This window comes from Carcharodon carcharias, chromosome 7, assembly GCF_017639515.1.
Source record: "Carcharodon carcharias isolate sCarCar2 chromosome 7, sCarCar2.pri, whole genome shotgun sequence".
Taxonomy (NCBI): domain Eukaryota; kingdom Metazoa; phylum Chordata; class Chondrichthyes; order Lamniformes; family Lamnidae; genus Carcharodon; species Carcharodon carcharias.
Genome location: NC_054473.1, coordinates 188,255,641 through 188,327,729, shown reverse-complemented (window position 1 = coordinate 188,327,729; position 72,089 = coordinate 188,255,641). Strand labels below are relative to the sequence as shown.

Below are 72,089 nucleotides of genomic sequence, written 5' to 3'. Positions count from 1 at the left end.
AGAAGGCCAGAAATGGCTGGGGGTTAAGTTGAGGTTAACGAAGATGTCACGAACAAAAGGACAAAGGGAGTGTTAACGGTAGTGGGAAAGGCTAAAAAAAAGGTGCTGATAGTGGCAAAGGTAAGAAAGCAGAACGTGATAATAGCAGAACAAGAGTCAGCGCTCTGGAAAGAATAACATGAACAAGTAACAGATGGCCCTTTTGGGAGTGGGGCGGGGGGAGGGGGTGATGATGGGGGAAAAAAGGATCGAAAATGGGATAAAAGGGGATGAAACAATGAATAAATGAATAAAAATAAATAAGAATAAGTGGATAAAAAATAAAAAGGAATTTTTAAAAAACGGGTGAAGGTAGAGGAGAGTTCATGGTCTGAAGTTGTTGAACTCAATATTCAGTCCGGAAGGCTGTAAAGTGCCTAGTCGGAAGATGAGGTGCTGTTCCTCCAGTTTGCGTTGGGCTTCACTGGAACAATGCAGCAGGCCAAGGACAGACATGTGGGCAAGACAGCAGGGTGGAGTGTTAAAATGGCAAGCGACAGGGAGGTTTGGGTCATTCTTGCGGACGGACCGCAGGTGTTCTGCAAAGCGGTCGCCCAGTTTACGTTTGGTCTCTCCAATGTAGAGGAGACCACATTGGGAGCAACGAATGCAGTAGACTAAGTTGGGGGAAATGCAAGTGAAATGCTGCTTCACTTGAAAGGAGTGTTTGGGCCCTTGGACGGTGAGGAGAGAGGAAGTGAAGGGGCAGATGTTGCATCTTCTGCGGTTGCATGGGAAGGTGCTGTGGGAAGGGATGAGGAGTTTGGAGTGATGGAGGAGTGGACCAGGGTGTCCCAGAGGGAATGGTTGCTACGGAATGCCGATGGGTGGGGGTGGGGTGGAAGTGAAGGAAAGATGTGTTTGGTGGTGGCATCATGCTGGAGTTGGCAGAAATGGCACCTTCCCATGCAACCACAAAAGATGTAACACCTGCCCCTTTACTTCCTCTCTCTTCACCGTCCAAGGACCCAAACACTCCTTTCAAATGAAGCAGCATTTCACTTGCATTTCCCCCAATTTAGTCTACTGCATTCGTTGCTCCCAATGTGGTTTCCTCTACATTGGAGAGACCAAACACAGACTGGGCGACCGCTTTGCAGAACACCTGCGGTCTGTCTGCAAGCATGACCCAGACCTCCCTGTCGCTTGCCATTTTAACACTCCACTCTGCTCTCTTGCCCACATGTCTGTCCTTGGCTTGCTGCATTGTTCCAGTGAAGCCCAACGCAAACTGGAGGAACAACACCTCATCTTCCGACTAGGGACTTTACAGCCTTCCGGACTGAATATTGAATTCAACAACTTCAGATCATGAACTCTCTCCTCCATCTCTCTCCCTTTTTTATCCCCTTTTTAAAATAGGTATACTTTTTATCCACTTATTTTCATTTTTAATCATTTATCTGTGTCTTACCCTCCTTTCCGATCCTTTTTTCCCCCGTCATCACCCCCTCCCCCCGCCCCACTCCCAAAAGGGCCATCTGTTACTTGTTCATGTTATTCTTTCCAGAGCGCTGACTCTTGTTCTGCTATTATCACGTTCTGCTTTCTTACCTTTGCCACTATCAGCACCTTTTTTTTTAGCCCTTCCCACTACCGTTAACACTCCCTTTGTCCTTTTGTTCGTGACATCTTCGTTAACCTCAACTTAACCCCCAGCCATTTCTGGCCTTCTACCCAGGTTCATCTGCTCCACCCCTCTCCCTTAAACAGTATAAATTTCATCACATTTCTACTTCTCTCTAGCTCTGAAGAGTCATACGGGACTCAAAACATCAATTCCGTTTCTCTCTCCACAGATGCTGTCAGACCTGCTGAGTTTTTCCAGCATTTTCCATTTTTGTTTCAGATTTCCAGCCTCTGCAGTATTTTGCTTTTACCTTGGGTATGGGAGATGTTTGTTGAGCAGGGCAACAGCTTTATCTAAAATGGCAGGATTTTGCTGTTTAAAGTGGAGTCCCTGCTGTTTCAGACTAGTTTGTGGGGTAATTGCTCGACTCACGTGACAATGGGACCCCTGGGCAAAGGAAACATTCTGTTCTGGAGGGACTGCTCTCAGGATAACACATCTGTCCCCTGTCAGGCTGGAAGTCCTGTCCAATCGCAGCACAAAACCCGCATGAGTTATTTTGCAGGTTTCTTGCTCTCTTTTCTCTCATTCTCTTTGGCTTTATCTCCTTTATCTCCTCTCTTGTCTTTGTGTTTCTCTGAGTTCATCATTCTCTTGATCTGTCAGCCTGTTATTTTCAGTCCTTCTCTCTCTCTCTCTCTCTCTCTCCCTCTGTCACTATTTGTTTCTATTCATTCCTTTTTCTCTTCACATCCTCTTCTCCCTCTTCCCCCACACCCCACCATCCATCTCTAATTATCCCCCCCCCCGCCCCATTCTACCTGTAGATGTCTCTCTGTTTCTCTGTCTGTCTCGATGTTTGTGGGCCTCTGCCCATTAATCTCAGTTGGTTCCTCGTTGTGTTCGTCTCTTCTGTCTTCGGTGTCTTTATATCTCCTCATCTCTCTTTCTGTCTGTTTTTCACTCCCATTTTCCCTATCCCTCTTTCTTAGACCCTAAATCTCAGGCCCTGTTTTAAAGATTTCCTTTATCTATAGACAGCTTCTCCCAGGCCGTTCTTTGGTTATGAGGTTCTGCACCTGCTGGGCCTGTAGTTCCAGGGGGTCCCATTCCACTGGGGGGCAGGAAGGAAGCTACAGACCCCCATTCATCCCACTCAGCCCCTGTCAAGGGCTCGTAATGATTTGTTTCCAAGACACTGCATCAACCATCTTTCTTCCCAAGGACAATCCCACAACGGAACAAGCTGCCGGAGGGAAATACTCACAGCCTCATTACCGAAAATCTTCAAAACCCACCTTTACATTGTTTCCATTTAGAGGTTTTCATTATCAGGATGATTATCTCAGCAGCTCGTGCCTGGTTCATGTATTGTTTATTTTACAGGATGTGGGAGTCACTGGCTGGGCCAGCGTTTATTACCCATCCCTAATTACCCCTCGAGAAGGTGGTGGTGAGCTGCCTTCTTGAACCGCTGCAGTCCATGTGGTGTAGTTACACCCACAGTGCTGTTAGGGAGGGAGTTCCAGTATTTTGTCAGTGTGATGTAGGTACACCCACAGTGCTGTTAGGGAGGGAGTTCCAGGATTTTGTCCCTGTGGTGCAGGTACACCCACAGTGCTGTTAGGGAGGGAGTTCCAGGATTTTGTCCCTGTGATGTAGGTACACCCACAGTGCTGTTAGTGAGGGAGTTCCAGGATTTTGTCCCTGTGGTGTAGGTACACCCACGGCGCTGTTAGTGAGGGAGTTCCAGGATTTTGTCCATGTGGTGTAGGTACACCCACGGCGCTGTTAGGGAGGGAGTTCCAGGATTTTGTCCATGTGGTGTAGGTACACCCACAGTGCTGTTAGGGAGGGAGTTCCAGGATTTTGTCCGTGTGGTGTAGGTACATCCACAGCGCTGTTAGGGAGGGAGTTCCATGATTTTGTCCCTGTGGTGTAGGTACACCCACAGTGCTGTTAAGGAGGGAGTTCCAGGATTTTGTCCATGTGGTGTACGTACACCTACGGTGCTGTTAGGGAGGGAGTTCCAGGATTTTGTCCGTGTGGTATAGGTGCACCCACAGCGCTGTTAGGGAGGGAGTTCCAGGATTTTGTCCGCGTGGTGTAGGTACACCCACAGTGCTGTTAGGGAGGGAGTTCCAGGATTTTGTCCCTGTGGTGTAGGTACACCCACGGCGCTGTTAGGGAGGGTGTTCCAGGATTTTGTCCCTGTGGTGTAGGTACACCCACGGCACTGTTAGGGAGGAAATTCCAGGATTTTGTCCATGTGGTGTAGGTACACCCACGGCGCTGTTAGCGCCACCCATATAAGTGTTGGTGGAATACGGAGATGAGTCTGTGGTACCAACACAGCTAAAGCAGGAGCAGCAGGTGGCTGGCTGGCTGGGGGTTGAGCAGCAGGGAGCGGGTGCTCAGTGCCAGCAGACTGGGGTGTTCCAGCAATTCTCCTGCACACACATGGGGAAAGGGCCTGAAGATCTGGATTTGTCAGTTTTCACCTGGGGCAGAGTTTTCCGTTCTGGAGACGAAGTGGGGTAACAGGAGGGGCAGTTAGCATTACCCCCACTGGGCAACAGGGCGGGTGAACACACACACTCTCCTGATTTCCGGCTTATTAATTATGTATTAACAAGGAGCTCGGCAAATCTTGTGGCGGGGTGGGGAGCAAGTCACCCAACCCGCCGTTACCTCGTGGGGTCAAAAGTCATGGCGCCATATTTAAAGGGCCCCTGGACAGACATTCACTGGGTGCAGGCCAGGAGTCCCGTATTACTCCTCCAGAGTCTGTGCGGCCGCAGCTCGTACAGGAGAAGCTGGCAGATGTGAGAAGCCACATCCCGGGACATACGGGGGTTCCTCTGGCATTGCCTCTCGTTCGTCTCTAGATAAGAGCGCTACCGGCCAGCAATATACCCATGGTCGGGCCAATGCTCACCGCTGCAGTGGACCGTGTTCACCAGCCTCTTGCCCTTCTAGAGGCCCCACTGCCTTGTGCTGCTCATGGCCCCGAGCCAACCTCCTTCTCCTCATCTGGATGTGAGCCATTCCCAAGGAAGGGTTGTCCACAGCCTGCAGCATCGACGCCTCAGTGGATGTGTAAACAAATTGATGTGATACGTTTAGTGAGCATGTCCTTTACAGGTTTCCCTCCATCTCCACTCCAGCCGGCCAGTGCTGAACCCTTCACCTGGCCTCTGTCTAGACATGGCTTCCCCACCCCCAGCCCTTCCAGTGAAAGACATCCTGGGGGCCCAGAGATGGATGTTCCTCCCCTTCATACGTGACTGCATATGGAGACATTGCTCTTTGACCAGGGTGATGTGTAAGAAGCCTCACGCAGACATTTTTTCGCTTGTCTCCACTCCCCTCAAGACTCTTTGGAGGGACCGTTTCCTTGGCAGAATAGAAAGACTGACACATGGTCCCTTGTCAGCCATGACCTTTGACCCAGGAGGATGGAGGTTTGGAGTCGCAAGTTGGCTGCCTTCCACCAGCTGTGCCCCCTGGAGGCACCACCTCCCTTCACCCCCACCTCCCACTGCAGCCGATGACAAATGGCACAGATTGAACGGCAGCTCCACATCTTGCTGGGATCTCGATGTTAAGAGACCCATAAGACTGAAGCATTTGCTATAATCTTCAGCCAGAAGTGCCGAGTGGATGATCCATCTCAGCCTCCTCCAGAGGTCCCCAGCATCACAGATGCCAGTCTTCAGCCAATTCAATTCACTCCACGTGATATGAAGAAACGGCTGAAGACACTGGATAGTGCAAAGGTTATGGGCCCTGACAATATTCTGGCAACAGTACTGAAGACTTGTGCTCCAGAACTTGCCGTGCCCCCAGCCAAGCTGTTCCAGCACAGCTACAACACTGGCATCTACCCGGCTGTGTGGAAAATTGCCCAGGTATGTCCTGTACACAAAAAGCAGGACAAATCCAACCCGGACAATTACCGCCCCATCAGTCTACTCTCCATCATCAGTAAAGTGATGGAAGGGGTCATCAGCAGTGCTATCAAGCAGCACTTGCTTAGCAATAACCTGCTCACTGACGCCCAGTTTGGGTTCTGCCAGGGTCACTCAGCTCCTGCCCTCATTACAGCCTTGGTTCAGACATGGACAAAAGAGCTGACCTCCAGAGGGGAGGTCAGGGTGACTGCCCTTGACATCAAGGCAGCATTTGACCGAGTGTGGCATCAAGGAGCCCTAGCAAAACTGGAGTCAATGGGAATCAGGGGGAAAACTCTCCGCTGGTTGGAGCCATACCTAGCACAAAGGAAGATGGTTGTGGTTGTTGGAGGTCAGTCATCTCAGCTCCAGGACATCACTGCAGGAGTTCCTCAGGGTAGTGTCCTCGGCCCAACCATCTTCAGCTGCTTCATCAATGACCTTCCTTCCATCATAAGGTCAGAAGTGGGGATGTTCGCTGATGATTGCACAATGTTCAGCACCATTTGTGACTCCTCAGATACTGAAGCAGTCCATGTCCAAACGTAGCAAGACCTGGACAATATCCAGGCTTGGACTGACAAGTGGCAAGTAACATTTGCACCACACAAGTGCCAGGCAATGACCATCTCCAACAAGAGAGAATCTAACCATCGCCCCTTGACATTCAATGGCATTACCATCACTGAATACCTCACTATCAACATCCTGGAGTTTACCACTGACCAGAAACTGAACTGGATTAGTCATATAAATACTGTGGCTACAAGAGCAGGTCAGAGGCTAGGAATCCTGTGGCAAGTAACTCACTTCCTGACTCCCCAAAGCCTGTCCACCATCTACAAGGCATAAATCAGGAGTGTGATGGAATACTCCCCACTTGCCTGGATGAGTGCAGCTCCCACAACACTTAAGAAGCTTGACACCATCCAGGACAAAGCAGCCCAGTTGATTGGCACCACATCCACAAACATTCACTCCCTCCACCACTGACGCACAGTAGCAGCAGTGTGTACCATCTACAAGATGCACTGCAGGAACTCACCGAGGCTCCTTAGGGAGCACCTTCCAAACCCACAACCGCTACCATCTAGAAGGACAAGGGCAGCAGATAGATGGGAACACCACCACCTGGAAGTTCCCCTCCAAGTCAATCACCATCCTGACTTGGAAATATATCGCCGTTCCTTCACTGTCACTGGGTCAAAATCCTGGAACTCCCTTCCTAACAGCACTGTGGGTGTACCTACACCACAGGGTCTGTAGCGGTTCAAGAAGGCAGCTCACCACCACCTTCTCAAGGGTAACTAAGGATGGGGGATAAACACTGGCCCAGCCAGTGATACCCACATCCCGTGAGTGAATAAAAAAACACATCCCCAGCATGTCCCCAAGTGCTTTAGAGAAAATAAAGTACTTCTGAAGTGCAATATGATAAATGACCTGTTGTGCTAGAAGCATTAGCCCAGGATACCAGGATAGTGACAGTGAGATCTTCGCCAACCAATAAGGTCAAGCAGAGCTCACTGGTTAGTGATTCCAGATGGAACCATACAACACAGAAGGAAGCCATTCAGCCCATTGTGTCAGCTCTCTTCCAACAGCCCAGCTAACGTTTCCACTTCAAGTCTTTATCAAATTCTCTTTTGAAGGTTCCTCTTGAACCTGTCCCCGCTGCCCTTTCAGACAGCACGTTCCAAATCTCAAAAAGTCACTGTGTTAAAAAATTTTCCTAAAGTCCTTTTGCTAATCACCTTATATCTGTGTCCTCTGTTTACCAACCCTCCTGTCAATGGAAACAATCTCACCCTCTCTATTCCTATCAAAACTCCTCAATTTTGAATACCTATCAAATCTCCCTTGAACCTTCTCTGCTCTAAGGAGAACAATCCCAGCTTCTCCAGTCTCACCACATTAACTGGACTCCCTCATCACTGGTAACATGCTAATAAATCTGCTCTGCACCTCCTCTGAAGATACAATATCCTTCCTATAAAGAATTAGGCACAATCATTCTGGGAGCCTAACCAGTGTTTTATAAAGTTTTAGAAAAATTTCTTCATTTTATTTATAAAATGAAGGAACTGATATGGCTCCTTTTTAAACAGTTTTCTCAACCTTCAAAAATGTATAAACATACAACCCAAGTGTCTCTGATTCCATATCTGCCCTGGGAATGTTTGATGGGGACAGTGTAGAGGGAGCTTTACTCTGTATCTAACTCCGTGCTGTACCTGTCCTGGGAGTGTTTGATGGGGACAGTGTAGAGGGAGCTTTACTCTGTATCTAACCCCGTGCTGTACCTGTCCTGGGAGTGTTTGATGGGGACAGTGTAGAGGGAGATTTACTCTGTATCTAACCCCGTGCTGTACCTGTCCTGGGAGTGTTTGATGGGGACAGTGTAGAGGGAGCTTTACTCTGTATCTAACCCCGTGCTGTACCTGTCCTGGGAGTGTTTGATGGGGACAGTGTAGACGGAGTTTTACTCTGTATCTAACCCCGTGCTGTACCTGTCCTGGGAGTGTTTGATGGGGACAGTGTAGAGGGAGATTTACTCTGTATCTAACCCCGTGCTGTACCTGTCCTGGGAGTGTTTGATGGGGACAGTGTAGAGGGAGATTTACTCTGTATCTAACCCCGTGCTGTACCTGTCCTGGGAGTGTTTGATGGGGACAGTGTAGAGGGAGCTTTACTCTGTGTCTAACCCCGTGCTGTACCTGTCCTGGGAGTGTTTGATGGGGACAGTGCAGAGGGAGCTGTACTCTATATCTAACCCCGTGCTGTACCTGTCCTGGGAGTGTTTGATGGGGACGGTGCAGAGGGAGCTTTACTCTGTATCTAACCCCGTGCTGTACCTGTCCTGGGAGTGTTTGATGGGGACAGTGTAGAGGGAGATTTACTCTGTATCTAACCCCGTGCTGTACCTGCCCTGGGAGTGTTTGATGGGGACAGTGTAGAGGGAGATTTACTCTGTATCTAACCCTGTGCTGTACCTGTCCTGGGAGTGTTTGATAGGACATTAAAATTCCTCAACTCAATGAGCACAATAGTTGAAGGAAGACAAAAAAATGACAAATGGAGTTGTTTGCGGCTGTAATGAGGCTGCAGATTCTTCCTCACTTATTTGTGGGCAATGTATTTGTGGGAGATTTTATTTGGGTGGATGGGAGTGTAGATTTGACAAGCTGTAACTGTACTATAACACATTCAATGTAATGTTGAGTTATTTGAAAGTTAGTGTGTTATTGTGTATATTAGGAGGCTGGCCCTTTTTAACTCATCAGATGTGAATCTTATATTTATTCACTGCGTCAAGTACATTGAATTGAATTAAAGTGTTTTCCAATAACTCCATGAGGTTTCTTTGTTATAAATGTTCTGCTCACAGGTTGAGGATAAAGCAGGATGTGTAACTCTAGAGCGCATTTTGAATCCTTGGGACATTCCAAAGTGCTTCAGAAACAAGAATTTTGAAGTGCATCCATTGTCAAAATGTAGGAAAACTGGCAGTCAATGTGTACATAGCAAGATCCCAGAAACATCAACGTGAAAATCCTGTTTTGATGATAAAAACAAAAAAACTGCGGATGCTGGAAATCCAAAACAAAAACAGAATTACCTGGAAAAACTCAGCAGGTCTGGCAGCATCGGCGGAGAAGAAAAGAGTTGACGTTTCGAGTCCTCATGACCCTTCGACAGAACTTGAGTTCGAGTCCAGGAAAGAGCTGAAATATAAGCTGGTTTAAGGTGTGTGTGTGGGGGGCGGAGAGATAGAGAGACAGAGAGGTGGAGGGGGTTGGTGTGGTTGTAGCGACAAACAAGCAGTGATAGAAGCAGATCATCAAAAGATGTCAACAACAATAGTACAATAGAACACATAGGTGTTAAAGTTAAAGTTGGTGATATTATCTAAACGAATGTGCTAATTAAGAATGGATGGTAGGGCACTCAAGGTATAGCTCTAGTGGGTTTTTTTTTATTTTATATAATGGAAATAGGTGGGAAAAGGAAAATCTTTATAATTTATTGGGAAAAAAAAGAAGGGGGAAACAGAAAGGGGGTGGGGATGGGGGAGGGGACTCACGACCTAAAGTTGTTGAATTCAATATTCAGTCCGGAAGGCTGTAAAGTCCCTAGTCGGAAGATGAGGTGTTGTTCCTCCAGTTTGCGTTGGGCTTCACTGGAACAATGCAGCAAGCCAAGGACAGACATGTGGGCAAGAGAGCAGGGTGGAGTGTTAAAATGGCAAGCGACAGGGAGGTTTGGGTCATTCTTGCGGACAGACCGCAGGTGTTCTGCAAAGCGGTCGCCCAGTTTACGTTTGGTCTCTCCAATGTAGAGGAGACCACATTGGGAGCAACGAATGCAGTAGACTAAGTTGGGGGAAATGCAAGTGAAATGCTGCTTCACTTGAAAGGAGTGTTTGGGTCCTTGGACGGTGAGGAGAGAGGAAGTGAAGGGGCAGGTGTTGCATCTTTTGCGTGGGCAAGGGGTTGTGCCATAGGAGGGGGTTGAGGAGTAGGGGGTGATGGAGGAGTGGACCAGGGTGTCCCGGAGGGAGCGATCCCTACGGAATGCCGATAAGGGGGGTGAAGGGAAGATGTGTTTGGTAGTGGCATCATGCTGGAGTTGGCGGAAATGGCGGAGGATGATCCTTTGAATGCGGAGGCTGGTGGGGTGATAAGTGAGGACAAGGGGGACCCTATCTTGTTTCTGGGAGGGAGGAGAAGGAGTGAGGGCGGATGCGCGGGAGATGGGCCGGACACGGTTGAGGGCCCTGTCAACGACTGTGGGTGGAAAACCTCGGTTAAGGAAGAAGGAGGACATGTCAGAGGAACTGTTTTTGAATGTAGCATCATCGGAACAGATGCGACGGAGGCGAAGGAACTGAGAGAATGGGATGGAGTCCTTACAGGAAGTGGGGTGTGAGGAGCTGTAGTCGAGATAGCTGTGGGTGTCGGTGGGTTTGTAATGGATATTGGTGGACAGTCTATCACCAGAGATTGAGACAGAGAGGTCAAGGAAGGGAAGGGAAGTGTCAGAGATGGACCACGTGAAAATGATGGAGGGGTGGAGATTGGAAGCAAAATTAATAAATTTTTCCAAGTCCTGACGAGAGCATGAAGCAGCACCAAAGTAATCATCGATGTACCGGAGAAAGAGTTGTGGAAGGGGGCCGGAGTAGGACTGCAACAAGGAATGTTCCACATACCCCATAAAGAGACAGGCATAGCTGGGGCCCATGCGGGTACCCATAGCCACACCTTTTATTTGGAGGAAGTGAGAGGAGTTGAAGGAGAAATTGTTCAGCGTGAGAACAAGTTCAGCCAGACGGAGGAGAGTAGTGGTGGATGGGGATTGTTCGGGCCTCTGTTCGAGGAAGAAGCTAAGGGCCCTCAGACCATCCTGGTGGGGGATGGAGGTGTAGAGGGATTGGACGTCCATGGTGAAGAGGAAGCGGTAGGGGCCAGGGAACTGGAAATTGTTGATGTGACGTAAGGTGTCAGAGGAATCACGGATGTAGGTGGGAAGGGACTGGACAAGGGGAGAGAGAAGGGAGTCAAGATAACGAGAAATGAGTTCTGTGGGGCAGGAGCAAGCTGAGACGATCGGTCTACCGGGGCAGTTCTGTTTGTGGATTTTGGGTAGGAGATAGAAGTGGGCCGTCCAAGGTTGGGCAACTATCAGGTTGGAAGCTGTGGGAGGGAGATCCCCAGAGGAGATGAGGTCAGTGACAGTCCTGGAAACAGTGGCTTGATGTTCAGTGGTGGGGTCATGGTCCAGGGAGAGGTAGGAGGAAGTGTCTGCGAGTTGACGCTCAGCCTCCGCGTGGTAGAGGTCAGTGCGCCAGACAACAACAGCACCACCCTTGTCAGCAGGTTTGATGACAATGTCAGGGTTGGACCTGAGAGAATGGAGTGCAGTAAGTTCAGAGAGAGACAGGTTAGAATGGGTGAGAGGAGCAGAGAAATTGAGACGACTAATGTCGCGCCGACAGTTCTCAATGAAAAGATCGAGAGAAGGTAAGAATCCAGAGGGAGGGGTCCAGGTGGAGGGAGAATATTGAAGATGGGTAAAAGGATCCGTTGAACTGGGAGAGGACTCCTGCCCAAAGAAGTGAGCCCGGAGACGAAGACGGCGGAAGAAGAGTTCAGTATCATGCCGAGCCCGAAATTCATTGAGGTGAGGGCGTAAGGGTATGAAACTAAGTCCTTTGCTGAGCACTGAACGTTCAGCATCGGAGAGGGGAAGGTCAGGGGGTATAGTGAATACACGGCTGGGGCTGGGATTGGAAGATGGGGTGGGGACGGAGGGACAGGCAGGGGTGGAGGGTCCTAGATGGGTGTTGGTGTCGATGAGTTGTGGGGGCTTGCGTTCCTTAGCACTTGAGAGAAAGAGAAAAAGTTTCTTGTTGAGGCGTCGGATGAGCCGAAGAATAAAATGAAACTGGGGGCACGCGCAGCTTTGAAAAAGGGTACGGCGGTGCTGCTGGAGGGAGAGGTCGAGTGTGTTCATATGGCGGCGCATGGCACTGAGAGTGGATTTCAGAATGTGACGGGAACAGCAGTCCGAGAAACGTTTTATGTCCCGGAGATACCTGTAATCCTGGGTGGGTTCGAAACATGAGGGGTGGAATTTCAGTTGAAATCCATGTGGGGTAAGTCGGAGACGGAGACAGTCACTGAGAAAGGAGATATGGCTGTGAAAGCGGGTTTTAGTAAACACCTTGTCAAACACTAGGAGAGAAATGGAAAGCAATGAAGGTGAACAAGGCAACAGAGAAATCCGGAAATCTTGTCGCAGAGAGGAACAGAACTTCTTCAAGGAGGTAGGCATTTCTTGAAGAGCAGTGGCAGTCAATTAAACATAGAGATAAAAACAAAAAAACTGCGGATGCTGGAAATCCAAAACAAAAACAGAATTACCTGGAAAAACTCAGCAGGTCTGGCAGCATCGGCGGAGAAGAAAAGAGTTGACGTTTCGAGTCCTCATGACCCTTCGACAGAACTTGAGTTCGAGTCCAGGAAAGAGCTGAAATATAAGCTGGTTTAAGGTGTGTGTGTGGGGGGCGGAGAGATAGAGAGACAGAGAGGTGGAGGGGGTTGGTGTGGTTGTAGCGACAAACAAGCAGTGATAGAAGCAGATCATCAAAAGATGTCAACAACAATAGTACAATAGAACACATAGGTGTTAAAGTTAAAATTGGTGATATTATCTAAACGAATGTGCTAATTAAGAATGGATGGTAGGGCTCTCAAGGTATAGCTCTAGTGGGTTTTTTTTTATTTTATATAATGGAAATAGGTGGGAAAAGGAAAATCTTTATAATTTATTGGGAAAAAAAAGAAGGGGGAAACAGAAAGGGGGTGGGGATGGGGGAGGGGACTCACGACCTAAAGTTGTTGAATTCAATATTCAGTCCGGAAGGCTGTAAAGTCCCTAGTCGGAAGATGAGGTGTTGTTCCTCCAGTTTGCGTTGGGCTTCACTGGAACAATGCAGCAAGCCAAGGACAGACATGTGGGCAAGAGAGCAGGGTGGAGTGTTAAAATGGCAAGCGACAGGGAGGTTTGGGTCATTCTTGCGGACAGACCGCAGGTGTTCTGCAAAGCGGTCGCCCAGTTTACGTTTGGTCTCTCCAATGTAGAGGAGACCACATTGGGAGCAACGAATGCAGTAGACTAAGTTGGGGGAAATGCAAGTGAAATGCTGCTTCACTTGAAAGGAGTGTTTGGGTCCTTGGACGGTGAGGAGAGAGGAAGTGAAGGGGCAGGTGTTGCATCTTTTGCGTGGGCAAGGGGTTGTGCCATAGGAGGGGGTTGAGGAGTAGGGGGTGATGGAGGAGTGGACCAGGGTGTCCCGGAGGGAGCGATCCCTACGGAATGCCGATAAGGGGGGTGAAGGGAAGATGTGTTTGGTAGTGGCATCATGCTGGAGTTGGCGGAAATGGCGGAGGATGATCCTTTGAATGCGGAGGCTGGTGGGGTGATAAGTGAGGACAAGGGGGACCCTATCATGTTTCTGGGAGGGAGGAGAAGGAGTGAGGGCGGATGCGCGGGAGATGGGCCGGACACGGTTGAGGGCCCTGTCAACGACCGTGGGTGGAAAACCTCGGTTAAGGAAGAAGGAGGACATGTCAGAGGAACTGTTTTTGAATGTAGCATCATCGGAACAGATGCGACGGAGGCGAAGGAACTGAGAGAATGGGATGGAGTCCTTACAGGAAGTGGGGTGTGAGGAGCTGTAGTCGAGATAGCTGTGGGTGTCGGTGGGTTTGTAATGGATATTGGTGGACAGTCTATCACCAGAGATCGAGACAGAGAGTCCATTACAAACCCACCGACACCCACAGCTATCTCGACTACAGCTCCTCACACCCCACTTCCTGTAAGGACTCCATCCCATTCTCTCAGTTCCTTCGCCTCCGTCGCATCTGTTCCGATGATGCTACATTCAAAAACAGTTCCTCTGACATGTCCTCCTTCTTCCTTAACCGAGGTTTTCCACCCACGGTCGTTGACAGGGCCCTCAACCGTGTCCGGCCCATCTCCCGCGCATCCGCCCTCACTCCTTCTCCTCCCTCCCAGAAACATGATAGGGTCCCCCTTGTCCTCACTTATCACCCCACCAGCCTCCGCATTCAAAGGATCATCCTCCGCCATTTCCGCCAACTCCAGCATGATGCCACTACCAAACACATCTTCCCTTCACCCCCCTTATCGGCATTCCGTAGGGATCGCTCCCTCCGGGACACCCTGGTCCACTCCTCCATCACCCCCTACTCCTCAACCCCCTCCTATGGCACAACCCCTTGCCCACGCAAAATATGCAACACCTGCCCCTTCACTTCCTCTCTCCTCACCGTCCAAGGACCCAAACACTCCTTTCAAGTGAAGCAGCATTTCACTTGCATTTCCCCCAACTTAGTCTACTGCATTCGTTGCTCCCAATGTGGTCTCCTCTACATTGGAGAGACCAAACGTAAACTGGGCGACCGCTTTGCAGAACACCTGCGGTCTGTCCGCAAGGATGACCCAAACCTCCCTGTCGCTTGCCATTTTAACACTCCACCCTGCTCTCTTGCCCACATGTCTGTCCTTGGCTTGCTGCATTGTTCCAGTGAAGCCCAACGCAAACTGGAGGAACAACACCTCATCTTCCGACTAGGGACTTTACAGCCTTCCGGACTGAATATTGAATTCAACAACTTTAGGTCGTGAGTCCCCTCCCCCATCCCCACCCCCTTTCTGTTTCCCCCTTCTTTTTTTTCCCAATAAATTATAAAGATTTTCCTTTTCCCACCTATTTCCATTATATAAAATAAAAAAAAAAACCCACTAGAGCTATACCTTGAGTGCCCTACCATCCATTCTTAATTAGCACATTCGTTTAGATAATATCACCAACTTTAACTTTAACACCTATGTGTTCTATTGTACTATTGTTGTTGACATCTTTTGATGATCTGCTTCTATAACTGCTTGTTTGTCGCTACAACCACACCAACCCCCTCCACCTCTCTGTCTCTCTATCTCTCCGCCCCCCACACACACACCTTAAACCAGCTTATATTTCAGCTCTTTCCTGGACTCGAACTCAAGTTCTGTCGAAGGGTCATGAGGACTCGAAACGTCAACTCTTTTCTTCTCCGCCGATGCTGCCAGACCTGCTGAGTTTTTCCAGGTAATTCTGTTTTTGTCCTGTTTTGATGATGTTGGGTGAGGGATATATCTTGAGCAGGAGTCCTGGAGAAATACCCAGCTTTTTTTCAACTAGTGCCATGGAATATTCTAAGGCCACTTAAGAGGGAAGACAGAATTAGTTTGATATCTCATGCAAAAGCCGGTACTTCCGACAATGCAGCACCCTCAGTACAGCAGCATGAGTCCGATCCTATCCCTGGAGTGAGACTTTGGACTCCTGACTCAGAGATAAGCGTGCACAGGATTTCCAGGATTTCAGTCTGACCCTAGGTGAATCAGTAAAATAAACATTCTGGAAATCACCTTATCCTAGACTCCAGAGCCAGGATTTGCCAGTCGGCGAGCGGAGGTGTGGGGCCTGTTCGCTGACACGTCAAATATCGCGGGATGACTTCGGGCGGGACTCCTGACATCACCGCGCCCCATTTCAATTTTCCGGAAGGCGGGGTCTCAGCAGAATCAGCTGTCCACCCGCCGACCTGTCAATGGCCATTTGAGGCCATTGACAAACTCACTAAAGTCATTAGTGGATCTGCCCGTCCAACCTGAAGGCTGGTGGGGAGGCCGGGGACAGGATAATGCATCAAACCCCATCCACTGGAGGGAAGGGGTTTCATGTAGGTTTTTAAAAATGTAATAAAAGTGTCAATGAAAGTTATGGACATGTCTGGACTCATGTGGCAGTGTCACCTGAGGGGACATGTCAGGGAAATTTTATTTTTCTATATTTAATATTTAACATGTAGCTGATCTCCCTGAGGCAGCACTTAGCCTCAGGGGGATGAGTCGCTCTTTCGTGCGCGTGTGTGAAAGAGCGCTCTCTCGGGTTTAGGGATTACTCCCCCCCCCCCAGCCCGCACAGGGAGCGCTCAGGGCTTCCATACGGACATCATGCTAGGTGGGCCTTTATTGGCCCGCCCATGTAAAACGGCAGCACACCACCCCCCCTCCCCCAGCCTCACCCCCACCGATTGGGGGTGCCGATCAGAGATGTGCCTCCATGTGCCCATTCCTAAACCTCCCCCCCCTCAATGGGGGGAAATTCTGCCCCAGTAATCTCTGGACACCGAATGTTAGGCTAACTTGTCTATAACTCTTTTTTTTTTACTCTATCACTTTCCCAAACCAGTGGAGTGACAAATGCGATTTTCCAATCTGAAGGAAGGGTTTCTGAATCAATAGCACTGGCGAAGTTTATAGTTAGAGCACCTGCCACTCAACTACTTTTCTTAATCCCTGGAATGGGAAGTGTCTGGTCCGGGGGCTGTGTCAGTCTCCAGTACCATCACCCTCTTCATCGCTGTTACTTTGCTTCTGTTAATTTTTGTGAGGCCCTGCCTTTGATTCAAGAATGATTTCCCTGGGATTGGCTCTCATGCTGACTTGTCCTCTCCTGTAAATACTGACGCTAAGTAATTATTCAACAAGTCTGTCATTTCCCTTCCACTGACAACATCATCTCTCTCAGTTTTCAAGTAGTTTGCACTGCTCTGGACCACATTTTTCCTAATATCATTATTTTTAGAAAGGTGTTGATTTTGATCTCCCTTCCTTCCTAAGTGTAGCCTTTGCTATCCGTGCTGTCGCTCGTTGCTACGAAACTCTGCAGCTCTGGGGAAACAGCGAGATTCAGTAAGAAAATTCCTTTATCCCCCTAGACTCCTGCTCCTGGTAAATAGGTATGGGAATCTTAGGTGGACAAAACACACAATGTAATTTTTAACACACTACATTCATCTCCTTAGCAAATGAAAGGCAAAGTGTGTTTCAACGGTCCGACTGTGTAAACAATAAACTTAAAAATAATTTCAACATTCAACTTCACCAGTGACACCGTTACACATTCTAACTTTTCCATTAATTTAACCATGTGTTTCGTCATATACAACGGGATGAAAACAGTCGTTACGTTAGGAAGTGAACAGGAGTATGATGGACATGTTCCCTCCAGAGCAGAATATCATCTAACACAAGGTGAGGTTCCATTAAACCCATGTTCTTCATGTCAGATGTCGATGGGCGGAATCGTCTCAGATTGCACTAAGTGCAGTGGCTGGTGGGTAAAAGGGTAAAATGATCGTGTTACTCACCGGCTGCAATGGCGGCTTTTCACACCGTATCATCCCAAACCCACCTCATTAATCATACATTCCTGGGAAACACACCAAAGGCCCTACTCTGGCTTTTGATGTGCAACAGAAGGCACACTGGGGGCACACTGGGGTCGCACTGGGGTCGCACTGGGGTCTACAACTGGGGGAACAATGGGGTCCACAACTCGCGGCACACTGGGGTCTACAACTGGGGTCAAATTGGGGTCTACAACTGGGGACACGCTGGGGTCTAAAACTGGGGGCACACTGGGGTCTAAAACTGGGGTCACACTGGGGTCCACAACTGGGGGCAAACTGGGGTCTACAACAGGAGGCACACTGGGGTCTACAACAGGGGGCACACTGGGGTCTACAATTGGGGGCACATTGGGGTCTACAACAGGGGGCAAACTGGGGTCTACAACAGGGGGCACACTGCTGTCTACAATTGGGGGCACACTGGAGTCTACAACAGGGGGAACACTGGGGTCTACAATTGGGGACACACTGGGGTCTACAACAGGGGGCACATTGGGGTCTACAATTGGGGGCACACTGGGGTCGCACTGGGGTCTAAAACTGGGGGCACACTGAGGTCTACAATTGGGGGCACACTGGGGTCGCACTGGGGTCTACAACTGGGGGCACACTGGGGTCTACAACTGGGGGCACACTGGGGTCTGCAACTGGGGGCACACTGGGGTCTACAACTGGGAGCACACTGGGGGGTCTACAACTGGGGACATACTGGGGTCTACAATGGGGGGAACACTGGGGTCTACAACTGGGGTCGCACTGGGGTCTAAAACTGGGGGCACACTGGGGTCCACAACTGGGGGCACACTGGGGTCAACAACTGGGGTCACACTGGGGTCTACAACTGGGGACACGCTGGGGTCTACAGCAGGGGGCACGCTGGGGTCTAAAACAGGGGGCACACTGGGGTCTACAACTGGGGGCACACTGGGGTCTATAACAGGGGGCACACTGGGGTCTACAACTGGGGGCGCACTGGGGTCTACAACAGGGGGCAAACTGGGGTCTACAACAGGGGGCACACTGGGGTCTACAATTGGGGGCACACTGGGGTCTACAATAGGGGGCACACTGGGGTCTACAATTGGGGGCACACTGGGGTCTACAACAGGGGGAACACTGGGGTCTACAATTGGGGGCACACTGGCGTCGCACTGGGGTCTACAACTGGGGGCTCATTGGGGTCTCCAACTGGGGTCTGCAACTGGGGTCTGCAACTGGGGGCACACTGGGGTCTGCAACTGGGGGCACACTGGGGTCTACAACTGGGAGCACACTGGGGGGCCTACAACTGGGGGCACACTGGGGTCTACAACTGTGGGCAAACTGGGGTCTACAACAGGGGGAACACTGGGGTCTACAACAGGGGGCAAACTGGGGTCCACAATTGGGGGCACACTGGGGTCTACAACAGGGGGCACACTGGGGTCTACAATTGGGGGCACACTGGTGTCGCACTGGGGTCTACAACTGGGGGCACATTGGGGTCTCCAACTGGGGTCTGCAACTGGGGTCTGCAACTGGGGGCACACTGGGGTCTGCAACTGGGGGCACACTGGGGTCTACAACTGGGAGCACACTGGGGGGTCTACAACTGGGGGCACACTGGGGTCTACAACTGTGGGCAAACTGGGGCCTACAACAGGGGGAACACTGGGGTCTACAACAGGGGGCAAACTGGGGTCCACAATTGGGGGCACACTGGGGTCTACAACAGGGGGCAAACTGAAGTTTACAACAAGGAGCACACTGGGGTCTACAATTGGGGGCACATTGGGGTCTACAACAGAGGGAACACTGGGGTCTACAACAGGGGGGCACAGTGGGGTCTACAACAGGGGGCACACTGGAGTCAACAATTGGGGGCACACTGGGGTCTACAACAGTGGGAACACTGGGGTCTACAATTGGGGGCACACTGGGGTCTACAACTGGGAGCACACTGGGGGGTCTACAACTGGGGACATACTGGGGTCTACAATGGGGGGAACACTGGGGTCTACAACTGGGGTCGCACTGGGGTCTAAAACTGGGGGCACACTGGGGTCCACAACTGGGGGCACACTGGGGTCAACAACTGGGGTCACACTGGGGTCTACAACTGGGGACACGCTGGGGTCTACAACAGGGGGCACGCTGGGGTCTAAAACAGGGGGCACACTGCGGTCTACAACTGGGGGCACACTGGGGTCTATAACAGGGGGCACACTGGGGTCTACAACTGGGGGCGCACTGGGGTCTACAACAGGGGGCAAACTGGGGTCTACAACAGGGGGCACACTGGGGTCTACAATTGGGGGCACACTGGGGTCTACAATAGGGGGAACACTGGGGTCTACAATTGGGGGCACACTGGGGTCTACAACAGGGGGAACACTGGGGTCTACAACTGGGGGCTCATTGGGGTCTCCAACTGGGGTCTGCAACTGGGGGCACACTGGGGTCTGCAACTGGGGGCACACTGGGGTCTACAACTGGGAGCACACTGGGGGGGCCTACAACTGGGGGCACACTGGGGTCTACAACTGTGGGCAAACTGGGGTCTACAACAGGGGGAACACTGGGGTCTACAACAGGGGGCAAACTGGGGTCCACAATTGGGGGCACACTGGGGTCTACAACAGGGGGCACACTGGGGTCTACAATTGGGGGCACACTGGGGTCGCACTGGGGTCTACAACTGGGGGCACATTGGGGTCTCCAACTGGGGTCTGCAACTGGGGTCTGCAACTGGGGGCACACTGGGGTCTGCAACTGGGGGCACACTGGGGTCTACAACTGGGAGCACACTGGGGGGTCTACAACTGGGGGCACACTGGGGTCTACAACAGTGGGCAAACTGGGGTCTACAACAGGGGGAACACTGGGGTCTACAATTGGGGGCACACTGGGGTCTACAACAGGGGGGAAATTGGGGTCCACAACTGGGGGAAGACTGGGGTCCACAACAGGGGGCACACCGGGGTCTACAACCGGGGGAACACTGGGGTTTACAACTGGGGGCACACTAGGGTCTACAACAGGGGGCACACTGGGGTCTATAACTGGGGGAACACTGGGGTCTACAACAGGGGAAACACTGGGGTCTACAACAGGGGAAACATTGGGGTCTACAACAGGGGGCACACTAGGGTCTACAACCGGGGGAACACTGGGGTCTACAATTGGGGGAACACTGGCGTCTACAACAGGGGAAACACTGGGGTCTACAACAGGGGTCACACTGGGGTCTACAACCGGGGGAACACTGGGGTCTACAATTGGGGGCACACTGGCATCTACAACAGGGGGCACACTGGGGTCTACAACCGGGGGAACACTGGGGTCTACAACAGGGGGCACACTGGGGTCTACAACTGGGGGAACACTAGGGTCTACAACAGGGGGCACAGTGGGGTCTACAACTGGGGGAACACTGGCACCTACAACAGGGGGCACACTGGGGTCTACAACTGGTGGCACACTGGGGTCTATAACTGGGGGAACACTGGGGTCTACAACAGGGGGCACACTGGGGTCTACAACAGGGGGCACACTGGGGTCTACAACTGGGGGCACACTGGGGTCTACAATTGGGGACACACTGGGGTCTACAACTGGGGTAACACTAGGGTTGATAATTGGAGGCACACTGCGTCTATGACTGGGGCCACACTGGGGTCTACAATTGGGAGAACACTGAGGTCTACAACTGGGGTCACACTGGAGTCTACAAGTGGTATCTACAACTGGGGGCACAATGGGTTCTACAACTGATGGAACATTGGAGCCTACCACTGGGGTCACGGTGGTGTCTACAACTGGGGGACACTGGGGTCTACAACTGGGAGCACACTGGGCTCTACAACTGGGGCACACTGGGGTCTACAACTGGGGTCTAAAACTGAGGGCACACTGTCATCTTCAGCAAGGGGTGCACTGGCATCTACAACTGGAGGCACACTGGAATCTACAACTGGAGGCACACTGGGGTCTACAATTGGGAGCACACTGGGGTCTACAACTGGGGGCACACTGGTGTCTACAACTGGGGAACACTGGGGTCTACAACTGGGTGAACACTAGGGTCTACAACTGGGCCACACTGGGGTCTACAACTGGAGTCCAAAACTGGGGGCACACTGTCATCTTCAGCCAAGGGTGCACTGGTATCCACAGCTGGGGTCACACTGGGGTCTACAATTGGCATCTACAACTGGGGTCTTACTGAGATCTAAAACAGGGGGGACACTGGGGTCTATAACTGGCGTCACACTGGAGTCTACATCTGGGGGCACACTGGGGTTTACAACTGGGAGCACACTGGAGTCTACAACTGGAGGCTCACTGGGGTCTCCAAGTGGGGGCACACTGGGGTCTAAAACTGGGGGAACACTGGGGTCTACAACAGGGTGCACACTGGGGCCTAGAATTGGGGCAGATGGGGATCTAGAACTGGGGGTGCACTGGCATCTGCAGCTTGGAGGTGCACTGATATCTAGAGCTGGAGTGCACTGGCGTCTACAGCTGGGGCCGCACTAGCATCTAGAACTGGGGGGACACTGGTGTCTACAACAGGGGGCACACTGGGGTCTACAACCGGGGGCACACTGGGGTCTACAACTGGGGGCACAATGGGGTCTACAACAGGGGACTCACTGGGGTCCACAACTGGGGGCACACTGGGGTCTACAACAGGGGGCAAACTCGTGTCTACAACAGGGGGCACACTGGGGTCTACAATTGGGGCACACTGGGGTCTATACCAGGGACACACTGGGATCTACAATTGGGGGCACACTGGGGTCTACAACAGGGGGGAAATTGGGGTCCACAACTGGGGGAAGACTGGGGTCTACAACAGGGGGCACACCGGGGTCTACAACATGGGGAACACTGGGGTTTACAACTGGGGGCACACTAGGGTCTACAACAGGGGGCACACTGGGGTCTATAACTGGGGGAACACTGGGGTCTACAACAGGGGAAACACTGGGGTCTACAACAGGGGGCACACTAGGGTCTACAACTGGGGGAACACTGGGGTCTACAATTGGGGGAACACTGGCGTCTACAACAGGGGAAACACTGGGGTCTACAACAGGGGTCACACTGGGGTCTACAACCGGGGGAACACTGGGGTCTACAATTGGGGGCACACTGGCATCTACAACAGGGGGCACACTGGGGTCTACAACCGGGGGAACACTGGGGTCTACAACAGGGGGCACACTGGGGTCTACAACTGGGGGAACACTAGGGTCTACAACAGGGGTCACAGTGGGGTCTACAACTGGGGGAACACTGGCACCTACAACAGGGGGCACACTGGGGTCTACAACTGGTGGCACACTGGGGTCTATAACTGGGGGAACACTGGGGTCTACAACAGGGGGCACACTGGGGTCTACAACAGGGGGCACACTGGGGTCTACAACTGGGGGCACACTGGGGTCTACAACAGGAGGCACACTGGGGTCCACAATTGGGGACACACTGGGGTCTACAACTGGGGTAACACTAGGGTTGATAATTGGAGGCACACTGGGTCTATGACTGGGGCCACACTGGGGTCTACAATTGGGAGAACACTGAGGTCTACAACTGGGGTCACACTGGAGTCTACAAGTGGTATCTACAACTGGGGGCACAATGGGTTCTACAACTGATGGAACATTGGAGCCTACCACTGGGGTCACGGTGGTGTCTACAACTGGGGGACACTGGGGTCTACAACTGGGAGCACACTGGGCTCTACAACTGGGGCACACTGGGGTCTACAACTGGGGTCTAAAACTGAGGGCACACTGTCATCTTCAGCAAGGGGTGCACTGGAATCTACAACTGGAGGCACACTGGATTCTACAACTGGAGGCACACTGGGGTCTACAATTGGGAGCACACTGGGGTCTACAACTGGGGGCACACTGGCATCTACAACAGGGGGCACACTGGGGTCTACAACCGGGGGAACACTGGGGTCTACAACAGGGGGCACACTGGGGTCTACAACTGGGGGAACACTAGGGTCTACAACAGGGGGCACAGTGGGGTCTACAACTGGGGGAACACTGGCACCTACAACAGGGGGCACACTGGGGTCTACAACTGGTGGCACACTGGGGTCTATAACTGGGGGAACACTGGGGTCTACAACAGGGGGCACACTGGGGTCTACAACAGGGGGCACACTGGGGTCTACAACTGGGGGCACACTGGGGTCTACAACAGGAGGCACACTGGGGTCCACAATTGGGGACACACTGGGGTCTACAACTGGGGTAATACTAGGGTTGATAATTGGAGGCACACTGGGTCTATGACTGGGGCCACACTGGAGTCTACAAGTGGTATCTACAACTGGGGGCACAATGGGTTCTACAACTGATGGAACATTGGAGCCTACCACTGGGGTCACGGTGGTGTCTACAACTGGGGGACACTGGGGTCTACAACTGGGAGCACACTGGGCTCTACAACTGGGGCACACTGGGGTCTACAACTGGGGTCTAAAACTGAGGGCACACTGTCATCTTCAGCAAGGGGTGCACTGGCATCTACAACTGGAGGCACACTGGAATCTACAACTGGAGGCACACTGGGGTCTACAATTGGGAGCACACTGGGGTCTACAACTGGGGGCACACTGGTGTCTACAACTGGGGAACACTGGGGTCTACAACTGGGTGAACACTAGGGTCTACAACTGGGCCACACTGGGGTCTACATCTGGAGTCTAAAACTGGGGGCACACTGTCATCTTCAGCCAAGGGTGCACTGGTATCCACAGCTGGGGTCACACTGGGGTCTACAATTGGCATCTACAACTGGGGTCTTACTGAGATCTAAAACAGGGGGGACACTGGGGTCTATAACTGGTGTCACACTGGAGTCTACATCTGGGGGCACACTGGGGTTTACAACTGGGGGCACACTGGAGTCTACAACTGGAGGCTCACTGGGGTCTACAAGTGGGGGCACACTGGGGTCTACAACTTGGGAACACTGGGGTCTACAACAGGGTGCACACTGGGGCCTAGAATTGGGGCAGATGGGGATCTAGAACTGGGGGTGCACTGGCATCTGCAGCTTGGAGGTGCACTGATATCTAGAGCTGGAGTGCACTGGCGTCTACAGCTGGGGCCGCACTAGCATCTACAACTGGGGTCGCACTGGGGTCTACAACTGGCAACCTTAACTGGTGTCTACAAATGGGGGCTCATTGGCATCTACAACAGGGAGAACACTGGCGTCTACAACTGGGATCGCACTGGGATCTACAACTGGGGGCACACTGGTGTCTACAATTGGGGGCAAACTGGGGTCCACAACTGGGGGCGCACTGGGGTCTACAACAGTGGGAACACTGGAGTCTACAATTGGGGGCACACTGGGGTCCACAACAGGGGGCCCACGAGGGTCTACAATTGGGAGTACACTAGGGTCTATAACAGGGGGCACATTGGGGTCTACAACTGGGGGAAGACTGGGGTCTACAACAGGGGGCACACCGGGGTCTACAACAGGGGGCACACTGGGGTCTATAGCTGGGGGAAGACTGGGGTCTACAACAGGGGAAACACTGGGGTCTACAATTGGGGGCACACTAGGGTCTACAACAGGGGGCACACTGGGGTCTATAGCTGGGGGAAGACTGGGGTCTACAACAGGGGAAACACTGGGGTCTACAATTGGGGGCACACTGGGGTCTACAACTGGGGGAACACTGGGGTCTACAATTGGGTGCACACTGTGGCCTAGAACTGGGGCAGATGGGGATCTAGAACTGGGGGTGCACTTGCATCTGCAGCTTGGAGGTGCACTGATATCTAGAGCTGGAGTGCACTGGCGTCTACAGCTGGGGCCGCACTAGCATCTACAACTGGAGTTGCACTGGGGTCTACAACTGGCAACCACAACTGGTGTCTACAAATGGGGGCTCATTGGCATCTACAACAGGGAGAACACTGGCGTCTACAACTGGGATCGCACTGGGATCTACAACTGGGGGCACACTGGTGTCTACAATTGGGGACACACTGGGGTCTACAAGTGGGGGAAAATGGGTCTACAACTGGAGTCACACTGGGGTCGACATCTGGGGGCACACTGGGGTCCACAACTGGGGGCGCACTGGGGTCTACAACAGGGGGAAGGACTGGGGTCTACAACAGGGGGCACACCGGGGTCTACAACCGGGGGAACACTGGGGTCTACAACTGGGGGCACACTAGGGTCTACAACAAGGGGCACACTGGGGTGTATAACTGGGGGAAGACTGGGGTCTACAACAGGGGAAACACTGGGGTCTACAACAGGGGGCACACTGGGGTCTGCAACCAGGGGAACACTGGGGTCTACAATTGGGGGCACACTGGCGTCTACAACAGGGGGCACACTGGGGTCTACAACCGGGAGAACACTGGGGTCTACAACTGGGGGCACACTAGGGTCTACAACAGGGGGCACACTGGGGTCTATAACTGGGGTGAACACTAGGGTCTACAACAGGGGGCACACTGGGGTCTACAACTGGGGGAACACTGGGGTCTACAACAGGGAGCACACTGGGGTCTACAACTGGGGGAACACTGGGGTCTACAATTGGGGTCTAAAACTGAGGGCACACTGTCATCTTCAGCAAGGGGTGCACTGGCATCTACAACTGGAGGCACACTGGATTCTACAACTGGAGGCACACTGGGGTCTACAATTGGGAGCACACTGGGGTCTACAACTGGGGGCACACTGGCATCTACAACAGGGGGCACACTGGGGTCTACAACCGGGGGAACACTGGGGTCTACAACAGGGGGCACACTGGGGTCTACAACTGGGGGAACACTAGGGTCTACAACAGGGGGCACAGTGGGGTCTACAACTGGGGGAACACTGGCACCTACAACAGGGGGCACACTGGGGTCTACAACTGGTGGCACACTGGGGTCTATAACTGGGGGAACACTGGGGTCTACAACAGGGGGCACACTGGGGTCTACAACAGGGGGCACACTGGGGTCTACAACTGGGGGCACACTGGGGTCTACAACAGGAGGCACACTGGGGTCCACAATTGGGGACACACTGGGGTCTACAACTGGGGTAATACTAGGGTTGATAATTGGAGGCACACTGGGTCTATGACTGGGGCCACACTGGAGTCTACAAGTGGTATCTACAACTGGGGGCACAATGGGTTCTACAACTGATGGAACATTGGAGCCTACCACTGGGGTCACGGTGGTGTCTACAACTGGGGGACACTGGGGTCTACAACTGGGAGCACACTGGGCTCTACAACTGGGGCACACTGGGGTCTACAACTGGGGTCTAAAACTGGGGGCACACTGTCATCTTCAGCAAGGGGTGCACTGGCATCTACAACTGGAGGCACACTGGAATCTACAACTGGAGGCACACTGGGGTCTACAATTGGGAGCACACTGGGGTCTACAACTGGGGGCACACTGGTGTCTACAACTGGGGAACACTGGGGTCTACAACTGGGTGAACACTAGGGTCTACAACTGGGCCACACTGGGGTCTACATCTGGAGTCTAAAACTGGGGGCACACTGTCATCTTCAGCCAAGGGTGCACTGGTATCCACAGCTGGGGTCACACTGGGGTCTACAATTGGCATCTACAACTGGGGTCTTACTGAGATCTAAAACAGGGGGGACACTGGGGTCTATAACTGGTGTCACACTGGAGTCTACATCTGGGGGCACACTGGGGTTTACAACTGGGGGCACACTGGAGTCTACAACTGGAGGCTCACTGGGGTCTACAAGTGGGGGCACACTGGGGTCTACAACTTGGGAACACTGGGGTCTACAACAGGGTGCACACTGGGGCCTAGAATTGGGGCAGATGGGGATCTAGAACTGGGGGTGCACTGGCATCTGCAGCTTGGAGGTGCACTGATATCTAGAGCTGGAGTGCACTGGCGTCTACAGCTGGGGCCGCACTAGCATCTACAACTGGGGTCGCACTGGGGTCTACAACTGGCAACCACAACTGGTGTCTACAAATGGGGGCTCATTGGCATCTACAACAGGGAGAACACTGGCGTCTACAACTGGGATCGCACTGGGATCTACAACTGGGGGCACACTGGTGTCTACAATTGGGGGCAAACTGGGGTCCACAACTGGGGGCGCACTGGGGTCTACAACAGTGGGAACACTGGAGTCTACAATTGGGGGCACACTGGGGTCCACAACAGGGGGCCCACGAGGGTCTACAATTGGGAGTACACTAGGGTCTATAACAGGGGGCACATTGGGGTCTACAACTGGGGGAAGACTGGGGTCTACAACAGGGGGCACACCGGGGTCTACAACAGGGGGCACACTGGGGTCTATAGCTGGGGGAAGACTGGGGTCTACAACAGGGGAAACACTGGGGTCTACAATTGGGGGCACACTAGGGTCTACAACAGGGGGCACACTGGGGTCTATAGCTGGGGGAAGACTGGGGTCTACAACAGGGGAAACACTGGGGTCTACAATTGGGGGCACACTGGGGTCTACAACTGGGGGAACACTGGGGTCTACAATTGGGTGCACACTGTGGCCTAGAACTGGGGCAGATGGGGATCTAGAACTGGGGGTGCACTTGCATCTGCAGCTTGGAGGTGCACTGATATCTAGAGCTGGAGTGCACTGGCGTCTACAGCTGGGGCCGCACTAGCATCTACAACTGGAGTCGCACTGGGGTCTACAACTGGCAACCACAACTGGTGTCTACAAATGGGGGCTCATTGGCATCTACAACAGGGAGAACACTGGCGTCTACAACTGGGATCGCACTGGGATCTACAACTGGGGGCACACTGGTGTCTACAATTGGGGACACACTGGGGTCTACAAGTGGGGGAAAATGGGTCTACAACTAGAGTCACACTGGGGTCGACATCTGGGGGCACACTGGGGTCCACAACTGGGGGCGCACTGGGGTCTACAACAGTGGGAACACTGGAGTCTACAATTGGGGGCACACTGGGGTCCACAACAGGGGGCCCACTGGGGTCTACAATTGGGAGTACACTAGGGTCTACAACAGGGGGCACATTGGGGTCTACAACAGGGGGAAGGACTGGGGTCTACAACAGGGGGCACACCGGGGTCTACAACCGGGGGAACACTGGGGTATACAACTGGGGGCACACTAGGGTCTACAACAAGGGGCACACTGGGGTGTATAACTGGGGGAAGACTGGGGTCTACAACAGGGGAAACACTGGGGTCTACAACAGGGGGCACACTGGGGTCTGCAACCAGGGGAACACTGGGGTCTACAATTGGGGGCACACTGGCGTCTACAACAGGGGGCACACTGGGGTCTACAACCGGGAGAACACTGGGGTCTACAACTGGGGGCACACTAGGGTCTACAACAGGGGGCACACTGGGGTCTATAACTGGGGTGAACACTAGGGTCTACAACAGGGGGCACACTGGGGTCTACAACTGGGGGAACACTGGGGTCTACAACAGGGGGCACACTGGGGTCTACAACTGGTGGCACACTGGGGTCTACAACCGGGGGCACACTGGGGTCTACAGCTGGGAGCACACTGGGGTCTACAACTGGGGGAACACTGGGGTCTACAATTGGGGTCTAAAACTGAGGGCACACTGTCATCTTCAGCAAGGGGTGCACTGGCATCTACAACTGGAGGCACACTGGATTCTACAACTGGAGGCACACTGGGGTCTACAATTGGGAGCACACTGGGGTCTACAACTGGGGGCACACTGGCATCTACAACAGGGGGCACACTGGGGTCTACAACCGGGGGAACACTGGGGTCTACAACAGGGGGCACACTGGGGTCTACAACTGGGGGAACACTAGGGTCTACAACAGGGGGCACAGTGGGGTCTACAACTGGGGGAACACTGGCACCTACAACAGGGGGCACACTGGGGTCTACAACTGGTGGCACACTGGGGTCTATAACTGGGGGAACACTGGGGTCTACAACAGGGGGCACACTGGGGTCTACAACAGGGGGCACACTGGGGTCTACAACTGGGGGCACACTGGGGTCTACAACAGGAGGCACACTGGGGTCCACAATTGGGGACACACTGGGGTCTACAACTGGGGTAATACTAGGGTTGATAATTGGAGGCACACTGGGTCTATGACTGGGGCCACACTGGAGTCTACAAGTGGTATCTACAACTGGGGGCACAATGGGTTCTACAACTGATGGAACATTGGAGCCTACCACTGGGGTCACGGTGGTGTCTACAACTGGGGGACACTGGGGTCTACAACTGGGAGCACACTGGGCTCTACAACTGGGGCACACTGGGGTCTACAACTGGGGTCTAAAACTGAGGGCACACTGTCATCTTCAGCAAGGGGTGCACTGGCATCTACAACTGGAGGCACACTGGAATCTACAACTGGAGGCACACTGGGGTCTACAATTGGGAGCACACTGGGGTCTACAACTGGGGGCACACTGGTGTCTACAACTGGGGAACACTGGGGTCTACAACTGGGTGAACACTAGGGTCTACAACTGGGCCACACTGGGGTCTACATCTGGAGTCTAAAACTGGGGGCACACTGTCATCTTCAGCCAAGGGTGCACTGGTATCCACAGCTGGGGTCACACTGGGGTCTACAATTGGCATCTACAACTGGGGTCTTACTGAGATCTAAAACAGGGGGGACACTGGGGTCTATAACTGGTGTCACACTGGAGTCTACATCTGGTGGCACACTGGGGTTTACAACTGGGGGCACACTGGAGTCTACAACTGATGGAACATTGGAGCCTACCACTGGGGTCACGGTGGTGTCTACAACTGGGGGACACTGGGGTCTACAACTGGGAGCACACTGGGCTCTACAACTGGGGCACACTGGGGTCTACAACTGGGGTCTAAAACTGGGGGCACACTGTCATCTTCAGCAAGGGGTGCACTGGCATCTACAACTGGAGGCACACTGGAATCTACAACTGGAGGCACACTGGGGTCTACAATTGGGAGCACACTGGGGTCTACAACTGGGGGCACACTGGTGTCTACAACTGGGGAACACTGGGGTCTACAACTGGGTGAACACTAGGGTCTACAACTGGGCCACACTGGGGTCTACAACTGGAGTCTAAAACTGGGGGCACACTGTCATCTTCAGCCAAGGGTGCACTGGTATCCACAGCTGGGGTCACACTGGGGTCTACAATTGGCATCTACAACTGGGGTCGTACTGAGATCTAAAACAGGGGGGACACTGGGGTCTATAACTGGTGTCACACTGGAGTCTACATCTGGGGGCACACTGGGGTTTACAACTGGGGCACACTGGAGTCTACAACTGGAGGCTCACTGGGGTCTACAAGTGGGGGCACACTGGGGTCTACAACTTGGGAACACTGGGGTCTACAACAGGGTGCACACTGGGGCCTAGAACTGGGGCAGATGGGGATCTAGAACTGGGGGTGCACTGGCATCTGCAGCTTGGAGGTGCACTGATATCTAGAGCTGGAGTGCACTGGCGTCTACAGCTGGGGCCGCACTAGCATCTACAACTGGGGTCGCACTGGGGTCTACAACTGGCAACCACAACTGGTGTCTACAACTGGGGGCTCATTGGCATCTACAACAGGGGGAACACTGGCGTCTACAACTGGGATCGCACTGGGATCTACAACTGGGGGCACACTGGTGTCTACAATTGGGGACACACTGGGGTCTACAAGTGGGGGAAAATGGGTCTACAACTGGAGTCACACTGGGGTCGACATCTGGGGGCACACTGGGGTCCACAACTGGGGGCGCACTGGGGTCTACAACAGTGGGAACACTGGAGTCTACAATTGGGGGCACACTGGGGTCCACAACAGGGGGCCCACTGGGGTCTACAATTGGGAGTACACTAGGGTCTACAACAGGGGGCACATTGGGTCTACAACAGGGGGAAGGACTGGGGTCTACAACAGGGGGCACACCGGGGTCTACAACCGGGGGAACACTGGGGTCTACAACTGGGGGCACACTAGGGTCTACAACAAGGGGCACACTGGGGTGTATAACTGGGGGAAGACTGGGGTCTACAACAGGGGAAACACTGGGGTCTACAACAGGGGGCACACTGGGGTCTACAACCAGGGGAACACTGGGGTCTACAATTGGGGGCACACTGGCGTCTACAACAGGGGGCACACTGGGGTCTACAACCGGGAGAACACTGGGGTCTACAACTGGGGGCACACTAGGGTCTACAACAGGGGGCACACTGGGGTCTATAACTGGGGTGAACACTAGGGTCTACAACAGGGGGCACACTGGGGTCTACAACTGGGGGAACACTGGGGTCTACAACAGGGGGCACACTGGGGTCTACAACTGGTGGCACACTGGGGTCTACAACCGGGGGCACACTGGGGTCTACAGCTGGGAGCACACTGGGGTCTACAACTGGGGGAACACTGGGGTCTACAATTGGGGTCTAAAACTGAGGGCAGACTGTCATCTTCAGCAAGGGGTGCACTGGCATCTACAACTGGAGGCACACTGGATTCTACAACTGGAGGCACACTGGGGTCTACAATTGGGAGCACACTGGGGTCTACAACTGGGGGCACACTGGCATCTACAACAGGGGGCACACTGGGGTCTACAACCGGGGGAACACTGGGGTCTACAACAGGGGGCACACTGGGGTCTACAACTGGGGGAACACTAGGGTCTACAACAGGGGGCACAGTGGGGTCTACAACTGGGGGAACACTGGCACCTACAACAGGGGGCACACTGGGGTCTACAACTGGTGGCACACTGGGGTCTATAACTGGGGGAACACTGGGGTCTACAACAGGGGGCACACTGGGGTCTACAACAGGGGGCACACTGGGGTCTACAACTGGGGGCACACTGGGGTCTACAACAGGAGGCACACTGGGGTCCACAATTGGGGACACACTGGGGTCTACAACTGGGGTAATACTAGGGTTGATAATTGGAGGCACACTGGGTCTATGACTGGGGCCACACTGGAGTCTACAAGTGGTATCTACAACTGGGGGCACAATGGGTTCTACAACTGATGGAACATTGGAGCCTACCACTGGGGTCACGGTGGTGTCTACAACTGGGGGACACTGGGGTCTACAACTGGGAGCACACTGGGCTCTACAACTGGGGCACACTGGGGTCTACAACTGGGGTCTAAAACTGAGGGCACACTGTCATCTTCAGCAAGGGGTGCACTGGCATCTACAACTGGAGGCACACTGGAATCTACAACTGGAGGCACACTGGGGTCTACAATTGGGAGCACACTGGGGTCTACAACTGGGGGCACACTGGTGTCTACAACTGGGGAACACTGGGGTCTACAACTGGGTGAACACTAGGGTCTACAACTGGGCCACACTGGGGTCTACATCTGGAGTCTAAAACTGGGGGCACACTGTCATCTTCAGCCAAGGGTGCACTGGTATCCACAGCTGGGGTCACACTGGGGTCTACAATTGGCATCTACAACTGGGGTCTTACTGAGATCTAAAACAGGGGGGACACTGGGGTCTATAACTGGTGTCACACTGGAGTCTACATCTGGTGGCACACTGGGGTTTACAACTGGGGGCACACTGGAGTCTACAACTGATGGAACATTGGAGCCTACCACTGGGGTCACGGTGGTGTCTACAACTGGGGGACACTGGGGTCTACAACTGGGAGCACACTGGGCTCTACAACTGGGGCACACTGGGGTCTACAACTGGGGTCTAAAACTGGGGGCACACTGTCATCTTCAGCAAGGGGTGCACTGGCATCTACAACTGGAGGCACACTGGAATCTACAACTGGAGGCACACTGGGGTCTACAATTGGGAGCACACTGGGGTCTACAACTGGGGGCACACTGGTGTCTACAACTGGGGAACACTGGGGTCTACAACTGGGTGAACACTAGGGTCTACAACTGGGCCACACTGGGGTCTACAACTGGAGTCTAAAACTGGGGGCACACTGTCATCTTCAGCCAAGGGTGCACTGGTATCCACAGCTGGGGTCACACTGGGGTCTACAATTGGCATCTACAACTGGGGTCGTACTGAGATCTAAAACAGGGGGGACACTGGGGTCTATAACTGGTGTCACACTGGAGTCTACATCTGGGGGCACACTGGGGTTTACAACTGGGGCACACTGGAGTCTACAACTGGAGGCTCACTGGGGTCTACAAGTGGGGGCACACTGGGGTCTACAACTTGGGAACACTGGGGTCTACAACAGGGTGCACACTGGGGCCTAGAACTGGGGCAGATGGGGATCTAGAACTGGGGGTGCACTGGCATCTGCAGCTTGGAGGTGCACTGATATCTAGAGCTGGAGTGCACTGGCGTCTACAGCTGGGGCCGCACTAGCATCTACAACTGGGGTCGCACTGGGGTCTACAACTGGCAACCACAACTGGTGTCTACAACTGGGGGCTCATTGGCATCTACAACAGGGGGAACACTGGCGTCTACAACTGGGATCGCACTGGGATCTACAACTGGGGGCACACTGGTGTCTACAATTGGGGACACACTGGGGTCTACAAGTGGGGGAAAATGGGTCTACAACTGGAGTCACACTGGGGTCGACATCTGGGGGCACACTGGGGTCCACAACTGGGGGCGCACTGGGGTCTACAACAGTGGGAACACTGGAGTCTACAATTGGGGGCACACTGGGGTCCACAACAGGGGGCCCACTGGGGTCTACAATTGGGAGTACACTAGGGTCTACAACAGGGGGCACATTGGGGTCTACAACAGGGGGAAGGACTGGGGTCTACAACAGGGGGCACACCGGGGTCTACAACCGGGGGAACACTGGGGTCTACAACTGGGGGCACACTAGGGTCTACAACAAGGGGCACACTGGGGTGTATAACTGGGGGAAGACTGGGGTCTACAACAGGGGAAACACTGGGGTCTACAACAGGGGGCACACTGGGGTCTACAACCTGGGGAACACTGGGGTCTACAATTGGGGGCACACTGGCGTCTACAACAGGGGGCACACTGGGGTCTACAACCGGGAGAACACTGGGGTCTACAACTGGGGGCACACTAGGGTCTACAACAGGGGGCACACTGGGGTCTATAACTGGGGTGAACACTAGGGTCTACAACAGGGGGCACACTGGGGTCTACAACTGGGGGAACACTGGGGTCTACAACAGGGGGCACACTGGGGTCTACAACTGGTGGCACACTGGGGTCTACAACCGGGGGCACACTGGGGTCTACAGCTGGGAGCACACTGGGGTCTACAACTGGGGGAACACTGGGGTCTACAATTGGGGTCTAAAACTGAGGGCAGACTGTCATCTTCAGCAAGGGGTGCACTGGCATCTACAACTGGAGGCACACTGGATTCTACAACTGGAGGCACACTGGGGTCTACAATTGGGAGCACACTGGGGTCTACAACTGGGGGCACACTGGCATCTACAACAGGGGGCACACTGGGGTCTACAACCGGGGGAACACTGGGGTCTACAACAGGGGGCACACTGGGGTCTACAACTGGGGGAACACTAGGGTCTACAACAGGGGGCACAGTGGGGTCTACAACTGGGGGAACACTGGCACCTACAACAGGGGGCACACTGGGGTCTACAACTGGTGGCACACTGGGGTCTATAACTGGGGGAACACTGGGGTCTACAACAGGGGGCACACTGGGGTCTACAACAGGGGGCACACTGGGGTCTACAACTGGGGGCACACTGGGGTCTACAACAGGAGGCACACTGGGGTCCACAATTGGGGACACACTGGGGTCTACAACTGGGGTAATACTAGGGTTGATAATTGGAGGCACACTGGGTCTATGACTGGGGCCACACTGGAGTCTACAAGTGGTATCTACAACTGGGGGCACAATGGGTTCTACAACTGATGGAACATTGGAGCCTACCACTGGGGTCACGGTGGTGTCTACAACTGGGGGACACTGGGGTCTACAACTGGGAGCACACTGGGCTCTACAACTGGGGCACACTGGGGTCTACAACTGGGGTCTAAAACTGAGGGCACACTGTCATCTTCAGCAAGGGGTGCACTGGCATCTACAACTGGAGGCACACTGGAATCTACAACTGGAGGCACACTGGGGTCTACAATTGGGAGCACACTGGGGTCTACAACTGGGGGCACACTGGTGTCTACAACTGGGGAACACTGGGGTCTACAACTGGGTGAACACTAGGGTCTACAACTGGGCCACACTGGGGTCTACATCTGGAGTCTAAAACTGGGGGCACACTGTCATCTTCAGCCAAGGGTGCACTGGTATCCACAGCTGGGGTCACACTGGGGTCTACAATTGGCATCTACAACTGGGGTCTTACTGAGATCTAAAACAGGGGGGACACTGGGGTCTATAACTGGTGTCACACTGGAGTCTACATCTGGGGGCACACTGGGGTTTACAACTGGGGGCACACTGGAGTCTACAACTGGAGGCTCACTGGGGTCTACAAGTGGGGGCACACTGGGGTCTACAACTTGGGAACACTGGGGTCTACAACAGGGTGCACACTGGGGCCTAGAATTGGGGCAGATGGGGATCTAGAACTGGGGGTGCACTGGCATCTGCAGCTTGGAGGTGCACTGATATCTAGAGCTGGAGTGCACTGGCGTCTACAGCTGGGGCCGCACTAGCATCTACAACTGGGGTCGCACTGGGGTCTACAACTGGCAACCACAACTGGTGTCTACAAATGGGGGCTCATTGGCATCTACAACAGGGAGAACACTGGCGTCTACAACTGGGATCGCACTGGGATCTACAACTGGGGGCACACTGGTGTCTACAATTGGGGGCAAACTGGGGTCCACAACTGGGGGCGCACTGGGGTCTACAACAGTGGGAACACTGGAGTCTACAATTGGGGGCACACTGGGGTCCACAACAGGGGGCCCACGAGGGTCTACAATTGGGAGTACACTAGGGTCTATAACAGGGGGCACATTGGGGTCTACAACTGGGGGAAGACTGGGGTCTACAACAGGGGGCACACCGGGGTCTACAACAGGGGGCACACTGGGGTCTATAGCTGGGGGAAGACTGGGGTCTACAACAGGGGAAACACTGGGGTCTACAATTGGGGGCACACTAGGGTCTACAACAGGGGGCACACTGGGGTCTATAGCTGGGGGAAGACTGGGGTCTACAACAGGGGAAACACTGGGGTCTACAATTGGGGGCACACTGGGGTCTACAACTGGGGGAACACTGGGGTCTACAATTGGGTGCACACTGTGGCCTAGAACTGGGGCAGATGGGGATCTAGAACTGGGGGTGCACTTGCATCTGCAGCTTGGAGGTGCACTGATATCTAGAGCTGGAGTGCACTGGCGTCTACAGCTGGGGCCGCACTAGCATCTACAACTGGAGTCGCACTGGGGTCTACAACTGGCAACCACAACTGGTGTCTACAAATGGGGGCTCATTGGCATCTACAACAGGGAGAACACTGGCGTCTACAACTGGGATCGCACTGGGATCTACAACTGGGGGCACACTGGTGTCTACAATTGGGGACACACTGGGGTCTACAAGTGGGGGAAAATGGGTCTACAACTAGAGTCACACTGGGGTCGACATCTGGGGGCACACTGGGGTCCACAACTGGGGGCGCACTGGGGTCTACAACAGTGGGAACACTGGAGTCTACAATTGGGGGCACACTGGGGTCCACAACAGGGGGCCCACTGGGGTCTACAATTGGGAGTACACTAGGGTCTACAACAGGGGGCACATTGGGGTCTACAACAGGGGGAAGGACTGGGGTCTACAACAGGGGGCACACCGGGGTCTACAACCGGGGGAACACTGGGGTCTACAACTGGGGGCACACTAGGGTCTACAACAAGGGGCACACTGGGGTGTATAACTGGGGGAAGACTGGGGTCTACAACAGGGGAAACACTGGGGTCTACAACAGGGGGCACACTGGGGTCTGCAACCAGGGGAACACTGGGGTCTACAATTGGGGGCACACTGGCGTCTACAACAGGGGGCACACTGGGGTCTACAACCGGGAGAACACTGGGGTCTACAACTGGGGGCACACTAGGGTCTACAACAGGGGGCACACTGGGGTCTATAACTGGGGTGAACACTAGGGTCTACAACAGGGGGCACACTGGGGTCTACAACTGGGGGAACACTGGGGTCTACAACAGGGGGCACACTGGGGTCTACAACTGGTGGCACACTGGGGTCTACAACCGGGGGCACACTGGGGTCTACAGCTGGGAGCACACTGGGGTCTACAACTGGGGAACACTGGGGTCTACAATTGGGGTCTAAAACTGAGGGCAGACTGTCATCTTCAGCAAGGGGTGCACTGGCATCTACAACTGGAGGCACACTGGATTCTACAACTGGAGGCACACTGGGGTCTACAATTGGGAGCACACTGGGGTCTACAACTGGGGGCACACTGGCATCTACAACAGGGGGCACACTGGGGTCTACAACCGGGGGAACACTGGGGTCTACAACAGGGGGCACACTGGGGTCTACAACTGGGGGAACACTAGGGTCTACAACAGGGGGCACAGTGGGGTCTACAACTGGGGGAACACTGGCACCTACAACAGGGGGCACACTGGGGTCTACAACTGGTGGCACACTGGGGTCTATAACTGGGGGAACACTGGGGTCTACAACAGGGGGCACACTGGGGTCTACAACAGGGGGCACACTGGGGTCTACAACTGGGGGCACACTGGGGTCTACAACAGGAGGCACACTGGGGTCCACAATTGGGGACACACTGGGGTCTACAACTGGGGTAATACTAGGGTTGATAATTGGAGGCACACTGGGTCTATGACTGGGGCCACACTGGAGTCTACAAGTGGTATCTACAACTGGGGGCACAATGGGTTCTACAACTGATGGAACATTGGAGCCTACCACTGGGGTCACGGTGGTGTCTACAACTGGGGGACACTGGGGTCTACAACTGGGAGCACACTGGGCTCTACAACTGGGGCACACTGGGGTCTACAACTGGGGTCTAAAACTGAGGGCACACTGTCATCTTCAGCAAGGGGTGCACTGGCATCTACAACTGGAGGCACACTGGAATCTACAACTGGAGGCACACTGGGGTCTACAATTGGGAGCACACTGGGGTCTACAACTGGGGGCACACTGGTGTCTACAACTGGGGAACACTGGGGTCTACAACTGGGTGAACACTAGGGTCTACAACTGGGCCACACTGGGGTCTACATCTGGAGTCTAAAACTGGGGGCACACTGTCATCTTCAGCCAAGGGTGCACTGGTATCCACAGCTGGGGTCACACTGGGGTCTACAATTGGCATCTACAACTGGGGTCTTACTGAGATCTAAAACAGGGGGGACACTGGGGTCTATAACTGGTGTCACACTGGAGTCTACATCTGGTGGCACACTGGGGTTTACAACTGGGGGCACACTGGAGTCTACAACTGATGGAACATTGGAGCCTACCACTGGGGTCACGGTGGTGTCTACAACTGGGGGACACTGGGGTCTACAACTGGGAGCACACTGGGCTCTACAACTGGGGCACACTGGGGTCTACAACTGGGGTCTAAAACTGGGGGCACACTGTCATCTTCAGCAAGGGGTGCACTGGCATCTACAACTGGAGGCACACTGGAATCTACAACTGGAGGCACACTGGGGTCTACAATTGGGAGCACACTGGGGTCTACAACTGGGGGCACACTGGTGTCTACAACTGGGGAACACTGGGGTCTACAACTGGGTGAACACTAGGGTCTACAACTGGGCCACACTGGGGTCTACAACTGGAGTCTAAAACTGGGGGCACACTGTCATCTTCAGCCAAGGGTGCACTGGTATCCACAGCTGGGGTCACACTGGGGTCTACAATTGGCATCTACAACTGGGGTCGTACTGAGATCTAAAACAGGGGGGACACTGGGGTCTATAACTGGTGTCACACTGGAGTCTACATCTGGGGGCACACTGGGGTTTACAACTGGGGCACACTGGAGTCTACAACTGGAGGCTCACTGGGGTCTACAAGTGGGGGCACACTGGGGTCTACAACTTGGGAACACTGGGGTCTACAACAGGGTGCACACTGGGGCCTAGAACTGGGGCAGATGGGGATCTAGAACTGGGGGTGCACTGGCATCTGCAGCTTGGAGGTGCACTGATATCTAGAGCTGGAGTGCACTGGCGTCTACAGCTGGGGCCGCACTAGCATCTACAACTGGGGTCGCACTGGGGTCTACAACTGGCAACCACAACTGGTGTCTACAACTGGGGGCTCATTGGCATCTACAACAGGGGGAACACTGGCGTCTACAACTGGGATCGCACTGGGATCTACAACTGGGGGCACACTGGTGTCTACAATTGGGGACACACTGGGGTCTACAAGTGGGGGAAAATGGGTCTACAACTGGAGTCACACTGGGGTCCACAACTGGGGGCACACTGGGGTCCACAACTGGGGGCGCACTGGGGTCTACAACAGTGGGAACACTGGAGTCTACAATTGGGGGCACACTGGGGTCCACAACAGGGGGCCCACGAGGGTCTACAATTGGGAGTACACTAGGGTCTACAACAGGGGGCACATTGGGGTCTACAACTGGGGGAAGACTGGGGTCTACAACAGGGGGCACACTGGGGTCTATAGCTGGGGGAAGACTGGGGTCTACAACAGGGGAAACACTGGGGTCTACAACAGGGGGCGCACTGGGGTCTGCAACCAGGGGGACACTGGGGTCTACAATTGGGGGCACACTGGGGTCTACAACTGGGGGAACACTGGGGTCTACAATTGGGGGCACACTGGGGCCTAGAACTGGGGCAGATGGGGATCTAGAACTGGGGGTGCACTTGCATCTGCAGCTTGGAGGTGCACTGATATCTAGAGCTGGAGTGCACTGGCGTCTACAGCTGGGGCCGCACTAGCATCTACAACTGGGGTCGCACTGGGGTCTACAACTGGCAACCATAACTGGTGTCTACAAATGGGGGCTCATTGGCATCTACAACAGGGAGAACACTGGCGTCTACAACTGGGATCGCACTGGGATCTACAACTGGGGGCACACTGGTGTCTACAATTGGGGACACACTGGGGTCTACAAGTGGGGGCACAATGGGGTCTCCAACGGAGGGAAAATGGGTCTACAACTGGAGTCACACTGGGGTCAACAACTGGGGGCACACTGGGGTTCACAACTGGGGGCGCACTGGGGTCTACAACAGGGGGCACACTGGGGTCTACCATTTGGGGCACACTGGGGTCTGCAATGGGGGTTCACTGGGGTCAACAACTGGGGGCACACTGGGGTCTACAATTGGGGGCACACTGGGGCCTAGAATTGGGGCAGATGGGGATCTAGAACTGGGGGTGCACTTGCATCTGCAGCTTGGAGGTGCACTGATATCTAGAGCTGGAGTGCACTGGCGTCTACAGCTGGGGCCGCACTAGCATCTACAACTGGGGTCGCACTGGGGTCTACAACTGGCAACCATAACTGGTGTCTACAAATGGGGGCTCATTGGCATCTACAACAGGGAGAACACTGGCGTCTACAACTGGGATCGCACTGGGATCTACAACTGGGGGCACACTGGTGTCTACAATTGGGGACACACTGGGGTCTACAAGTGGGGGCACAATGGGGTCTCCAACGGAGGGAAAATGGGTCTACAACTGGAGTCACACTGGGGTCAACAACTGGGGGCACACTGGGGTCCACAACTGGGGGCGCACTGGGGTCTACAACAGGGGGCACACTGGGGTCTACCATTTGGGGCACACTGGGGTCTGCAATGGGGGGCACACTGGGGTCAACAACTGGGGTCTACAATTGGGGGCACACTGGGGTCGCACAGGGGTCTACAACGGGGACACACTGGGGTCTACAACTGGGGTCACACTGGGCTCTGCAACTGGGGGCACACTGGGGTCTATAACTGGGAGCACACTGGGGTGTCTACAACAGGGGGCACACTGGGGTCTACAACTGGGGGCACACTGGGGTCTACAACTGGGGGAACATTGGGGTCTACAACTGGGGGCACACTGAGGTCTACAACAGGGGGCACACTTGGGTCCACAATTGGGAGCACACTGGGGTCTACAACAGGGGGCAAACTGGCGTCTACAACAGGGAGCACACTGGGGTCTACAATTGGGGGCACACTGGGGTCTACACCAGGGACACCCTGGGGTCTACAACAGGGGGGAAATTGGGGTCTACAACAGGGGCACACTGGGGTCTACAATTGGGGGCACACTGGGGTCTACAATTGGGGGTACACTAGGGTCTACAACAGGGGGCACACTGGGGTCCACAATTGGGGGCACACTGGGGTCTACAGCAGGGGGCAAACTGGGGTCTACAACAGGGGGCACACTGGGGTCCACAATTGGGGGCACACTGGGGTCTACAACAGGGGGCAAACTGGGGTCTACAAGAGGGGGCACACTGGGGTCTACAATTGGGGGCACACTGGGGTCTACACCAGGGACACACTGGGGTCTACAATTGGGGGCACACTGGGGTCTACAACAGGGGGGAAATTGGGGTCTACAACAGGGGCACACTAGGGTCCACAACAGGGGGCCCACTGGGGTCTACAATTGGGAGTACACTAGGGTCTACAACAGGGGGCACATTGGGGTCTACAACAGGGGGAAGACCGGGGTCTACAACAGGGGGCACACCGGGGTCTACAACCGGGGGAACACTGGGGTCTACAACTGGGGGCACACTAGCGTCTACAACAGGGGGCACACTGGGGTCTATAACTGGGGGAAGACTGGGGTCTACAACAGGGGAAACACTGGGGTCTACAACAGGGGGCACACTGGGGTCTGCAACCAGGGGAACACTGGGGTCTACAATTGGGGGCACACTGGCGTCTACAACAGGGGGCACACTGGAGTCTACAACCGGGGGAACACTGGGGTCTACAACTGGGGGCACACTAGGGTCTACAACGGGGGCACACTGGGGTCTATAACTGGGGTGAACACTAGGGTCTACAACAGGGGGCACACTGGGGTCTACAACTGGGGGAACACTGGGGTCTACAACAGGGGGCACACTGGGGTCTACAACTGGTGGCACACTGGGGTCTACAACCGGGGGCACACTGGGGTCTACAGCTGGGAGCACACTGGGGTCTACAACTGGGGGAACACTGGGGTCTACAATTGGGTGCACACTGTGGCCTAGAACTGGGGCAGATGGGGATCTAGAACTGGGGGTGCACTTGCATCTGCAGCTTGGAGGTGCACTGATATCTAGAGCTGGAGTGCACTGGCGTCTACAGCTGGGGCCGCACTAGCATCTACAACTGGGGTCGCACTGGGGTCTACAACTGGCAACCACAACTGGTGTCTACAACTGGGGGCTCATTGGCATCTACAACAGGGGGAACACTGGTGTCTACAATTGGGGACACACTGGGGTCTACAAGTGGGGGCACACTGGGGTCTCCAACGGAGGGAAAATGGGTCTACAACTGGAGTCACACTGGGGTCAACAACTGGGGGCACACTGGGGTCCACAACTGGGGGCGCACTGGGGCCTACAACAGGGGGAACACTGGGGTCTACAATTGGGAGCACACTGGGGTCTACCATTTGGGGCACACTGGGGTCTGCAATTGGGGGGCACACTGGGGTCTACAACAGGGGACACACTGGGGTCTACAACTGGGGTCACACTGGGATCTACAACTGGGGGCACACTGGTGTCTACAATTGGGGACACACTGGGGTCTACAAGTGGGGGCACACTGGGGTCTCCAACGGAGGGAAAATGGGTCTACAACTGGAGTCACACTGGGGTCAACAACTGGGGGCACACTGGGGTCCACAACTGGGGGCGCACTGGGGCCTACAACAGGGGGAACACTGGGGTCTACAATTGGGAGCACACTGGGGTCTACCATTTGGGGCACACTGGGGTCTGCAATTGGGGGGCACACTGGGGTCTACAACAGGGGACACACTGGGGTCTACAACTGGGGTCACACTGGGCTCTGCAACTGGGGTCTGCAACTGGGGGCACACTGGGGTCTATAACTGGGCGCACACTGTGGTGTCTACAACTGGGGGCACACTGGGGTCTACAACAGGGGGAGCACTAGGGTCTACAACAGGGGGCACACTGGGGTCCACAACTGGGGGCACACTGGGGTCTACAACTGGGGGAACACTGGGGTCTACAACTGGGGGCACACTGAGGTCTACAACAGGGGGCACACTGGGGTCCACAATTGGGGGCACACTGGGGTCTACACCAGGGGCACACTGGGGTCCACAACAGGGGGCAAACTGGGGTCTACAACAGGGGGCACACTTGGGTCCACAATTGGGAGCACACTGGGGTCTACAACAGGGGGCAAACTGGGGTCTACAACAGGGGGCACACTGGGGTCTACAATTGGGGGCACACTGGGGTCTACACCAGGGACACCCTGGGGTCTACAACAGGGGGGAAATTGGGGTCTACAACAGGGGGAACACTGGGTTGTGCCACTGGAGGCACACTGGGGTCTACAACAGGGGGAACACTGGGGTCTACAGCTGGGAGCACACTGGGGTTTACAACTGGGGGAACACTGGGGCCTACAACTGGGGACACACTGTGGTCTACAACTGGGGACACACTGGGGTCTACAACTGGGGTCACACTGGTGTCTACAACTGGGGGAACACTGGGGTCTACAACTGGGAGCACGCAGGGTTCTACAACTGTGGCCACACTGGGGTCTACAACAGGGGGAACACTGGGGTCTACAACAGGGGGCACACTGGGGTCCACAATTGGGGGCACACTGGGTTCTACAACAGGGGCACACTGGGGTCTACAACAGGGGGGAAATTGGCGTCTACAACAGGGGCACACTGGGGTCTACAATTGGGGGAACACTGGTGTCTACAACAGGGGGCACACTGGTGTCTACAACAGGGGGCACACTGGGATCCACAATTGGGAGCACACTGGGGTCTACAAGAGGGGGCAAAATGGGGTCTACAATTGGGGGCACACTGGGGTCTACACCAGGGACACACTGGGGTCTACAACAGGGGGGAAATTGGGGTCTACAACAGGGCACACTGGGGTCTACAATTGGGGGCACACTGGGGTCCACTACAGGGGGCACACTAGGCTCTATAATTGGGGGTACACTAGGGTCTACAACAGGAGGCACACTGGGGTCTACAACTGGGGGAACACTGGGGTCTACAACCGGGGGCACACTGGGGTCTACAACTGGGGTCACACTGGGGTCCACAACTAGGGGCACACTGGGGTCTACAACTGGAGGCACACTGGGTTCCGCAACTGGGGGCATACTGGGGTCCACAACAGGGAGCACACTAGGGTCTACAACAGGGGGCCCACTGGGGTCTACAACTGGGGGAACACTGGGGTCTACAACTGGGGGCACACTGGGGTCTACAACAGCGGGAACACTGGGGTCTACAACTGGGGGAACACTGGGTTGTGCCACTGGAAGCACACTGGGGTCTACAACAGGGGGAACACTGGGGTCTACAGCTGGGAGCACACTGGTGTCTACAACTGGGGACACACTGGGGTCTACAACTGGGGTCACACTGGTGTCTACAACTGGGGGAACACTGGGGTCTACAACTGGGAGCACGCAGGGTTCTACAACTGTGGCCACACTGGGGTCTACAACAGGGGGAACACTGGGGTCTACAACAGGGGGCACACTGGGGTCCACAATTGGGGGCACACTGGGGTCTACAACAGGGGGCAAACTGGGGTCTACAATTGAGGGCACACTGTGGTCTACAACAGGGGGAACACTGGGGACTACAACAGGGGGCACACTGGGGTCTACAACAGGGGGCACACTGGGGTCTACAACCAGGGGCACACTGGGGTCTACAACTGGGAGAACACTGGTACTTACAGCTGGGGCCGCACTGGCATCTACAGCTGGGGGAACTCTGGGGTCTACAACTGGGTCCACACGGGGGTCTACAACTGGGGGCACATGGGGGTCTACAACTGGGGGCACACTGGGGTCTACAACTGGGTCCACACGGGTGTCTACAACTGGGGGCACACTGGGGTCTACAACTTGGGGCAAACTGGGGTCTATAACTGGGAGATCACTGGGGTCTACATCTGGGGTCACACTGGAGTGTACAACTGGGAGATCACTGGGGTCTACAACTGGGGGCACACTGGGGTCTACAACTGGGGGCACACTGGCATCTACAACAGGTGTAACACTGGGGTCTATAATTTGGGGCACACAAGGTCTATGACTGGGGCCACAATGGGGTCTACAATTGGGAGAATACTGAGGTCTACAACTAGAGTCACACTGGAGTCTACAAGTGGCATCTACAACTGGGGTCCACAACTGGGGGACACTGAGGTCTACAACTAGGAGCACACTGGGCTCTACAACTGGGGCACACTGGGGTCTACAACTGGGGTCTAAAACTGGGGGCACACTGTCATCTTCAGCTAGGGGTGCACTGGCATCTACAACTGGCATCTACAACTGGGGCACACTGGCATCTACAACAGGGGTCACACTGGGGTCTACAATTGGGAGCACACTGGGGTCTACAACTGGGGGCACACTGGTGTCTACAACTGGGGAACACTGGGGTGTACAATTGGGTGAACACTAGGGTCTACAACTGGGCCACACTGGGGTCTACAACTGGAGTCTGAAACTCGTGGCACACTGTCATCTTCAGCCAAGGGTGCACTGGCATCCACAGCTGGGGTCGCACTGGAGTCTACAACTGGTGTCTACAACTGGGGTTTTACTGAGATCTAAAATAGGGGGGGACACTTGGGTCTATAACTGGGGTCACACTGGAGTCTACATCTGGGGGCACACTGGGGTTTACAACTGGGGGCACACTGGAGTCTACAACTGGGGGCTCACTGGGGTCTACAAGTGGGGCACACTGGGGTCTACATCTGGGGGAACACTGGGGTCTACAACTGGGGCAAACTGGCATCTACAACAGGGGTCACACTGGGGTCTACTATTGTGGGCACACTGGGATCTACAACTGGTGGCAAACTTGGGTCTTCAACTGAGGGAGCACTGGGGTCTACAACTGGGGGAACACTGGGGTCTACAACTGGGGGCACACTGGCATTTACAACAGGGGTCACACTAGGGCCTACAACTGGGGGAATACTGGGGCCTACAACTAGGAGCCCACTGGGTTCTACAACTGGTGCACACTGGGGTCTACAACTGGGGTCCAAAACTGGGGGCACACTGTCATCTTCAGCTAGGGGTGCACTGGCATCTACAACAGGGGTCACACTGGGTCTACAATTGGGGGAACACTGGGGTCTACAATTGGGGTCACACTGGAGTCTACAACTGGGGGAACACTGGGGTCTACAATTGGGGCACACTGCAGACTACAACTGTGGGGGCACTGGCATCTACAACTGGGGGTGCATTGGCATCTACAGCTGTGTGTGCACTGGCATTTACAACTGGTGCACACTGGGGTCTACAACTGGGGTCCAAAACTGGGGGCACACTGTCATCTTCAGCTAGGGGTGCACTGGCATCTACAACAGGAATCACACTGGGGTCTGCAACTGGGGACACACTGGGATCTACAACTGGGGTCACACTGGAGTCTACAACTTTGGGGGCACTGGCATCTGCAGCTTCGTGTGCACTGGCATCCACAACTGGGGGTGCAATGGCATCTACAGCTATGTGCGCACTGGCATTTACAACTGGGGCCACACTGGGGTCTACAACTGGACGCACTTGGTTCGACAACTGGGGGCGCACTGGGGTCTACAACTGGGGGCACACTGCGACCTCCAACTGGGGGAACACTGGGGTCTACAACTTGGAGCGCACTGGGCTCTACAACTGGGGTCTAAAACTGGGGACACACTGTCATCTTCAGCTAGGGATGCACTGGCATCTACATCTGGGGGAGCACTGGCATCTACAGCTGGGGTCGCACTGAGGTCTACAACTGGCACCTACAACTGGGGGACTACTGGGGTCTACATCTGGGTTCACACTGGTGTCTACAACTGGGGACACACTGGGGTCTACAACTGGAGGACACACTGGAGTCTACAACTGGGGGCACACTGGGGTCTAGAACTGGGGGAACACTGGGGTCTAGAACTGGGGACACATTGTGGTCTACAACTGGGGGCTCACTGGGGTCTACAACTGGGTGCACACTGGGGCCTAGAACTGGGGCACACGGGGATCTACAACTGGGGGCACATTGGGGTCTACAACTGGTAGAACACTGGAGGCTACAACTGGGGTCACACTGGTGTCTACAACTGGGGGACACTGGGATCTACAGCTGGGAGCACACTAGGGCCTACAACTGGGGGAACACTGGGGCCTACAACTGGGAACACACTGGGCTCTACAAGTGGAGCATACTGGGGTCTACAACTGGGGTCTAAAACTGGGGGCACACTGTCATCTTCAGCTAGGGGTGCACCGGCATCTAGAACTGGGGGCACACTGGCATCTACAACAAGGGTCATACTGGGTCTACAATTGGGGGCACACTGGGGTCTACAACTGGGGTCACACTGGAGTCTACAACTGGGGTCACACTGGAGTCTACAACTGGGGTCACACTGGAGTCTCCAACTGGGGGATCACTGGAGTCTCCAACTGGGGGAACACTGGAGTCTCCAACTGGGGGATCACTGGGGTCTACAACTGGGGGCACACTGGCATCTACAACAGGGGTCACACTGGGATCTACAACTGGGGGCACACTGGGATCTACAACTGGGGGCACAGTGGGGTCTACAACTGGGGGAACACTGGGGTCTACAACTGGGGGAGCACTGGGGTCTACAACTGGGGGAACACTGGGGTCTACAACTGGGGGCACACTGGCATCTACGACAGGGGTCACACTAGGGCCTACAACTGGGGGAATACTGGGGCCTACAACTAGGAGCACACTGGGCTCTACAACTGGTGCACACTGGGGTCTACAACTGGGGTCCAAAACTGGGGGCACACTGTCATCTTCAGCTAGGGGTGCACTGGCATCTACAACAGGGGTCACACTGGGTCTACAATTGGGGGGACACTGGGGTCTACAATTGGGGTCACACTGGAGTCTACAACTGGGGTCTACAACTGGGGTCACACTGGCATCTACAACAGGGGTCACACTGGGGTCTACAATTGGGGGCACACTGGGGTCTACAACTGGGAGCACACTGGGCCCTACAAGTGGTGCACACTGGGGTCTACAACTGGGGTCTAAAACTGGGGCACACTATCATCTTCAGCTAGAGGTGCACTGGCATCTACAACAGGGGTCACATTGGGGTCTACAACTGGCGTCTACAACTGGGGTCTTATTTGCATCTACAACTGAGGGACACTGGGTGCTCAGTGGGGTCTACAATTGGGTCACGTTGGGTTCTATAACTGGGAGCACACTGGGGTCTACAAGTGGTGGGACACTAGTGTCTACAACTAGGGGACACTGGTGTTTACAACTGGGGGATCACTGAGGTCTACGACTGGGAGCATACTGGGGTCTACAACTGGGGTCCAAAACTGGGGGCACACTGTCATCTTCAGCAAGGGGTGCACCGGCATCTACAATAGGGGTCACACTGGGGTCTACAATTGGGGTCACGCTGGGGTCTACAACTGGCATCTACAACTGGGGTATTATTGGCATCTACAACTGGGGGACACTGGGGTTTACAACTAGGGGCTCACTGGGATCTGCAACTGGGGTCACACTGGGGTCTACAACTCGGGGCACACTGAGTTCTACAACAGGGGTCACACTGGGGTCGACAACTGGGGGCTCACTGGGTTGGACAACTGGGGGCACACTGGGTTCCACAACTGGGGGAACACCGGGTTCTACAATTGGGGGCACACTGGGGTCCACAACTGGAGATGGACTGGGATCCACAACTGGGGGCACACTGGGGTCTACAACTGTGGACGCCCTGGGGTCTACAACTGGGGGCACACTGGGGTCTACAACTGGGGGCACACTGGGGTGTACAACTGGGGGCACACTGGGGTGTACAACTTAGGGTACACTGGGGTCTGCAACTGGGGGCACACTGGGGTCTACAACTGGGCGCACTTGGTTCGACAACTGGGGGCACACTGGGGTCTACAACTGGGGGCGTATTTGGTTCTACAACTAGGGACTCACTGGGTCTAGAACAGGGGGAGCACTTGGGTCTACAACTGTGGGCACACTGGGGTTAACAACTGGGGGCAAACTGGGACATCCAAATGGGGGAACACTGGGGTCTACAACTGGGAGCGCATTGGGCTCTACAACTGGGGTCAAAAACTGGGGACACACTGTCATCTCAGCTAGGGATGCACTGGCATCTACATCTGGGGGAGCACTGAAGTCTACAACTGGCGTCTACAACTGGGGTCTTACTGGCATCTACAACAGGGGGAACACTGGGGTCTACAACTGGGGACACACTAGGGCCTAGAACTGGGGCACACGGGGATCTAGAACTGGGGGTGCACTGGCATCTGCAACTAGGGGTGCACTGGCATGTACAACTAGGAGGTGCACTGGCATCTACAGCTGGGGTCGCACTGGGGTCTACAACTGGGGGCACACTGGGGTCTACAACTGGGGGAATACTGACATCTGCAGCTAGGGGTACACCGGCATCTACAACTGGTGGCACACTGGCATCTACAGCTGGGACCGCACTGGCGTCTACAGCTGGGGTCGCACTGGGGTCTACAACTGGCCACTTACTGGCATCTACACTGGAGGCACACTGTGGTCTACAACTGTGAGCACACTGGGTCTAAAACGGGCTCACTGGCGTCTACGACAGGGATGACACTGGGTTGTACAACTGGGGGGCACAGTGGGGTCTACAGCTGGGGTACATAACTGGGGACGCACTGGAGTCTACAATGCGGGGCATTGGGATCTACAACAGGGGTCACACTCAGGTCCACAACTGGGGGAACACTGGGGTCTACAACAGGGGTCACACTGGAGTCTACAACTGGGGTCATGATGGAGTTTACATGCAACTTGCAGTTTACTGATCCCAGAATACAATTTGGGAATGATGTCAGTGTGCACAGGAATCGTGTGAGTGACAGCCGCATATGAAGAGCTGTTGCTGTGGAGACTGTGAATCGTGTCACATTCTTCAGATAAGACATTGGCCAGAATTTTACTCTCCCTCCCTGGTCGGTGTTTAGGCAGGGGTGGGGGAGGTAGGGGAGGTGGGGGAGGTGGGGGAGGGGGTGGGGGAGGTGGGGAGGTGGGAGTGTTGGGGGAGGTGGGGGAGGTGGGGGAGGGGGTGGGGGAGGTGGGGGAGGTGGGGGTGTTGGGGGAGGTGGGGGAGGTGGGGGAGGTGGGGGAGGGGGGTGGGGGTTGTGGGGGTGTTGGGGGAGGTGGGGGAGGTGGGGGAGGTGGGGGAGGTGGGGGAGGTGGGGGAGGTGGGGGAGGGGGTGGGGGAGGTGGGGGAGGTGGGGGAGGTGGGGGAGGTGGGGGAGGGGGTGGGGGAGGTGGGGGAGGTGGGGGAGGTGGGGGAGGTGGGGGAGGTGGGGGAGGGGGTGGGGGAGGTGGGGGAGGTGGGGGAGGGGGTGGGGGAGGTGGGGGAGGTGGGGGAGGTGGGGGAGGTGGGGGAGGTGGGGGAGGGGGTGGGGGAGGTGGGGGAGGTGGGGGAGGTGGGGGAGGGGGTGGGGGAGGTGGGGGAGGTGGGGGAGGTGGGGGAGGGGGTGGGGGAGGTGGGGGAGGTGGGGGAGGTGGGGGAGGTGGGGGAGGGGGTGGGGGAGGTGGGGGAGGTGGGGGAGGGGGTGGGGGAGGTGGGGGAGGTGGGGGTGTTGGGGGTGGTGGGTGCGGTGGGGGAGGTGGGGGCGGTGGGGGAGGTGGGGGAGGGGGTGGGGGAGGTGGGGGAGGTGGGGGAGGGGTGGGGGAGGTGGGGAGGTGGGGGTGTTTGGGGGAGGTGGGGGAGGTGGGGGAGGGGGTGGGGGAGGTGGGGGTGTTGGGGGAGGTGGGGGAGGTGGGGGAGGGGGTGGGGGAGGTGGGGGTGTTGGGGGAGGTGGGGGAGGGGGTGGGGGAGGTGGGGAGGTGGGGGAGATGAGGGAGCTGGGGGAGTTGGGGGAGGTGGGGGAGTTGGGGGAGGTGGGGGAGGTGGGGGAGGGGGTGGGGGAGGTGGGGGTGTTGGGGTGGTGGGGGAGGTGGGGGAGGTGGGGAGGGGGTGGGGGAGGTGGGGGAGGTGGGGGAGGGGGTGGGGGAGGTGGGGGATGTGGGGGAGGGGGTGGGGGAGGTGGGGGTGTTGGGGGTGGTGGGGGAGGTGGGGGAGGTGGGGGAGGGGGTGGGGGAGTTGGGGGAGGTGGGGGAGGTGGGGGAGGGGGTGGGGGAGGTGGGGGTGTTGGGGGTGGTGGGGGAGGTGGGGGAGGTGGGGGAGGGGGTGGGGGAGGTGGGGGAGGTGGGGGAGGGGGGTGGGGGAGGTGGGGGATGTGGGGGAGGGGGTGGGGGAGGTGGGGGAGATGAGGGAGGTGGGGGAGGTGGGGGTGTTGGGGAAGGTGGGGGAGGGGGTGGGGGAGGTGGGGGAGGTGGGAGAGTTGGGGGAGGGGGTGGGGGTGGTGGGGGAGGTGGGGGAGGTGGGGGAGGTGGGGTTGTTGGGGGAGGTGGGGGAGGGGGTGGGGGAGGTGGGGGATGTGGGGGAGGGGGTGGGGGAGGTGGGGGAGGTGGGGTTGTTGGGGGAGGTGGGGGAGGGGGTGGGGGAGGTGGGGGAGGTGGGGGAGGGGGTGGGGGAGGTGGGGGTGTTGGGGGAGGTGGGGGATGTGGGGGAGGGAGTGGGGGAGGTGGGGGTGTTGGGGGAGGTGGGGGAGGGGGTGGGGGAGGTGGGGGAGGTGGGGGAGGTGGGGGAGGGGGTGGGGGATGTGGGGGAGGTGGGGGAGGTGGGGGAGGTGGGGGAGGTGGGGGAGGGGGTGGGGGAGGTGGGGGAGGTGGGGGAGGGGGTGGGGGAGGTGGGGGAGGTGGGGGAGGTGGGGGAGGGGGTGGGGGAGGTGGGGGAGGTGGGGGAGGGGGTGGGGAAGGTGGGGGTTGTTGGGGGAGGTGGGGGAGGTGGGGGAGGGGGTGGGGGAGGTGGGGGAGGTGGGGGAGGGGGTGGGGGAGGTGGGGGAGGTGGGGGAGGTGGGGGAGGTGGGGGAGGGGGTGGGGGAGGTGGGGGAGGTGGGGGAGGTGGGGGTTGTGGGGGAGGTGGGGGAGGGGGTGGGGGAGGTGGGGGTGGTGGGGGAGGTGGTGGGGGTGGTGGGGGAGTTGGGGGAGGTGGGGGAGGTGGGGGTGTTGGGGGAGGGGGTGGGGAGGGGGTGGGGGAGGGGGTGGGGGAGGTGGGGGAGGTGGGGGTGTTGGGGGAGGTGGGGGAGGGGGTGGGGGAGGTGGGGGAGGTGGGGGAGGTGGGGGAGGTGGGGGAGGTGGAGGAGGTGGGGGAGGGGGTGGGGGAGGTGGGGGAGGTGGGGGAGGTGGGGGAGGGGGTGGGGGAGGGGGTGGGGGTGTTGGGGGAGGTGGGGCAGGTGGGGAGGTGGGGGAGGTGGGGGAGGTGGGGGAGGGGGTGGGGGAGGTGGGGGAGGTGGGGGAGGGGGTGGGGGAGGGGGTGGGGGAGGGGGTGGGGGAGGTGGGGGAGGTGGGGAGGTGGGGGAGGTGGGGGAGGGGGTGGGGGAGGTGGGGGAGTTGGGGGAGGTGGGGGAGGTGGGGGAGGGGGTGGGGGAGGTGGGGGAGGTGGGGGAGGGGGTGGGGGTGGTGGGGGTGGGGGAGGTGGGGGAGGGGGTGGGGGAGGGGGTGGGGGAGGGGGTGGGGGATGTGGGGGAGGTGGGGAGGTGGGGGAGGTGGGGGAGGGGGTGGGGGAGGTGGGGGTGTTGGGGGATGTGGGGGATGTGGGGGAGGTGGAGGAGGTGGGGGAGGGGGTGGGGGAGGTGGGGGAGGTGGGGGAGGTGGGGGAGGAGGTGGGGGATGTGGGGGAGGTGGGGGAGGGGGTGGGGGAGGTGGGGGAGGTGGGGGAGGTGGGGGTGTTGGGGGAGGTGGGGGAGGTGGGGGAGGGGGTGGGGGAGGTGGGGGAGGTGGGGGAGGGGGTGGGGGTGTTGGGGGAGGTGGGGGAGGTGGGGAGGAGGTGGGGGATGTGGGGGAGGTGGGGGAGGGGGTGGGGGAGGTGGGGGAGGTGGGGGAGGTGGGGGTGTGGGGGAGGTGGGGGAGGTGGGGGAGGGTGGGGGAGGTGGGGGAGGGGGTGGGGGTGGTGGGGGATGTGGGGGAGGTGGGGGAGGGGGTGGGGGTGTTGGGGGAGGTGGGGGAGGTGGGGGAGGGGGTGGGGGAGGTGGGGGAGGTGGGGGTGTTGGGGGAGGTGGGGGAGGTGGGGGAGGGGGTGGGGGAGGTGGGGGATGTGGGGGAGGTGGGGGAGGTGGGGGAGGTGGGGGAGGGGGGTGGGGGAGGTGGGGGAGGTGGGGGAGGGGGTGGGGGGTGGTGGGGGAGGTGGGGGATGTGGGGGAGGTGGAGGAGGTGGGGGAGGGGGTGGGGGAGGTGGGGGATGTGGGGGAGGTGGGGGAGGGGGTGGGGGTGTTGGGGGAGGTGGGGGAGGTGGGGGAGGGGGTGTGGGAGGTGGGGGAGGTGGGGGAGGGGGTGGGGGAGGTGGGGGAGGTGGGGGAGGTGGGGGAGGGGGTGGGGGTGCTGGGGGAGGTGGGGGGAGGGTGTGTTGGGGGAGGTGGGGGAGGGGGTGTGGGAGGTGGGGGAGGTGGGGGAGGGGGTGGGGGAGGTGGGGGAGGTGGGGGAGGGGGTGGGGGTGCTGGGGGAGGTGGGGGGAGGGTGTGTTGGGGGAGGTGGGGGAGGGGGTGGGGGTGTTGGGGGAGGTGGGGGAGGGGGTGGGGGAGGTGGGGGAGGTGGGGGAGGTGGGGGAGGTGGGGGAGGTGGGGGAGGTGGGGGAGGGGGTGGGGGTGTTGGGGGAGGTGGGGGAGGTGGGGGAGGTGGGGGAGGGGGTGGGGGTGTTGGGGGAGGTGGGGGAGGTGGGGGAGGTGGGGGAGGTGGGGGAGGGGGTGGGGGAGGTGGGGGAGGTGGGGGAGGGGGTGGGGGAGGTGGGGGAGGTGGGGGAGGTGGGGGAGGGGGTGGAGGAGGTGGGGGAGGTGGGGGAGGGGGTGGGGGTGTTGGGGGAGGTGGGGGAGGTGGGGGAGGTGGGGGAGGTGGGGAGGTGGGGGAGGGGGTGGGGGTGGTGGGGGAGGTGGGGGAGGGGGTGGGGGAGGTGGGGGATGTGGGGGAGGTGGGGGAGGGGGTGTGGGAGGTGGGGGAGGTGGGGGAGGGGGTGGGGGAGGTGGGGGAGGTGGGGGAGGGGGTGGGGGTGGTGGGGGAGGTGGGGGAGGGGGTGGGGGAGGTGGGGGAGGTGGGGGTGGTGGGGGAGGGGGTGTGGGAGGTGGAGGAGGTGGGGGAGGTGGGGGAGGTGGGGGAGGGTGGGGGAGGTGGGGGAGGTGGGGGAGGTGGGGGAGGTGGGGGATGTGGGGGAGGTGGGGGAGGGGGTGTGGGAGGTGGAGGAGGTGGGGAGGTGGGGGAGGTGGGGGAGGTGGAGGAGGTGGGGGAGGGGGTGGGGGTGGTGGGGGAGGTGGGGGAGGTGGGGGAGGTGGGGGAGGGGGTGGGGGAGGTGGGGGAGGTGGGGGAGGTGGGGGAGGTGGGGGAGGTGGGGGAGGGGGTGGGGGAGGTGGGGGGAGGGGGTGGGAGAGGTGGGGGAGGGGGTGGGGGTGTTGGGGGAGGTGGGGGAGGTGGGGGAGGTGGGGGAGGGGGTGGGGGTGTTGGGGGAGGTGGGGGAGGTGGGGGAGGTGGGGGAGGTGGGGGAGGTGGGGGAGGGGGTGGGGGAGGTGGGGGAGGTGGGGGAGGGGGTGGGGGAGGTGGGGAAGGTGGGGGAGGGGGTGGGGGAGGTGGGGGAGGTGGGGGAGGGGGTGGGGGTGTTGGGGGAGGTGGGGGAGGTGGGGGAGGTGGGGGAGGTGGGGGAGGGTGGGGGAGGTGGGGGAGGTGGGGGAGGGGGTGGGGGAGGTGGGGGAGGTGGGGGAGGGGCTGGGGGAGGTGGGGGAGGTGGGGAAGGGGGTGGGGGAGGTGGGGGAGGTGGGGGAGGTGCGGGAGGTGGGGGAGGTGGGGGAGGTGGGGGAGGTGGGGGAGGTGGGGGAGGTGGGGGAGGGGTGGGGAGGTGGGGATGTGGGGGAGGTGGGGGAGGGGGTGGGGGTGTTGGGGGAGGTGGGGCAGGTGGGGGAGGTGGGGGAGGGGGTGGGGGAGGTGGGGGTGGTGGGGGAGGTGGAGGGGGTGGGGGAGGTGGGGGAGGGGGTGGGGGAGGTGGCGGAGGTGGGGGAGGGGGTGGGGGAGGTGGGGGATGTGGGGGAGGTGGGGGAGGGGGTGGGGGTGTTGGGGGAGGTGGGGGTGGTGGGGGAGGTGGGGGAGGTGGGGGAGGTGGGGGAGGGTGTGGAGGAGGTGGGGGAGGTGGGGGAGGGGGTGGGGGAGGTGGAGGAGGTGGGGGAGGTGGGGGAGGTGGGGGAGGTGGAGGGGGAGGTGGAGGAGGTGGGGGAGGTGGGGGAGGGGGTGGGGGAGGTGGAGGAGGTGGGGGAGGTGGGGGAGGTGGGGGAGGTGGAGGGGGAGGTGGAGGAGGTGGGGGAGGTGGGGGAGGTGGGGGAGGTGGAGGAGGTGGGGGTGTTGGGGGAGGTGGGGGAGGTGGTGGAGTTGGGGGAGGTGGGGGAGGTGGAGGAGGTGGGGGAGGTGGGGGTGTTGGGGGAGGTGGGGGAGGTGGGGGAGGTGGGGGAGGTGGGGGAGGGGGTGGGGGAGGTGGAGGAGGTGGGGGAGGTGGGGGTGTTGGGGGAGGTGGGGGAGGTGGGGGAGGTGGAGGAGGTGCGGGAGGTGGGGGTGTTGGGGGAGGTGGAGGAGGTGGGGGAGGTGGGGGAGGTGGGGGAGGGGGTGGGGGTGTTAGGGGAGGTGGGGGAGGGGGTGGGGGAGGTGGGGGTGTTGGGGGAGGTGGGGGTGTTGGGGGAGGTGGGGGAGGTGGGGGAGGTGGGGGAGGTGGGGGAGGTGGGGGAGGTGGGGGAGGGGGTGGGGGAGGTGGAGGAGGTGGGGGAGGTGGGGGTGTTGGGGGAGGTGGGGGAGGTGGGGGAGGTGGAGGAGGTGGGGAGGTGGGGGAGGTGGGGGAGGTGGTGGAGTTGGGGAGGTGGGGGAGGTGGAGAGGTGGGGGAGGTGGGGGTGTTGGGGGAGGTGGGGGAGGTGGGGGAGGTGGGGGTGTTGGGGGACGTGGGGGAGGTGGAGGAGGTGGGGGAGGGGTGGGGGAGGTGGAGGAGGTGGGGGAGGTGGGGGAGTTGGGGGAGGTGGGAGGTGGGGGAGGTGGAGGAGGTGGGGAGGTGGGGTGTGGGGAGGTGGGGGAGGTGGGGGAGGTGGGGGTGTTGGGGGAGGTGGGGGAGGTGGGGGAGTTGGGGGAGGGGGTTGGGGAGGTGGGGGAGGTGGGGGAGGTGGGGGAGGTGGGGGAGGTGGGGGAGGGGGTGGGGGAGGTGGGGGAGGTGGGCGTGGGAGTGTGAAATCGAGGGGTGAGGGTTCACTCCAGATTCCCGTGCACCTTGACCACACGGCGAGTTTACACTGGGGTCTGGCCCAGGTCTCGGATCGGGAGCTCTCCCCTGCCCCAAGTATCGACCCCTTTAGGGCTGATTCCCGCCCATCCTCAATTTTTCGGCTGGTGAGAGGTTTGATCCTCCTGAGGGAGGCCCGAAAGACTCAAAGTTACATCTTGGGCAGGAAGTTGAGGGGGTGGATGTTGGGTCAACTCCATCAGAAACCCCCCTTCTGAAGTCAGGCACCCCCCCCCCACCCCCCCAAACCCCTTAAAGCTCCAGTGGCCTCTGGACCTCCATCTCCCCCACTTCGAGCCTCTCCCCCAAGACCCTGATCACAGCAGCCCCCCTCACACCACACCCACCCCTCCACCAAAACACCGCCCCCGCCCCCACCAACCCTCGGGCCTTCCCTACCCTCCCCTGTCCTGGGACCCCCTTGAACGTACCTGGGTCTCCGAAATCTCCTTGAACTTCCTCTTCTGTCCACTGGGGCGCTGTCATTGGAGGGACTGGAGAGCTGCCAGCCAATCAGATTGGGCAGGGGCTCTCCGAGGCGGGTCTTCCTCCCGAGTGAGGGGCGAACCTGCAGCCACCTAGTGTCCAGTCGAGTGTGAAGTGGCCGCGGGGCACCCGGAGTTGGCAGCGACCGGGGTACCAGGTGGTAAGAAGCAAGACCCCCATCATTCGAAAAGTTCAGGCCCTGGAGGCAGCATTCGTTCGCTCTGATCTGTTTGAGTAAAATTGGCATCTCAAGAGTTCCAAGAACTTGCAGAGGTTTGTCACTGTTGTGGGGGAATGTTTTACTATTCCCTGTGTGAGGGACTGAGGCCTCACCTTGTATCAGTTTTTTTACAAAATAGATAGAGATATATGCTCATTACTGTCTGCAAACATTGCAAACTGGACAAGGGCCTAAAACAGCTGAAACTATGTCTGTCTGTGACATTGGATCAACAGGAGCCGCCAGACAGAATTGGAGAAACTTGCACATCATTATCCCTGAGCAGCCACTAACAACACCAGCTGCGCAGACCAAATTCAAAGCGAGCTGTACAAAGGCCATCTGCATTTCATAACCCATGCTGACCAACAGGAGTGCATTCATCTGCAAAGGCAAAGGGCCCCTCAACCTTCCTTTCAATTCTTAATAGATGAGACATTCAACAATCTCGGGAACCCAGACGAGGGATACACGTCCCTTGTCAAAGACATTGTGGAAAGACGGGAGTCATGTGACATTGGCCTCTAGTTTGTGGGACTAGTAATATTGTTTCGCTGTGTTGCAAAGTCAGTCCACCAATTTACCATTTAACTAGCAGCATCACTGGCAAAGAGCTCTGGTCTAAGGTTGGACATCTAGTCCCATCTGCACTGCCTCTGCTGGAAGTCTATACCATTGCCTACAAATCTGAATCATCTCTGAAAGCATATCTCATCATATGAAGTCAACACCATTGGAAAAGTGAATTATCCAGCATTGGTTTTCAGTCTGCCAACCTCAGTGAAGGAATACATCATTGGACTTTGATAGTGGGTTCAGGAAACCCCATGAAACAATATTTCTTTTCTCTGTGGTCTCTGCACTGTAAATCTTTCTTTTGTCTATCCCTCTTTTACTGTTTGAATACAAAGGAGGCAACATTGTGACCCTGCATTTTGAAATAAACTAACCCTTTGAGTTAATCCTATCTTGAGTTTGCTGTGGGACAATTAATAGTAAATTGGATCTCACCAAAACCGAGGGGTTGGGAAATACACCACTGCTTATGAAGGAGGAATCAGATCAAAAACACTTTTCTGTTTACGGACGGGTGGTGAGAGGAGAAATGAGTGCTGTTTAAATTAAACTCCCTCCTGTCCATAACACCTGGTTGGCAGAGAATGGGACAGCCCTGAAGTTTGTTGAGCGTTTTCTCTCCCATGACACTGATCGATGCTCCTGTAGATGTGAGTAGCTGAGCAGCCAGTGTGTCTGTCACACGTGATGGTTGCTGTGACTGAAAGAGAGCACAGAAGTATATTCAGGCTCATCCACCTCTACGTTGGCCATGTTCTCTCACCCTCTTGCTGTGCTACACGCACATGACACCCTTCTGTCGATATTGGTCTTTGTCGTTGATTTTGCTGATGAGCGACAAACACAAGCGAAGGGTTTGGGTTTTCCAACAGCTCTACGCACTTTAGCAGCAACAGAAACTCTGCCCCCTGTGGGTAGGCACCACCACAATGCAAACATTCTCTGGACAAGTCACAACTCAGTTTGTGAGGCTGTTGCTGCTGCTGCTGCTGTCGTTTTACAGGTGGTTTCCTGGCACATGAACGAGGAACAGTTTTCACAGAAGCTGAACGTCAAGTTCAGTTGTTACAGTCGGCAGCATCAACCTCAGAAGCTCTGGACTCTGAAGATAATCGTGATCTTAGCAACACCGTCAGCTCGAACAGCTTTCTGCCTTTCTCGAGTGCTCTTCGGAGTGGTAGACTAGCCCTCCGATAAATAACCTCCGATTATTTGTGTTTTCCCTCTTGACATGTTCAATGTCACCAAAGTCATACCTGTTTGTTAGTTGCCTCAAACACATGCAATATTGGTCACTTATCTCTTTTCTTTCTTGCTTAGTGCTTCAGTGACAATTGTTTTAGATATTGTCTTTTCCTTGCGCACGAATAGGTTGGTAGAGCATTTTTTGCGGGTTGTAGTCATTTTCATCTTGCACAGGTGTACGTGTCTCAAAAATACCTTTCAATTCTTCATCTCCTTCTGTAGAAGTAAAACCTTGTTTCCTTTTGTTCATCTGTGATTGCAAAACCTGCCATGACACCTTCAAAACTGTGTAGCCACTTTTATCAACATGGGAATAATCCAGATGATGGCTCTGAATGTACATCAAAACATGGTAGATTAGGCATTGACAAAGCTATTTTGATCTACAGTGCAGTGATAGGGCATGATCAAGGATCCAGACTCACGTTCCTTCGAAGAAAAGCCTCTCTGTAACAATTCAAGATTATTTTTTTCCTTTGAGTGGTTATTTTGGTGAGATCAGTGTGCATGTGTGCACATTCTCTTGCTATTCCTGAGCTACAGTGTCTCAATGTGTGTCCAACAACAGTCTATAGCCTCCCAATAAAATCCCCTGCTTACAATGCTGTCTCCAGAATGTAGAGAAACACCTTCCAAGAGTTATAGACCTGAAAGCAATGTTTCAGATTATCATCTTGGGAAGAAGCAGGAACTGCTGTAAATGCTGTTAAAACATGGATTCCTTTATTCTCCTTCTAGACTCACTCTACTGATGTACGTGTCTGTTAGCCTTAATTGGACAAAAGACACATTGCAATTTTCAACACACTACATTACTAAGATCAACTGGAAAACCAATGACATCAGGACATCATCCCATTGATGTGACCAAAGCTTCTATTGTTAAATTCAAAGAACTCAAGAGCCCCACGAAAAATAGTCCAGTCTTCAGTATGATGTTATAAAGTTTCTTCAATATTAGAGCTTTCAGCATCATAAACATTAGTGACACCAACTGCAGAAACATCACCACATCTACAGAGTAATAGGCACCAGGGAAGTTTATAAAACTCTGAACGTAACTGTGCTGCACCTTTGTACTGCGCAGTGTACTCGATCCAGAAAATGGCTCTGCCCATCGGAGACTCTGGCTCAACCATGTGGGGAACAGAGAGTTCCTGCGTGTTTTGCTGACATTTTGAGTTGTTTATGACCTCACTAAGAGCCCCCAGTAGATCTGATGTCCGTATAGTTGTGACATCAACCACTTTTGCTGCTCCTCTGGTTTCAAGTCTAAGTAAGTTGTCAAATTGGTCAACTACTGGCATAGACGGCCTCATATACTCCATTGGTGCCACCATGGGAAATGAAGGCTCGGGACTTTGGGTGCCCAAGTAGGTCATTTTGAGGGGTCCACTTTGCTGTTAGTGTGTTATTTCCTGTGTTGGGCGAGATAGCTCCCATCATGTATCCAAATGACTTTCTGGGGATTTCAGCAAAGGCTTCAGCAATTTCCATTGTAATGTCCAGTGATAAAGAATTGACCAGGGTCCCCAGTGACATCACTACAATCCCATGCTCCTCTGACATTTGGACAAACTCTTGGAACTGTGCAGAGAGTGGTTTGGACACAGGAACCCTCAAGTGTGCACAAAATTCGTGTTGGAAATTCAAATGTAAAGTCTCCTCTCATCAGCCACACATCTGCCCTGAAGAGAACTGAATACCAAGCTGGACTTCATCCAATCAGTCCAAGTTTCGGAATGGGCAGTGCCCATAGTCCAAGTGGTGAAGCCTGACCAGACTATACACATTAGTGAGGCCTGTAAATTAACAGTGAACAAAGCAGTCAAACTAGATAAACATCCTATCCCGAGGATAGATGACTTATATGCAAATTTAGTTATAGGCAAATCCTATACAAAACTGGGCATGAGACACGGATACCAACAGATAGAGCTAGATAGGACGTCTAGAAGGTATATAACCATCAACACGCACAAGGATCTGTCTCAATATACTCGCCTACACTTTGGAGTATCGTCTGCATGTGTAATTGTCCAAAGGACAATGAAGAGTGTTTTGCAAGGACTTCCCTGAGTGGTAGTTTACCTGGGGGATTTTCTGATCACAGGGTTAACTGAAACAGAGCACTTGGCCAACCTGGAAGAGGCACTAAGATGATTCTTGGAGGCTGGTGTACGATTAAAGACAGAGAAATGTACATTCCAATTGCCAGAAGTTACTTACCTGGATCACAGGGTGGATGCCATGAGGTTGCACCCAATACAGGGGAAAGTCAGGTCAATCAAAGAGGCGCCCTCTCCGTCCAGTGTAACCTAACTCAAGTCTTTTCTGGGCATGATCAATTATTATAGCCGTTTCTTGCCAAACATGTCAAGTGTTGGCACCATTATACTTGCTGCTAAAAAGCATTGAGCTCAACTATCGAAAAGCTGTATCATAGTTTTAGTATACATAGACTACCCAAAGTCGTTTCTGATAACGGTAGTCTTCACCAGTACAATTTCAAAGTCTCATGAATTTAAATGGAATTAGACATATCAAAACAGCACATTATCATCCCTCATCGAATGGGTTAATAGAGGGATCCGTGCAAACTTTCAAATCTGGAATGAAGAGATTATCAGAAGGTATTCTAGAAACTTGGCTTTCCAGTTTCCTTCTCAGTTATCATACCACACCTCATTCAACTACGGGTTCAACACCATCTGAATTATTAATGAAACACTGCCTACATACAAGGTTGAGTTTGGTGTTTCCAAACTTAGAGGGGAAGGTAGAGAAGAATCAGTGTAATCAAAAATCTAATTACAATATTCATAGCAAAGCTCAAAAATAATTGCAGGAGTCACAGTTTTTGTGCAGAAGTTTGGAAGTGGGCCGTGTTGGATTCCTGGTACAATTGTCTCCGAAACTGGTCCTTTGTCCTTCCAGTGTAAGTGGAAAACTCAATTGTTCAAAAACATGTGGATCACCTTAAGAATAGGGAGATGTTCCTACAACCAGCTATTCCACCTGTGATTGACTTTGAACCATCAATCCCTGAGGTGACAGATCGACCTAGAATAGACAGGCCTGATGTTTCGGTAGAGTTACCTAACTCTGAACTGCCATTTTATAATGGTGCATCTGGCACTGCAGTTCCTGATCATGTCAATCCAGTGGGAAAACCTCAAGTGGTAGAGCTACACCGCTCTCACTGAATAAGGAAACCACCTCAGAGACTTAATCTTTAATCACCTGAGTTGTATCTATGTATATGTTGGTGGATATTCTAATGTTCTCTGTAAATTGAAACTATAAAAACCTAAAGGGGGATGAAATGTAGTAACTGAATGTATAGGCCCTCCTACTGTCTATCAAGGGTCACATGATTGTCCTTGGCGTCTCCAACCAATGAGCCCTAAGCACGGGTAATCCAGGGGGTGGGGCTTCTTGTCGAGGACCTGGTTCAAGCCTGTAGTATCTGAAAAGCTCTCTGTAATGAAGTTATCTGTTTCTGGTTGAAACCTGTCTAGTACGTCAAGTCGTTACAATCATCCACATACTGAAGCATTTAGGAATGAGAAAATTAACCATTTTATTATTTATAACTACAATACAAATCTACAAACTGTTTATAATCAATAACATGGAGATGAAACCAAATCCTCCTATTGTAAAAACAAAAAAACTGCGGATGCTGGAAATCCAAAACAAAAACAGAATTACCTGGAAAAACTCAGCAGGTCTGGCAGCATCGGCGGAGAAGAAAAGAGTTGACATTTCGAGTCCTCATGACCCTTCGACAGAACTTGAGTTCGAGTCCAGGAAAGAGCTGAAATATAAACTGGTTTAAGGTGTGTGTGTGGGGGGGCGGAGAGATAGAGAGACAGAGAGGTGGAGGGGGGTGGGTGTGGTTGTAGGGACAAACAAGCAATGATAGAAGCAGATCATCAAAAGATGTCAACGACAATAGTACAATAGAACACATAGGTGTTAAAGTTAAAGTTGGTGATATTATCTAAACGAATGTGCTAATTAAGAATGCTAATTTAACACCTATGTGTTCTATTGTACTATTGTCGTTGACATCTTTTGATGATCTGCTTCTATCACTGCTTGTTTGTCCCTACAAACACACCCCCCCCCCTCCACCTCTCTGTCTCTCTATCTCTCCGCCCCCCACACACACACCTTAAACCAGCTTATATTTCAGCTCTTTCCTGGACTCAAACTCAAGTTCTGTCGAAGGGTCATGAGGACTTGAAACGTCAACTCTTTTCTTCTCCGCCGATGCTGCCAGACCTGCTGAGTTTTTCCAGGTAATTCTGTTTTTGTTTTGTCCTCCTATTGTAAACTAGGCAAACTTATCGTCCAACAATTAAGCCAAAGGTGACATTTGTATATGTCACTTTCTTCATGTAATGTTCTCTCCGCTTATTTATATCTCTCTAAATCTGTATTTCTTTTGTCTGATTGATTGTCTATTTTTAAATTTGCTCACAGGATGGGGGCTTCACTGGCTGGTCCAGCATTTATAGCCCATCCCTAGTTGCCCTTGAGAAGGTGGTGGTGAGCTGCCTTCTTGAGCCGCTGCGGTCCCTGTGGTGTAGGTACACCCACAGTGCTGTTAGGGAGGGAGTTCCAGGATTTTGACCTGTGAAGGAAGCGACAGTGAAGGAACGGTGATATATTTCCAAGTCAAGATAGTGAGTGACTTGGAGGGGAACTTCCAGGTGGTGGTGTTCCCATCTATCTGCTGCCCTTGTCCTAGATGGTAGTGGCCATGGGTTTGGAAGGTGCTGTCTAAGGAGCCTTGGTGAATTCCTGCAGTGCATCTTGTAGATGGTACACATTGCTGCTACTGTGTGTTGGTGGTGGAGGGAGTGAATGTTTGTGGATGTGGTGCCAATCAAGTGGGCTGCTTTGTCCTGGATGATGTCAAGCTTCTTGAGTATTGTTGGAATTGCGCTCATCCAGGCAAGTGGGGAGTATTCCATCACACTCCTGACTTGTGCCTTGTAGATGGTGGACAGGCTTTGGGGAGTCAGGAAGTGAGTTACTCGCCACAGGATTCCCAGCCTCTGACCTGCTCTTGTAGCCACAGTATTTATATGGCTAGTCCAGTTCAGTTTCTGGTCAATGGTAACCCCCAGGATGTTGATAGTGGGGGATTCTGTGAGGGTAATGCCATTGAATGTCATGGGGAGATGATTAGATTCTCTCTTGGTGGAGATGGTCATTGCCTGACACTTGTGTGGCACAAATATTACTTGCCACTTGTCAGCCCAAGCCTGGATATTGTCCAGGTCTTGCTGCATTTGGACATGGACTGCTTCACTATCTGAGGAGCCGTGCAATCACTGGGGCAGTGGCAGAATTGGAACTGTTATTGAGGGAAATCAGAGGCTTGATAGAAAGGAGCTGAAATTCCTTATGAGGAAGACACAGTTTTCAAGAATCTTTGTGGCTCATAGTGATCACTGATGAGTTGGTGGGCTGCTGAGAAATTCCTGGGTCCTGCTTTGGTTGCATCTGCTATTTAAGTTGCAATTTGTGGTGTGTTGAACCACAGTTTGCCTGTTAATTCATGTTTACCTCGAGGTAATTTTTGATGTTATAAGATAGAGACTATTGACTGTTTATTGTGTTGACTCTTGTATAGAAAAAATTCTCTGGTTTGTTTAAAACGGTGGAATCTTGTGACTTTATTCTCTTAGTAAGTAACTGGGATTTCAAATTTCATCTACTTTTTAAAAAGTTACTGGTCCCTAACCGGTTAGTAACAAAATCGGGTGTCAGGTCTGATTGTAACAGGGATTCCTGGCCTCACTTCATCCTGAGGCTTGTGTATCCATCACAGAGCTCCAGCCCCCAAGAACATTGGCATTTACATTCACATAGCTACAAACACTACAAACACTTCACTGGTAAGCAGGCCACAAAACACTAGCCCCTCACTATCTTATAAGGACGCCAAGCTAATGATGCACCCACACATGGAAAGCACACATACTGACCCATGGACCACATCCAGCCCAACACCAGAATATTGCAGCAATCCAACAGCTAAGACAGCTGTATCTTGCCAGCTCCAGGATTCACCAACCATGACCCGGGTCTACTGGTGCAGGTGGTCCATGAAAGGAAGGACATCCTCTACCTTGCGTGCTGAGCTATCCTGACCCTCACCAGGAGAGTCTGGCTCCAATTGTGGAGATGGTTAGTGCCTCAGGGGAGCAGCACTGAGCATGTGCAGTAGTGCAAGAACTTTCATAGCATCCAGTTATTCCGTGTGTTTCCCCCCTAACCCCCTGTCACCCTGGATCATTTTAGAAGGAGATTCATAGAGTCATAGAGGTCTACAGCACAGAAAAAGGCCCTTCAGCCCATCAAGTCTGCGCCAGTCAAACAAGTACCTAACTATACTAATCCCATTTTCCAGCACTAGGCCCATAGCCTTGTTTGCCATGGCATCGCAAGTGCACATCCAAATACTTCTTAAATGTTATGAGGGTTTCTGCCTCTACTACCCTTTCAGGCAGTGAGATCCAGATTCCCACCACCCTCTGGGTGAAAAACTTCTTCCTCTCATCTCCTCTAAACCTCCTGCCCCTTACCTTAAATCTATGCCCCCTGGTTATTGATCCCTCCACCAAGGGGAAAAGTTCCTTCCTGTCTATCCTATCTATGCCCCTCATAATTTTATACACCTCAATCATGTCCCCCTCAATCTCCTCTGCTCCAGGGAAAATAACCCCAGTCTATCCAATCTCTCCTCATAACTAAAACTCTCCAGCCCAGGAAACATCCTGGTAAATCTCCTCTGCACTCTCTCTAGTGCAACCACATCCTTCCTATAATGCGGATTCCAGAACTGCACACAATACTCTAGCTGTGGTCTAACCAACTTTTTATACAGTTCCAGCATAACCTCCCTGCTCTTGTATTCTATGCCTCGGCCAATAAAGGCAAGTATCCCATATGCCTTCTTAACCACCTTATCTATCTGTCCTGCTACCTTAAGGGACCGGTGGACATGCACACCAAGGTCCCTCTGATCCTCGGCACACCCCTCGACAATCACCCTCTGCTTCCTGCCACTCAGCCAACTCTGGATCCAATTTGCCAAATTGCCTTGGATCCCATGGGCTCTTACCTTCATTATCAGTCTCCCATGCGGGATCTTATCAAAAGCCTTGCAGAAGTCCAAGTAGACTACATCAAATGCATTGTCCTCATCTACACATCTGGTCACCTCTTCGAAAAATTCAATCAAATTGGTCAGACATGACCTCCCCTTAACAAAACCATGCTGACTGTCCTTGATTAATCCCTGCCCCTCCAAGTGTAGATTAATTCTGTCTCTCAGAATTGCTTCCAATAGTTTCCCCACCAGTGAGGTTAGACTAACTGGCCCGTAATTCCCTGGTTTATCCCTTCCTCCCTTCTTGAATAATAGTACTACATTGGCTGTCCTCCAGTCCTCTGGTACCTCTCCTGTGGCCAGAGAGGTATTAAAAATTATTGTGTGTGTCCACGTTACTGATCCAGTGTCCAGTGCTCATGGGTAAGGCCGACAGCAGAGAAATGCTGCCCCACTCCTTCTCCACGTGGGATTGCACCACCTAATCCCACTCTCCCTCATGCCCCTGCTGGAGAAATGGAGACACAACACCGCTGAAGGGGACAGGGCTGAGGGGGTTGGGGGTGGGGGGCGGGGACACTGCTGCTGAGGGCTATACAGGCCCTGGAAGTAAAAGCTGCACCCTAGATCCAGCTACCTGGTGGGATGTCCTGTCCCATGTTCCCAAAGAGCTGTGGGTCGAGAATCAGCCTGGTCAGTCCCCGTGAAGACCTGTGTGGCAGAATCTCACAACCCCTGAGTAGATATCATCCTCAAATCGAGGGCAGCCAACAGCCACAACGATACCATATAGCAGGTGGTGTATAATGTGGGAGAATGTGAGGCTTTCTACTTCAGTAGAATGAATAGAAAAGCAAGATATTATTGAAATAGAGAGAGACTGCAGAATGCTGCTGTACAGAGGGATCTGGGTGTTCTTGTACATGAATCACAAGGGTTAGCATTCAGGTACAGCAAGTAATTAAGGAAACAAATGGAATTTTGGCCTCTATTGCAAGAGGATGGAGCATAAGAATAGGGACATTGGTGAGACCACACCTAGAGTACCGTGTACAGTTTTAGGCATCTTACTTAAGGACAGATAGACTTGTGCTGGAGGCTGTTCAGATGAAGGGGTTTGTCTTATGAGGAGAGGTTGAGTAGGTTGGGCCTGTACTCATTGGAAGTTTAGAAGAATGAAAGGTGACCTTATTGAAACATATAAGATTCTGAGGGGCCCTGACACAGGGTGGACACTTGGAGATTGTTTCCACTGGTCGGGGGGAGTCTACAACACGGGGGCTCAGTCTCAGGATAAGGGGCCGATCATCTGGGACTGAGATGTGGAGAAATGTCTTCACTCAGAGGGCTGTGAGTCTTTGGAATTGTCTACCCCAGCGGGTTGTGGAAGCTCCTTGGTCGAATATATTTAAGGCCGGGATGGACAGAGTTTTGGGCTCCCAGGCAGTAAATGGACATGGGGAGTGGGAGGGGAAGTGGAATTGAAACCCAAGATCAGCCATGATCGTACAGAATGGAGGAGCAGGCTCGATGGGCGGAGTGGTCTACACCTGCTCCTATTTCTTGCGTTCTTATCTCCTTTATTGACAGGTGCCAGTGTGACATCACTTCCTTTGTCCTTTCTTATTGGCTGGCCCTATAGACTCAAGGCACATGGTTTCCTGTCCTCGCTTGCTATTGGCCAGAGCCAGAGTGGTAGTTTTAATTGTTATTGGAGAGCCCAGGTACACGGGGCTAGGATTGGGAATGGGGATGGGTGTGTGCCAAGGTCCAGTTCATGGTCAGTGTCACAGCTGACTGGTTAGGTTCAAGGTCAGCACATTAGGATCAGGTTGTTAAGTTAAGGCCATATGGTTATGTTGGTGATGGTATGGGGGAGAAGACCAGGAGAGATTGAGATCAGGGTCAGCGGCTGTGGGAAGGAGAGTTAGTCAGTAGCGTTAATTAGGTTTAGGTTGATATTAGGGTATTAGTGTTGGAGACACTGTGGCAGGGTTGGGAGTTGAGGTTGCAGACAGCAGTATTATAGTTGGAAGTAGTTAGAATTTAGGGGTTAGCAATGGGTTTAGGATTATGGTATTATGGCATTAGGGTTAATGAATTAGGGCTAGGGACACTGCATTAGGATTAGGGTTAGAGTGTCATCAACCCACTCCACACTGTCCCCATCAGACACTCCCAGGACAGGTACAGCACGGGGTTAGATGCAAAGTAAAGTTCCCTCTACACTGTCCCCATCAAACACTCCCAGGACAGGTACAGCACCGGGTTAGATACAGAGTAAAGCTCCCTCCACACTGTCCCCATCAAACACTCCCAGGACAGGTACAGCACGGGGTTAGATACAGAGTAAATCTCCCTCTACACTGTCCCCATCAAACACTCCCAGGACAGGTACAGCACGGGGTTAGATACAGAGTAAATCTCCCTCTACACTGTCCCCATCAAACACTCCCAGGACAGGTACAGCACGGGGTTAGATACAGAGTAAAGCTCTGTCTACACTGTCCCCATCAAACACTCCCAGGACAGGTACAGCACGGGGTTAGATACAGAGTAAATCTCCCTCTACACTGTCCCCATCAAACACTCCCAGGACAGGTACAGCACGGGGTTAGATACAGAGTAAATCTCCCTCTACACTGTCCTCATCAAACACTCCCAGGACGGGTACAGCACGGGGTTAGATACAGAGTAAATCTCCCTCTACACTGTCCCCATCAAACACTCCCAGGACAGGGACAGCACGGGGTTAGATACAGAGTAAATCTCCCTCTACACCTTCCCCATCAAACACTCCCAGGACAGGTACAGCACGGGGTTAGATACAGAGTAAAGCTCTGTCTACACTGTCCCCATCAAACACTCCCAAGACAGGTACAGCACGGGGTTAGACACAGAGTAAAGATCCCTCTACACTGTCCCCATCAAACACTCCCAGGACAGGTACAGCACGGGGTTAGATACAGAGTAAAGCTCCGTCTACACTGTCCCCATCAAACACTCCCAGGACAGGTACAGCACGGGGTTAGATACAGAGTAAAGCTCCCTCTACACTGTCCCCATCAAACACTCCCAGGACAGGTACAGCACGGGGTTAGATACAGAGTAAAGCTCCCTCTATACCGTCCGTATCAAACGCTCACAGGACAGGTACAGCACGGGGTTAGATACAGAGTAAATCTCCCTCTACACTGTCCCCATCAAACACTCCCAGGATAGGTACAGCACGGGGTTAGATACAGAGTAAATCTCCCTCTACACTGTCCCCATCAAACACTCCCAGGACAGGTACAGCACGGGGTTAGATACAGAGTAAATCTCCCTCTACACCGTCCCCATCAAACACTCCCAGGACAGGTACAGCACGGGGTTAGATACAGAGTAAATCTCCCTCTACCTCCAGAATTGGTGAAAGGTGAAATATATAAGAATGATTTTATATTGATGCAAGGCCTCATCACACATTCTGAGTACAGCCTAAAACATTTTACTGTTGCAATGTCATCTGATCCAGTGCAGGAGAAGAAAATGATTTAAGGATCAGATGAAAGCGGGATGGGAATGTGCTCGTATGGAGCATAACCATCGGCACAGACCAAGTTAGCCTAATAGCCTGTTTCTGTGCTGTACAGTCTGTGCAATTAATGTCCAGCTAATCTGCTTTTGATTCTGTCAGAGAATGTGAGCTAGCACAGTGGGAGAAATTCCCAAGGAATCTTTACCATCTGCCTGAGCAGGAAGATGGGCTATGTTTATCGGCAGTAGAACGACATAGCTCTGACATGGCGGCACTCCCACTATATCGCACTGGGGTGTTGGTCAGAGTAGGTCCTAGAGCAGGACTCAAAATTGCTACCTTCTGACAAAAACTGGGCAATGTGCCCACCGAGCTGAACGATCAGAGAGCTGGTCGCAGCACTGCCTGAGATTGATTTATAATGTTACTGCCCTGTTGTTAGGTGTCCACGCAAATGCATCATCTAGAATCTACCTTTGATGACATGTTCTATTTTATTTGACAGGATTGTCAAGTATCTGCACAGTCACTGTTGATGTCGAGGAATTGAATGACAATGCTCCAATATTCCTGCAGAAACAGGTACAGGAGCTGGGATCTGTTGCCTGGTTTTGTTACAATTACATGTGTAAACTCCACAGAAAAATCAATCTCGGACTTTCGCTTATTCTACAGTTTATACTGTCCCATCAACACTCCCAGGACAGGTACAGCACGGGGTTAGATACAGAGTAAATCTCCCTCTACACTGTCCCCATCAAACACTCCCAGGACAGATACAGCACGGGGTTAGATACAGAGTAAATCTCCCTCTACACTGTCCCCATCAAACACTCCCAGGACAGATACAGCACGGGGTTAGATACAGAGTAAAGTTCCCTCTACACTGTCCCCATCAAACACTCCCAGGACAGGTACAGCACGGGGTTAGATACAGAGTAAATCTCCCTCTACACTGTCCCATCAACACTCCCAGGACAGGTACAGCACGGGGTTAGATACAGAGTGCAGCTCCCTCTACACTGTCCCCATCAAACACTCCCAGGACAGGTACAGCACGGGGTTACATACAGAGTAAAGATCCCTCTACACTGTCCCCATCAAACACTCCCAGGACAGGTACAGCACGGGGTTAGATACAGAGTAAAGCTCTCTCTACACTGTCCCCATCAAACACTCCCAGGACAGGTACAGCACGGGGTTACATACAGAGTAAAGATCCCTCTACACTGTCCCCATCAAACACTCCCAGGACAGGTACAGCACTGTGTTACATACGGAGTAAATGTCCCTCTACACTTACGCATCAAAAACTCCCAGGACAGGTACAGCACGGGGTTAAATACAGAGTAAATCTCCCTCTACACTGTCCCCAACAAACACTCCCAGAACAGGTACAGCCCAGGGTCAGATACAAAGTAAAGCGCCCTCTACACTGTCCCCATCAAACACTCCCAGGACAGGTACAGCACAGGGTTAGATACAGAGTAAAGCTCCCTCTACACTGTCCCCATCAAACACTCCCAGGGCAGGTACAGCACGGGGTTAGATACAGAGTAAATCTCCCTCTACACTGTCCCCATCAAACACTCCCAGGGTAGGTACAGCACGGGGTTAGATACAGAGTAAATCTCCCTCTACACTGTCCCCATCAAACACTCCCAGGGCAGGTACAGCACGGGGTTAGATACAGAGTAAATCTCCCTCTACACTGTCCCCATCAAACACTTCCAGGACAGGTACAGCATTGGTTAGGTACAGAGTAAAGCTCGCTCTACACTGTTCCCATCAAACGCTCCCAGGAAAGGTACAGCACGGGGTTAGATACAGAGTAAATCTCCCTCTACACTGTCCCCA

General features: G+C 54.7%; 2 protein-coding genes across 2 annotated transcripts; both read right to left on the bottom strand.

Annotated features, from left to right (window-relative positions):
* Positions 1-16,819: 16,819 nt before the first annotated feature.
* On the bottom strand, positions 16,820-30,027 carry LOC121280088 (proline-rich extensin-like protein EPR1). Its single transcript, XM_041191714.1, has 15 exons — positions 29,934-30,027; positions 28,280-28,453; positions 27,387-27,614; positions 27,033-27,158; positions 25,423-25,512; positions 24,572-24,793; positions 24,212-24,337; positions 22,174-22,347; positions 22,032-22,085; positions 21,601-21,798; positions 20,282-20,575; positions 19,363-19,584; positions 19,000-19,197; positions 18,106-18,279; positions 16,820-16,875 (listed from the first exon to the last, which is right to left on the bottom strand). Exons 1-15 carry the CDS (start codon positions 30,025-30,027, stop codon positions 16,820-16,822), a joined length of 2,430 nt encoding a protein of 809 aa, XP_041047648.1.
* Positions 30,028-30,195: 168 nt separating this feature from the next.
* Positions 30,196-45,956, bottom strand: LOC121280087 (proline-rich extensin-like protein EPR1). Its single transcript, XM_041191712.1, has 15 exons — positions 45,470-45,956; positions 44,942-45,115; positions 44,321-44,422; positions 42,271-42,444; positions 41,994-42,132; positions 41,507-41,631; positions 39,817-39,978; positions 38,765-38,914; positions 37,000-37,173; positions 36,107-36,334; positions 35,753-35,878; positions 33,987-34,160; positions 32,899-33,048; positions 31,098-31,451; positions 30,196-30,374 (listed from the first exon to the last, which is right to left on the bottom strand). The coding sequence occupies exons 1-15, from the start codon at positions 45,954-45,956 to the stop codon at positions 30,196-30,198; spliced, it is 2,898 nt and encodes a 965-aa protein (XP_041047646.1).
* Positions 45,957-72,089: the final 26,133 nt, after the last annotated feature.

What these genes read in the sequence shown, in the direction of transcription:
- LOC121280088 (XM_041191714.1), bottom strand. Translation starts at nt 30,027, where the DNA reads ATGCCAATTGTAGACCCCAGTGTGACCCCAGCTGTGGATACCAGTGCA. An exon ending in CCCAGTTTTAGACTCCAGAT is followed by an intron (nt 28,454 to 29,933) that starts GTAGACCCCAGT and finishes CCCCTGTTGTAG; the next exon opens with ACCCCAATGTGCCCCCTGTT. An exon ending in AGACCCATTTTCCCCCACTT is followed by an intron (nt 24,794 to 25,422) that starts GTAGACCCCAGT and finishes TCCCAATTGTAG; the next exon opens with ACCCTCGTGGGCCCCCTGTT.
- LOC121280087 (XM_041191712.1), bottom strand. Translation starts at nt 45,956, where the DNA reads ATGCCAGTTGTAGATGCCAGTGCACCCCTAGCTGAAGATGACAGTGTG. An exon ending in TCCCCCTGTTGTAGACCCCA is followed by an intron (nt 44,423 to 44,941) that starts GTGTGCTTCCAG and finishes CCCCTCTTGTAG; the next exon opens with ACCCCAGTGTGCTCCCAATT. An exon ending in CCCCCCTGTTTTAGATCTCA is followed by an intron (nt 37,174 to 38,764) that starts GTAAGACCCCAG and finishes CCCCTGTTGTAG; the next exon opens with ACCCCAATGTGCCCCCTGTT.